At 52.0% G+C, this 58,194-nt stretch overlaps 4 protein-coding genes and 1 pseudogene across 17 annotated transcripts; 2 read left to right on the top strand and 3 right to left on the bottom strand.

Annotated features, from left to right (window-relative positions):
• Positions 1-244: 244 nt before the first annotated feature.
• On the bottom strand, positions 245-14,014 carry RGL3 (ral guanine nucleotide dissociation stimulator like 3). Its single transcript, XM_066361011.1, is given in 20 exon segments — positions 245-664; positions 666-747; positions 1,742-1,856; positions 1,944-2,066; positions 2,720-2,816; positions 2,904-2,972; positions 3,072-3,167; positions 3,871-3,992; positions 4,074-4,106; positions 4,287-4,373; positions 4,483-4,539; positions 6,119-6,203; positions 6,290-6,393; positions 7,088-7,303; positions 7,407-7,546; positions 12,092-12,306; positions 12,419-12,472; positions 12,637-12,860; positions 13,413-13,526; positions 13,928-14,014. Coding segments are annotated over 20 exon segments (2,340 nt in total). The 5' UTR covers positions 13,961-14,014; the 3' UTR covers positions 245-390.
• LOC136390156 (U4 spliceosomal RNA) lies at positions 5,644-5,766 on the top strand (annotated as a pseudogene).
• Positions 14,015-14,480: 466 nt separating the features above from the next.
• Positions 14,481-24,273, bottom strand: ODAD3 (outer dynein arm docking complex subunit 3). 5 transcript variants are annotated; one of them, XM_066345726.1, is made up of 13 exons: positions 23,788-24,273; positions 22,306-22,427; positions 22,109-22,186; positions 19,651-19,716; positions 19,330-19,431; positions 19,108-19,233; positions 18,791-18,913; positions 18,443-18,595; positions 16,608-16,768; positions 16,222-16,387; positions 15,464-15,625; positions 15,017-15,101; positions 14,481-14,815 (listed from the first exon to the last, which is right to left on the bottom strand). In XM_066345726.1, exons 1-13 carry the CDS (start codon positions 24,026-24,028, stop codon positions 14,697-14,699), a joined length of 1,704 nt encoding a protein of 567 aa, XP_066201823.1. In that variant the 5' UTR covers positions 24,029-24,273; the 3' UTR covers positions 14,481-14,696. The 5 variants fall into 5 exon arrangements, with proteins under 5 accessions (XP_066201823.1, XP_066201812.1, XP_066201794.1 ...); XM_066345715.1 differs by having other exon boundaries at positions 19,651-19,719; positions 23,788-24,271; XM_066345697.1 differs by having other exon boundaries at positions 19,549-19,716; positions 23,788-24,271.
• Positions 24,274-24,323: 50 nt separating this feature from the next.
• On the top strand, positions 24,324-36,740 carry PRKCSH (PRKCSH beta subunit of glucosidase II). Of its 8 annotated transcripts, none has more exons than XM_066345797.1 (18): positions 24,324-24,524; positions 25,130-25,237; positions 25,445-25,561; positions 26,139-26,234; positions 26,328-26,385; positions 27,629-27,746; positions 29,168-29,297; positions 32,781-32,865; positions 33,186-33,264; positions 33,961-34,047; positions 34,323-34,496; positions 34,569-34,665; positions 35,075-35,144; positions 35,419-35,508; positions 35,746-35,820; positions 35,914-36,013; positions 36,106-36,267; positions 36,405-36,740. In XM_066345797.1, exons 2-17 carry the CDS (start codon positions 25,162-25,164, stop codon positions 36,250-36,252), a joined length of 1,599 nt encoding a protein of 532 aa, XP_066201894.1. In that variant the 5' UTR covers positions 24,324-24,524; positions 25,130-25,161; the 3' UTR covers positions 36,253-36,267; positions 36,405-36,740. The 8 variants fall into 8 exon arrangements, with proteins under 8 accessions (XP_066201894.1, XP_066201844.1, XP_066201837.1 ...); XM_066345747.1 differs by having other exon boundaries at positions 25,113-25,237; positions 34,323-34,475; XM_066345740.1 differs by having other exon boundaries at positions 25,113-25,237.
• Positions 36,741-39,713: 2,973 nt separating this feature from the next.
• Positions 39,714-56,728, bottom strand: ELAVL3 (ELAV like RNA binding protein 3). 3 transcript variants are annotated; one of them, XM_066345654.1, is made up of 7 exons: positions 56,343-56,728; positions 48,591-48,810; positions 48,249-48,352; positions 43,362-43,515; positions 42,974-43,199; positions 42,187-42,225; positions 39,714-40,595 (listed from the first exon to the last, which is right to left on the bottom strand). In XM_066345654.1, the coding sequence occupies exons 1-7, from the start codon at positions 56,349-56,351 to the stop codon at positions 40,244-40,246; spliced, it is 1,104 nt and encodes a 367-aa protein (XP_066201751.1). In that variant the 5' UTR covers positions 56,352-56,728; the 3' UTR covers positions 39,714-40,243. The 3 variants fall into 3 exon arrangements, with proteins under 3 accessions (XP_066201751.1, XP_066201768.1, XP_066201760.1); XM_066345671.1 differs by having other exon boundaries at positions 39,714-40,574; XM_066345663.1 differs by having other exon boundaries at positions 48,591-48,807.
• Between the last annotated feature and the right edge of the window lie 1,466 nt (positions 56,729-58,194).

Here is a 58,194-nt window from a genome sequence, read left to right as displayed (position 1 = left end):
TGAGTTTAGTTTTTTCTTTTCTTTTCCATTTTTATATTTTAAAAATATTTTTGTTGATTTAGAGAGTGAGGAAGGGAGAGGGAGAGAGAGAGAGAGAGAGAGAGAGACATCAGTTTGATGTCCCACTCAATCATGCACTCATTGGTTCATTCCTGTGTGTGCCTTGACTGGGGATTGAACCTGCAACCTTGGTGTATGGGCATGACACTCTAACCAACTAAACTACCCAGCCAGGGCTTACATTTTTATCTTAATGAAGAATAAACATGAGTCACAGGCACCAAAGAAGACTGACTCCTGTTTCATAATTGGTCACTGTTTTCATCTACGTCTGTCAGTTCTGATGCATCTCCAACAGTTACAAGGTTTCTCTGGGAAAGGTTCTGACCCCTAATATGTGATGGAGCTCTCCACCAGCCACTTTGTGAGCTCATACCTTTGGAATAGGGATTCGGTGCCAAGAGGGTCAGAGGCATGGGGGTCAGAAGTTGAGGGGAGGGGACACAGGGTATGGAGCACAGTGGGCTCTACTGCGGAATGGGAGCTTTCTGGGAGAGGCGTGCACTCCCCATCCCCATGGTGACAGAAGCTGCCCATGGGACCTGTGTCCAGGAGGCAGCAGAGAGCCAACTCAGGTAGGGGAGACTGAGGTTGTGTGCTGGGTCTCCTTCCGCCGTAGTATGAAGTCTCCCTGGGTAGATGGACTCATGGCATAGAAGACGTTGGCATTGTCGGGAATCAGGAGCTCTGGCCAGGCATGGACATAATAATAAAAGGCCTGTACAATTTCATACTTTCCCCACAAGGGAACTAGGTAACTTTCTGCCATTCACCCTGGGACCTGAACAACCTTCAGCAAGTGCTAAGCCAACCTAATTCTCCTCTCATTAGGAACCTGAACAATTTCCCACTTGAAGCCTGCATAACCTCATCTCTCCTCTGCACCACAAACCTGGGCAACTTCCTGCCATTTCCCTTGGAGTCTAGACATCTTATATTATAAGCTTGGGCAAACTCAGGCCACTCACTCCTAACAACTTCCTTTCTACCCCACCTTCCCCTCACAGCCAATTAATTCCCAGCCAAGCTCATAGACTTGGATAAATTCTGACTTCCCACTTCCAGCCTGCACAAACTGTATGTAGCCCTTGACCCCTGTACCTCATATATTCCTTTCTAATGTTCAGCCTACTTCATGGCTGATGTGTCCTTTAATATAGCAACCTTTTGCTTCTCCCTTGCAAAACTGGAAAACCTCCTACACAACTTCATGCTCCCCTACCCTAAATTTCAATACCTTGTGGTCTTCCCCTCTGCCAAGTTCAGGTAAATTCAGAGTTCCCATGCTGAACCTGGGCAAACTCATTTTCCCTCAAATTGAAGCCCAGACCCCCTTCAGCCTTGCACCCCACCAGACTGAGCCTGAACAACCTCATAGTCCTATACATTTAAGCCCAAACAACCTCCTACAGTCCTTCTTGTCTAACCCTGGACAATCTCATTTTCCCATAAATCCTAGGAAGACACCCTTGCCTCACACTGAGCCAGGATAACCACATGACCCATATAATTGAGAAACAAATATTTTACTGTCTCTCACCCTACCCCCCACCCTGCTTCATCTTAACCCTATTCTGTGCCTGTACCACCTCATGACCCAGGTAGGGCCATACTTGACCCTGTTCAGTCTGCTGCCCTCCCAGCTGCCCCCCAGCCAAGGCTCCAAGCTGTCCCTACTCACCCCTGTCCCCAGGAAGGACTTGGAAGAGCTGGTAGTCACGGGCCCAGGGCTCAGCCACATTGTGCTTTTGCAAGGCTCTCTGCACCACGCTGGGGGCCTTGTCCTGACTAGTGAGCTTGGAAAAGAAGGTGGCAAGTGAGGTAGGACAGCCTGAGCCTCAAGGGCAGGGTGCCCCCAGCAGGTCCCCGGCCCAGTTCCTTACCAGGATGCTCCGATACAGGTTCCCGTGGTTGTTGTCGATACTGACTCGGATGACCCGAACCTCTGAGCCCTGCTGCCCCACAAGGGGGATTGGAGGGTAGCTCAGGGTCGAGGCCAGGGGCAGCTGTAGGCAGTGGGGGATGGGGGTTGAGCAGTGGGAGAGCACTAGGTCCCTTCCTCATTAATGTATTTAACACACCCAGAGCCAGGGGACACACAATTAGGGCGCGCGTGCACACGCGCACGAGCACACACACACACACACACACACACACACACACACACAAACCCACATCTCATCACATACAGACCTTCATTCTCTGTTGCACAAATTTACACAATTGATAAACACACAAACCCATGTTCACACACAAGAAATTGTGTTCACAGAACAATGAGTAGTTGCATATGTTCATAGTTGTTATACATATACAAATCCATGTCCATGAACAGCCCTGCACATGGACCTGTAAATATTGTGGGTGTTCATATTTTTCCTTTAGACATGCAAATTCCTGGTGACACACATATTCTTGCAAAAGTGTGTGATTGTACCCTGGAGTGCCCTATGTGGGTCCAGATCTGAGACAAGCCAGATGGAGGGACAGTTCTTCAATCAGGGCCATGAAAATGTACCTGGTCCCTTGGACAGATACCCCATGTGCTGAGCCAAGCATGAGTACAATCTCCTGTGTACATGCCCAGCCTCAAAATCCACCCCCTACACAGAGCCCTGGGTGCCCACAGTTCCACATGCCCACAAGGCAGTCCTGGTACCTTGGTGCTGGGGCTCTGGGACCCTGGAGAGGCCGGAGGACTTCTAGGAGGAGGATCCCTCATTCTAGGACTGGATGGGGGAGACCCTAGAGATAGACTGGAAGACACACAGAACCTGAAGTGATATGGCCATCCTAATCTCTGACCTTGCCATCTCCAATTCCTTCACAAGCAGGACGCTCACCTGGAAGTGGCAGATGAGAGGTCCCCAGGACTCCCGCCGGGGGTTGAGCCTCTTTCTCGGGACAGCTTCCTGAGGAAGGAAACGAGGGATGAGGCTAACGCCAGACTCAGCCCCAGGAACAGCCCCCATTTCTGCCCATAACACCCACATACACCCCCTAAGACTCACGCACTGAGACGCTTTGTGAGACTGATTCGTCGCCGCACGTGTGGAGAGCTGGGACAGGAAGCAGCTTGTGGCTCAATGACACGGGAAACACGATAGCTGAGGGATCAAGGTGCCAATGGGGAGGGGGGAATTGGGAGACGAGAGTTAGAATCAATTGGGAGTTGTGTTTTGGACATTGTAGAACAGCCTAGTTTTGGGTACCAAATATCTGGGTCAGGGTAGTAAACGGGGTCATAATACAACAGGGTCTTATTAAGGATGAGAAGAGTAGGCTTGTTGGCAGGTCACACAGGGATTCACAGGGTGGGACTGAGGAGTCAAATTGGGTCATCAATGGAATTCAAGGTCAAGTAATCATTGGGATCAACAGAATAAAAGGAAATAATTGGGTAGTTGAGTTGGACGGTCAAATATACGTCAAAGTTGGAGTCAGTTACTGATACTTTGGGGTCAATGATTGGGCTCCAAGAGTCAGATGGGGGGGGGGGTCATGAACGGGGTCACGGGCCAGATAGAGTCAGAGGTGAAAGAGAACAGATGAAATTGTTGAGCCGAATAGTCAGCTATACGTCAAAAGTTGAAGTAAAAAAGTCAGATGGAATCAAATTTGAGATCAGAGGTCATTTGGGGCCCTCCACAGGGCTGGAGATAATGCTAGGTCACAGGTGGCAGGTGAGAGCTCAGGAAGCGTGTGTAGGGTATCTTAGGAGCATTTGCAGAGGTGTACAGCGTTAAGCAAATCCAGTGTGTAATCCTGGTTCAGTGGAGGTGGGGCAGGGCCAGGCCACACAGAAGTCACCTCTGCTCCTCACTGAGCTGGCGCTGGGCACGCAGGGCAGCCAGGATGGGCGGGCAGGGCCTCAGGCAGTAGCTCCGACATCGCTTCTGCAGCTGCTGGATTCGGGCTAGGATCTCCCACTCCTGAGGGCATGGCTTCTAAGACCTTACTCCTGCCCTGACCCCACCCTGGTTCCCCCCACATCCACACCAGTGCCCACTTACCTTTCTCCTCTTCTCAAAGTTGATGAGATCTCCCTGGGGGCAAACTTTATCTGAACTGGAGTCTCCAGGGCCAAGGTAAGGGTTGGGATGTCAGGAGCCCCACTGCACTAAGGGGACTGGGTTCAGGAGTGCAGGCAGGGTCAAGGGTAGGATGTCTGGAGGCCCACTGGGCTAAGGGCAAGTGGTGCTGGGGTCAAAGGTCAGGAGTCACACCTCTAACATGTCCGGAAGGGCTGTGTCCAGCATTACCAGGTCCGTGAGAAAGGTGCCAAGGTAGGGAACCGGGCCTGGGGGCAGTTTCTGTAGCCCCCAGAGCTCCAGTCATTCTCAGCCATCAGCAACCCCATCATACTCCATCCCCTTCCATGAGGGTCCCACTTGTCCCCTACCCCAAACTACCATCACTCACTGAAGGCAGTCTTCCTGGGGGAGTATCCTCCTCTTGGGGTCCCTCAGTGGCCTCCTCCTGAAGACAGGGGAAGGACTGAGCAGTCCTGGAGTCTCTTGGACCTCTCCTTCAGGGAAGATGCCTCAATACACACCCATATCTTGCTTTTAGCAATCACAAACCAGTTGTAAAGGCCAAACTCAAAGGAAGGTGGTGGGGGGGGGGGGTAAGCAGATAAGTGGCAGGGGGCAGGTCCCACTGGGGATAACTGGAGATGGGGCTTGTGGGTGCCACAGTCCCCAGGGATGGTTTCAACTCAGGTGACAATCCTTGTCCCAGGCCGGTAGAGTAGGCCTTCAGGCAATTTCCAGGGTATGCCCTGACCTTGCCTTCGTGCCACTGCTCTGCCTGGTAATTAATTCTATCATTGCCGGGCAGTTACCATTACCCTGTGTGTCTCCCCTGTCTGGGCCTGAGTCACCCTAGGGCAGAAACTATATCCTTGTGGTTCAAGGCCAAACCTGGTACACAGTTGGTGCTTAATGTAGAGCTCCTTGTTCCTTGAGATCACCCTTATGTGAGATATTTATTTATTCACTCATAGATACTTATTGAGTGCCTACTCTGGGCCAGGCACTGTTCTGAGTCCTGGGGAAGCAGCAGCAAACAAAAGACAAAAACCCTGGCCTCATGGAGCAGACATTAGGGAGGGAGGGAGAGACACAACCAAACTTAGCACGTAACTAAGGACACTCAGAAACAATAAAGGTGGGGGTAGAGATGCTGGTGGGCACAGGGAGGTTATCTCTGAGCAAGACATCTGGGTGGAGACCTGTAGGAGGTGCACATGAGGAATGTTTCATCTAGCCCAGCGGTTCTCAACCTGTGGGTCGCGACCCCAGCGGGGGTCAAATGACCAAAACACAGGGGTCGCCTAAAGCCATCGGAAATACCCCCGCCGGGGTTGCGACCCACAGGTTGAGAACCGCTGATCTAGCCTAACCTGTGGTGGCGCAGTGGATAGAGCATTGATCTGGAACGCTGAGGTCGCTGGTTTGTGCTTGCCCAGTCAAGGCACATACGAGAAGCAATTTATGCCTCCACTGACCCCCTTCTCTCTCTCTCTCTCTCTCTCTCTCTCTCTCTCTCCCTCCCTCTCTGAAATCAATAAATAAAATCTTCAGCTTTGTGCAGTGGCAATAGCATAGCCGATGAAATTTATCCGAGGCACGATTATTGCTAATTGAAAAATCTTAAAAAAAAAAAAAAAAGAGTGTTCCATCTATTTTGGACTTACTCTAAGAACCAGCACCTAACTGCATTTAGAACTTCAATCTTGCCTGCAATAAGTTTGATCTGTGGGCACGTGTTTTTTAGTTTTGCTTATTAAAGTCAAGTCCCTCACACACTATTTCTTTTTTCACTTTATGGTTCTAGCAACCTTTTCCTTGTAACTTCTGGTATTTGTTGAATGAACAAATAAGGCAGTTCCAAGCGTGAACTATTGTGAGGGCAGCAGAAGCAGGAAAAACAGGGTGCTGCCCGCATACAAGGGCAAGGTCATTCCTGAGGTGCAGGGAAAGGACGCTGAATGTTGGGACAAGGACAGTCCATGCCCTGCCCTGCCCTACCCCGGTCCCCTCCTGGGCCTCTGTACCTGGGAAAGAATCTCTCTGCTGCTGAGATGGTTGTTCTCATCGGAGAAAATCTGTGAAAGTTTTCTGAAAGTGGATAATGGTTCCCTGTGGGAGATAAGAAAGGGCTCAGGGGTTGATGGCTGGGAGGGTAGGGAGGTTTCACCCCAGCTCCTCTCCTCATTCTTGCTCACCTGCTCACAGCACCCCAGCTGCTCTTGAGCCGATATATGGGGTTAGACTGCAGGGCGGACAGGATGGCCCGCAGAGAGGAGAAGTTCCGCAGTTCTCTGCAGCGCTGGGGGAGGGGCAGCATTGGGGCGCTAGTCAGACCCCAAGCCTGATGCCCAGGTATAATCAGCCTTCTATGATCTTGCGACCCCAGGTCAGACCCCTACTCTGGCCCCACATCTGTTAAGCTACCAAAATTTAGTCTCTTCCTCTAGGGGACCCTCCCTCTTCCCATCTGTAACCCCAGTTCCTCCCACAGCCCCTCTATTCCCTACTTCTGACCTTGGCTTCTCCCTGGGCACAGGATGCACCCACAGCATCTCTCCTGAACCCAGAACCCTCATCTCTGAACCCAAGTCTCAAGCTGGGTTCAACCTTTCCCCTCCCTCCTCTTGCTCTGCCCCAACTCTCTCTTCAGGGTCCTCATTCTTTCTCTTTCTCTCTATCCTGAGGTTCCTGCCCCGCCCAACCCAGTCTTTTTCAAGACCCCTGCCCCCTTACTAGGCTTTGGTCCCTCCTTCAATCCTGTCCCATCGCCCCCCACCCCATCCTCTTATCCAAAGCCCCACCCAGCGCCTCGGCTGTCCCTGGCCCCCAGCCTGACACAGCCTTCTCCTAGGCTTTTCCTTTGGCACCGTCCAGCCCCAACGCTCGCCACATTCCCATACCCCAGTCCTCGGCCCTAAGCCCACTACCTGCTCTCTCGGTACCTCGGCCCTGCCTCCATGCCCCGCCCCCCATCCCCTCTCCGCCACAGGCACCTGGGCAATGCGGATCCACTTTTCCAGCCGCTGCGCCCTCTGGGGGGCGGTCAGGCCCGGCTCGCCCAGCACTGAGCCCAGCACGCAGCCGGTCACCATGTTGAACTGGGTCACAGTGGCGCGCACTGTGGGGGCGATGCCTGCTGCTCCGGGCCGGTCCCGTTGCGACCATACGGAACCCAGGCACTCGCAGGGCCGCACTCGCGAGAAGAGCTCCTGAGAGCAGAGAGGGAGAATGGGGTGGGGATGGGCTAGGCTTTGTGCTTCGTGGGACCTGTACCCCCCATCCCACCCTACTGCACCCCTCCTGCATTCTCACCACGTCCATCAGAGTCAACTGCTCAGCCACTTCGTCCACACTAAAGTCCAGGAGCTCAGGCACTTCTTGCACCAGTCCTTCCTCTTCCAAGCAGCCTTCAGGGCAGTCTGGGCTGGAGGTCCAGGCAGTTTCAGGAGATCCTGAGGGAACATTAGAGGGAGTTAAAAATTCTCAAGTGTGAATCCAGGACTGGCTGGGTGGTCTAGGGCAAGTCCCTTAATGTTTCTGAGCCTCGGTTTCCACATCTGTGAAATGGAGACCTCTCTGAATGTTTGTAAGGACTTCAGAGCCACAGTAACATTCCTTGAGCACCTAGCATGGATTAATTAACTCAGTAATTTATCACACTTACTAGTGACCTTCTACAGGTGGAGAAACTGAGGCAGGAACAATTCACCCTAAGTCACTTCAGTAAATGATAGGGCAGGGATTTGAAGCCAGGTGGTCAAAGACTAACAGAAAAAATAAGGCTTTATGATTTGAAGACTTTTAAAGATAAGATTTTCTGCCCTTTTCTTTTGGTAAGAAGTGGTATAACTGTGGGTTATAAGGGAAGCTTATTGTCAGAAAATGCCAAGTTCAAATTCAAACTTGTCCATTGCGCTTGCTGTGTGAACTAAAACAAGCCTTAAAACTTCTCTGTACAGCCTTGTTTTCTTCATCTGCATTTCTACTTTTTTTTTTAGATTTTATTTATTCAGTTTAGAGAGGAGAGAGGAAGAGAGAGAGAGAGAGAGAGAGAGAGAGAGAGAGAGAGAGAAGTAGGGAGAAGCAGGAAACATCAACTCTCATATGTGCCTTGAGCAGGCAAGACTGAGGTTTCAAATCGGCAACCTCAGCGTTCCAGGTCGAAGCTTTATTCACTGCACCACCACAGGTCAGGCTGCATTTTGATTTTTTAAATCAAAGAGATATAGCATACCAGGCTGCTATAAAGTACTCAGATATGAATGATTTTACCTGTAGTGGGTTTCAATGGTGGTGTCCCCTAGGGAACACTTTAGAACTTGGAAATTTGCTGCAAGGGGGGTGCCTTCACGCACTATGAAGAATTGTGTCACTGGCCTACAAATGTCCCTCTAAACATCTGTGTTCTTCTTTCTTTTTTGTTTTTTATTTTTTTTCTTTTTTATTTATGTCCTTGAAAAACCTGTTTATAGTAATCTGCACCTAGCACCTAACTTTCTTGCTCATAAACATTAATTATCTTGGCTCCAGGAATGCAAGGACTATGAAAGTGCAAACTTTGTTTTGTTTGGAAATTGCAAGTGTTGTTCAGCATTTTGGGAAACAATGTCACCAACATCTATGCTACTGTGTCTGTGTCACCAGTGCACTCCCCTGCATTAGTAGGTGTTTGTGCCTGTCACATTCACCATGATGCTATGACAGACAAAACTTCAGTGAGGCATGCCCAAGCACTAACACAGCAACAAGCAGAGTTTATTGTATAAATTGCCTTCATTTTATTTTTCCTTTTCATTACAGTTACAGCATCATCTTACTATTTTTTTAATGTGACAGAGACAGAGAAAGGAACAGATAGGGACAGATAAACAGGAAGGGAGAGAGATGAGAAGCATCAATTCTTCATTGCAGTACCTTAGTTGTTCAATGATTGCTTTCTCATATGTGCCTTGACCAGGAAGCTACAGCAGAGCTAATGACCCCTTGCTCAAGCCCGCAACCTTGGGCTTCAAGCCAGTGACCTTTGGGCTCAAACCAGCGACCATGGGGTCGTGTCTGTGATCCCACATGCAAGCCAGTGACCCTGTACTCAAGCTGGTGAGCCCATGCTCAAGCCAGCGACCTGAAGGTTTCAAACGTGGGTCTTCTGCATTCCAGTCCGATGTTCTATCTACTATGCCACTGCCTGGTCAGGCTTATCTTGTTTCTTTAAAATTATTTTTAAATGTTTGGTTTATTGTTCATCTGTCATTTCAAATTAGGACAGCTGGCATTCCAAATATTAGTTTAAAAAGGTGGTATTGGAAAAAAAACCCTGCACCTATATCTAATCAAATCTTCAGATCTTATAGCACATATAGGGGATAGAGGAACATACCTCATGCCACCACGAGAAAGCAAACAGGCAAATACAGAAGAATGTGAGAGTGCTCAGGACAAATGACCCATTTTTTTTCTAATAGCATAAAACAAAAGGCAAAGGGGGACTACCATAGAGTAAAAGAGAACCAAGAAACACAACTAACTGAATGCCTTAACTAAATCTTTGGATTTCAAAGAAACAACTGTAAAAAAGATAATTTAGGAACAATAAGGGGATTGATTCGACTACAGGCTGGCTATTTTAAAAAATATTTTATTTATTGATTTTAGAGAGAGGAGAGAGAGAGAAGGGGAGAAGGGGGAAGCATCAATTAATCATTGTTGCTTCTCATATGTGCCTTGACAGGACAAGCCCAGGGTTTAGAAGCAGCGGCTTCAGCATCTCAGCTCAATGCTTTATCCACTGCACCGCAACAGGCTAGGCCCTAGACTGGCTATTTTTTTATATTAAGCAATTATTGCTGATTTTGTTGGAACTGATTTTATATTTTTAAAGTCCTTGTCAATAAGAGGTATAAACTAAAGTATTGATGTGTGAAGTGATATAGGTCTTGAATTTGCCTTCAAATCATCTTGGAAATATTTTTTTGTCAAATTGATAACTCTTGAAGATGACTGATGAGTGTCTAAATGAATGTTCCTTATACTATTCTTTACTTCTTTCTGTATATAAAATTTTGTACATAAAATTTATATATGAAATTTCCAATATTAAAATGTTACCCCAAAATAAAGATGTTAAGGTTCCCAAAGCCTGGCACACAGTAATAAGTGTTTGTTTTTTTTCTGTGACCTCAAGAACTCATAGCCAAGGGCAGCATTTCAATAGTTTCTGCAGTGGTGTAAATTTTTTCTACCTGTGCTGTCTAATAGAGCTACTGAGCTCTAGAAATGTGACTTGTGCAACTGAGAAACTAAATTTTTAACATAATTTAAGTTCAATTTCAATACCACCTGGGGCTAGTGGCTACTGTATTGGATTGTGCAGTTCTAATGACTTAGAATCAGCTGGTGAAATCTTGAAGGCAGAAGAAGAAAGACACTTAGTAACCAGGAGGAAAGATGGGGGCTACAATATATTAACTATACAAATAGCAGACACTGTGAGCAGAAGTAGCTGCTACTTTGTAAAGTGGAGAGAAATGCGGCCACTTTAACCTGAGGATTAAAGGATGGGGATTAGGGATATAGATGCTTTTGTGATAGGGATCAGATGGAACACAGATGGGGGAGAGATGATCCCTTACAAGCAGGAGGTAATTATTCAGTCAACACATCTGCATTGTTCTTGCCCCTGGAGATAGAGGTGAGGACAAAAACAATGAGTGCTCCTCACGTGGTGATGCAGTGAATACAGCATTGACCTGCAATGCTAAAGTTGCCAGTTCGAAATCCGGGGCTTACTTGGTCAAGGCACATTCATATGAAAGTACAAGTTGATGCTCTCTGCTCCTCCTCCCCCTCCCCTTTCTAAAATCAATACATAAAATCCTTTAAAAAAATGAGTGCTATGCAGACAAATAAGGAAGGCTAAGAGGACACAGAGTAGGAGAATATATTTATTGGGAGGGGATCAGAGAAGGCATGTCTGAGGAAGTGACAACTGGACAAAGATCTGAATAAAGTTTGTAGGTATTTTTCCCTTTCCCAAAGCTCTCTACAATAAAGGTTGGTAGATTTTTCTATAAAAGATCATATAGTTTGTTGACCCCTACTATACAAGAAAATGTCAATATGGCTTCTTGTATGTATTCCATTATAAATGGTTGATTCTAGTAAGAATCATTGATAACAACAATAACAAAAATATTACTTCTTTCCCAGGGCACTGAGAATTCCTGTCTACTGTTATGTGCCCAGAGGGCCAGTGGCTAAATATCTGCTGAAAGAATGAAGAGACAATGAAGAAAGTACTACTATCACTCTGGTTTCACAGATAAAGGAAACTGAGGCTCATAGAGGGAAAGTGACTTATCCAAGGTTACAAAATCAGGAAATGGAAAAACTGGGATTTAAATTCAGGTCCTTGTGGTTGTTAAGGTAAGTAGTAGTGGAATGATTTGTGGTTAGAAATGCAGGTCATCCTATCTGACCAGGTGTTGGCACAGTAGATAGATTGTCAACCTCAGACACTGAGGACCCAGTCTCGAAACTGAGGTTACTTGCTTGAGTGTGGGATTGCAGACATGTGGTTGCTGGCTTGAGCAAGGGGTCACTGGCTCAGCTGGAGCCCCTCAGTCAAGGCACATATGAGAAAGCAATAAATGAACAACTAAAGTGCCACAACTATAACTATGAGTTGATGCTTCTCATCTCTCTCCCTTCCTGTCTGTCTGTCTGTTTCTCTCTCTTTGTCGCTAAAAAGGAAAGAAAGAAAAAGGAAACACAGGGCATCCTGATCCAATGATGGAGTATCTTTGTGTTTAGGATAGAGGTTGGAAGCAAGTGCTAGATAAATGCCAATATATTAGATAAAAGCTTATTATCCCCATTTTACAGGTGGGGAAACTGAGGCTCAGGCAGAATGAAGAACCTTGTCCAAGATCTGTACCTCCCTGAAGGGAGAAGGAAAGACCTGCTCAGGGTACTTACTATCAGTGCCCCAAACCCCTCACCTGCTGAAGCCTGGGGCTGCTCCTCTTCTTCCTGCTCTTGCTCAGCCTCCTCCAGAAAATCTACCAGCAGCTTCTCTGCTTCCAGGGCTTCAGCCCCCAGTGGGGCAGCCCAGCCCAGAAAGGTACGGACACTGTCCAGGTTCGAGTGGTCAGGGGGGTCCCAGAAGTCCTGGGGATGGTCCCGCAGCCAGGAACCCAGCACAGACACCACAGCTCTGCCCAGAGGAGCAGGGCCTCAGAGACCAGCTGGGAGCTCTGCAGGCCCTAAACCTCAGGTCTGACCTTTGACCTCTACAATCTCCTACTGCTATTCCCTGGGAAACCAACCTCAGGTTCTTGTTGAAGCTCAGATCTTGTCCCTCTGTCTTCTTGATATCTACCCTGGAAATATAACCCCACAATCAGGCGAAAAAGAATGGTGGGAGAAGGGGGGGGGGCTTAGGAGAAGGGTTCTGAGGTTGGGGGATTTCCTGATTCTAAACCCGAGGGAGGACCCAGGTTAGGATCTGGGGTGGGAACATGAAGGTTTTCCCGCTGGTACTGACCAGGGCGGCAGGGGTGGCGGTGGCGGTGGCAGGAGAAGGCCCAGGACGCGTGTAGTGGGCACAAAGGCCTGGTGGGTGGCCAGGAAGGCAGGCACAAAGCCAGGGTCTTGCTCACGGTCTACAGACACCAACTCCCCCACCAACCGTTCCAGCTGTGCTGCCCTTAACACACGCACCTTGCTGGTGCGGTAGTAGAGGAAGGCATCGGCATTGGGGCTGGGGGCCTGCGAGGCAGGGGTGGGCGGCAATGACACGGAGGAGTGGTCCCAGGAATACTCCTTTTCCAATTACTCCAATCGCTAGCAGTGTTTTTGCATCTGACCTTGCCCATTCCTCTGAATATGGATCCCTGTACTTAGTATTCTGCACCAGGCACAAGTGACCTGGACACCTCAGTTCTCCTGAGCCCCGCCCTGTGCCCCCACTCACTTGTCCCCCACCCCTCCCCCACTCCCCGCTTCCTGGCTGCTCTCGGCTCTCCAGCTACGCTTCACTGGCCGTCCAGGTCCTTTGCGCTCCGCCCCAACCACACTCACTAGGCAGCTTCTAAAGACCACCCCTCCCTCTCCAGCTCCGCCCCACTAACCTGGCTTACAGAGCCCCTGCCGTCAGGTCCCGCCCGCGAGCCGGCCCTAACCTGGCCCCACCTCACTCATCTCGGCAGCTCACCTGAACGCCCACCTTACCTGTCCCTCTAAGCCCCGCCCTCCCCTGCTGCCTTCTAACCCGCAGGTCCCTTCACCCCGCCCCGCCCCGCCCTCCAGGCCCCTTGTCACCTGGCTGTCCCCGGGCCCTTTGCTCGGGTTCAGGCGCTGGCTGCGCTGCCGCCTCAGGGAGACACTGTACACGGCGCGGTCCTCGGTCTCCTCGCCCCAGTCCTGCAGCGGCGCCTGGGCGCGGGGGTGGGGCAGTACTCAGGGCGCCGCGGGGGTCGGGTCCCGGGGCCTCGGCTCCCCTCTCTCGAGGGTCCTCAGGCCGGGCCTTCCCGAGTTAGGGAAGTCCCCTCGGAGATGCGCGTACCCTCCTCCCTGGTCCTGGGATGGGGCGGCCTTTGGGGACGCCCCAGGGTACAGTCTCAAAGAGTCTGTCTGTGGTCCACCACTCCCCTCCATCCCTAAGAGGAACCGGCCACTTCACTGAATCAAGACGAGAGGCCCGAAGTAGGGAATTCCGGGCGAGCCCGAAGGGCCCGGTTTGCCGGAAGATAGGGGACGGGTTGCGGGCACCCAAAGTTTCTGAACCTGGGGGGTTTTCGACTAGATGAGGGTCCCAGGACCCTCGGTCCCCTTACCAAGGCAAGCTCTTTCCCTGCGGTCCGCAGCATGGCCCGCACCCGTCGCGCTCCGCGGCGCGGCTGAGCGAGGCGGAAGGGCCGCTGGCTGCGGGCAGTGTGGGGGCACTTGGGGCCCACGGGGCGGGGCGGGCAGAGCGGGGGCGGGGCGGGGAGGGGCGGCGGGGACCCACGGCTCTTGGATGCCCCCAGCTGGACCTCAGCGCCCAATCCAGGTCCAAGAGGTGAGGTCCCGGTTCTCCCTGTACGTGTTTCTATTTGTGCCTAAAAGTAAGGTCACTATCCCACGGGTGGGCTCTTTTCTGTGCTTCCAGGTATGCTGGAGCTAACTGTGTATATCTAAGAGGGAACAGGACTGTGTGCGCAAGTGGAGTCATCTGTCAAGTGAGGGCCGATCTGCCCCAGGTGTGGGGATATCTCTGGAGGGGTGCAGAGAACACAATCTCTGTTCCCAGTTGATGGAAGTTATCAATCCCCAAGTGGAAAGGGACATGGCCTGTGACCCTGGGTTTGAGGAGCAGCTGTCTTTGGGTATGTGCAGGGTCAAGAAGAGGCAAATACCCAGGAGGCTGGTCAGTAACCTTTATTTCGTGATTCTGAGGCCGGCGCAGCCGCCTGGGGATATTTACTCTGGGTGCCAATGGCCAGCTCCGCTCCCTTGTCCGGGCCACGCTCAAGCCTTGAAGGGGCCCCAACAGCCACTGGCTGGACCCAGAGGGGTGGGAGCTCCGCAGGGGTCCGGAGGTGCCAGGTGGGCATGAGGGTGAATCTAGGACCTTCGAAAGCGACTTCGCCTCTTGCTGTGAGATTCGATTAACTTCTGGGAACGGATCTTGAGCTCTGCGCGTGTCACCACGTCGTTGTCTTCGTCCTCGGTCTCCTCTTCGTCTGCAGGATGGTATGTGGATGTGTGTGGGGGGGAAGATAAAGGGATCCAGGTTCCCACGCCTGCCTCAGATTTCCCTGCCCAACCTTTTACACCCCACTCCACCTTGGCCCTTAGTCCTGCCTCAGACCACCTCCCACCAGCTCCCTTTGCTCTGCAGGGGCCCAGGCCTACGCCCGCCCTTTTTTCCTGCCGGTACTAACCGAAGAACTTGTCCTTGGGACCCGCAAGGGGCAGGGTGATGCGGGTGTTGTACCTGGGCAGCTTTCCCTCTAGGCTGGAGTAGAACTGGGAAGGAGGGAAGCGCGAGAGAAAACTGTGGGCGCGGCAGGGGCTTCAGGGAAGTCCTTTCCACCCGATCCGAGATTCACCCTGATTTCATACAGGTCCTCTACCCACTCCTCCAGTTTACGTTTTCTCGGGCCCAGCCTCGTCATTTGTTATTAGTTTGCATCCTGATGCTCAGTCCCACCTCGTTTCTCCCAGGCCCACCCCAGGTCTCTGGGTCCCTGCCCCTTGGTGTCTTGAGGCCCCACCCCTGACCTTTCCAACCCTGCCCTCAGGCCTCAGAAGATGGTCTGGATTCTGGAAGATCACGATTTTCGCCCCCTCCCCCTCCCCCTCCCCCAGCCCCCTTCCTGAGTGGGTACCTCACGATCCGCGATGTGGCGGAGCATGTCCGGCACGTTGTGGCTCTGGAGTTGCGCCTGCAGCTTCAGCAGCTTTCCCTCCACAATGCCCAGCAGGTTTGGCAGATAGTCACCTGCCTTGGGATCCAACTCTTTCCCAGCGGAGAGACCGGCCTCCTGCGGCTGGAGTAGGAACCGGGTCAGCAGTGGGGGGTGGGGCCTCCGGCAGGCCCCACCCAAGGGTGTGGCTTTTACTCTTAGGGCTTTGAAGGTGAGGGGCTACCCACAGGGGTGGTGCTATTCTCTGTGGGGTGGGGCCTCCGCAGTCTAGGGCCATGACTGTGAGGACAGAGCTTCCTAGGGAGATAGATAGATGTCTTTTTTGGGAAGGAGAGGATAACAATATGAGAGAAGCCACTGTGGGGAAGACTTGAAGAAAATGGTACTTTGCTGTGGGCAGACCAGGGCTTTTCCTGTCTCAGGCTGCTCCGGGATTGGAGAGGGGTCTCTGAGGTTTTGGGCTGGGGGGCAGGTTGGGACTTTCCTCTGGGGGCAGGACTTGGGGCAGCACAGTCTCTGAAGTCCTGGGCCACTTAATGAATAAGTGGGTACCCCCAGGAACATGGGGCAGGGACTCCCCTGTAGGCAGGTCTCTGATGTACTGGACAGGCAGGGCATGGGGTGGATTCCGTCAGGTGGACTATGGGCAGAAACCCCACCTGAAGGGCTACACTGCCTCTTAAGTCCTGGGAGTTTCTGAGTGGGGCTTCCTCACGGACCTGGCTGCCCACTGCGACGTGGTTCAGTTTGCCGGCCAGGTGCTCCAGGCCCTCCTTCACCATTTGCATTGCCAGTGCAGCCTGCTCCAGCTGGGTCTGGGCCTCAGCCTTCCGCTGTTCCTCCGTCTTGAGGCTGCCCTCCAACTGTGCCTGGAGCTTCTGTTCCCTGCAGGGAGCAGGGAGGCAGCTGTGGGAGTGCACCCCCCCCCCTGCAGGCCTCGCCCAGAGGCAGATTAAGGTCGGTTGAGGCCCCGGGCGCAGAAGAAAATATTGGGCCCCTTACATTAGAAAAAAATGTGAAGTTGGGGTTTTGCAAGGCCTTTCAGAAGTCGGGGCCCAGGGTGCACGCCCGGTGTGTCCGCCTTTAAGTCCGCCTCTGGCCTTACCTCACCAGCATGGCCTCCCCGGAATACTTGAGTTCTTCCAGCTCCTGCTGCAGCTGCTGCTTCTCTTGCTTCAGCCTCAGCAGCATCTGCTCATTCTTGTTCTTGAGCACCTCTAACTGTGTGAAGGTGTCTCCCTGTGCCAGGAACCGCCGTACCACCGCCTGGGGCCCGCCCAACCCCAGTTAGAACCGGGGTCTGGGCAGGCCTGGGTATCACCCTCCTACTTAACCCCCGGAATGAAGCACAGATACAGTGATGTAGGATCAGGGCATTAGGGGTGGGCAGCCTCAGACTAATAATTTTTGCTGGGTCCTTCCCTTTCTATATCAGGAATTTGAACCAGCCCCAAAGAGTACAGGGCAGGGTAGCAGTGACCGTAGCCACTTTCCATAGTCAAGGTGCCAGCAACATTCTGGGGGCAAACCTTGCCCAATGCTGTGAGAAAATACTGGTTAACAGTGGGAGCAATCCACCCACCAGGCTAATTTCTGAAAAGGCAACTGGCCACCATGCCTCAGGTGAGGCCCCAGGTCCAAGTCCTGGAATTCCTCAGCCGTCAACCCCTGGGGGATGAAGAGTGGTTGGAGAATACCCCAAGGAGAGAAACCAGACTGGGGTTAGTGTTTGCCAGCAGGAATCATAGGATCTCAGAACATTTCAAAAAATAAATGGAAAAGAAAGGGCCCCAGGGCAGGGATTTGGCTTGCCTGGGGCCTAGAGTGGCACCAGGCAGTTTGCTGGCCCTAGACCATGTTATAGGTGATGTGGACACAGGAGAGGAGAGACAAAACCAGTTCTCACAGAGCCTACATGCCAAAGAAGTCAGTGTCACTGGTGCACCAACTGGACGAATGAAGACACCCGCTATCACTCAAGTTTGTGAATGGGTGAAAACATCATGGCAGTCAGTGAAGAATGGTCATTCAAAAAATGTGGTATGGTCATTCAAAAAATGTGGCATTAGCAATGCCTTAGATGGCACTGAAGATGGTATCATATATGAAAATTGCAAAGTAAGCGATACCAGTGATTGTGAGCAACTGAGCTTCTTAAATTCTGACACTAGCGATGATGAGTTCCTGGGGTTCCCGGACAACTAGAAGAGTATTTGAACACTAAAGTCTCTTCTCATTTGTTAATAACAGTGCTAATGGTTGTTAATACTGCTGTAGAGTTTACACTGTTGAAATATTATTGTGTTATATTTTATTAAATATTTTAACACACCATTTGGTTCAGAATATTATTTTTCTTATTTTCCTCCTTAAAACCCTAGGCGCGTCTTATGGTCAGGTGTGTTACAAGAGCGAGCAGTGGAGAGGGAATGGTGGTGAGTATAGACAGCTTGCATGGGTTTTATTGTAAGGGGCAACTGAGAAATGGTACCCCAGAAATGGTAGCTGGAGAAGGAAGGGCTGTCTTTTTTTTTTTTTTTACAGAGACAGAGAGTGAGTCAGAGAGAGGGATAGATAGGGACAGACAGATAGGAACGGAGAGAGATGAAAAGCATCAATCATCAGTTTTTCGTTGCGAAACCTTAGTTGTTCATTGATTGCTTTCTCATATGTGCCTTGACCGCGGGCCTTCAGCAGATCGAGTAACCCCCTGCTTGAGCCAGCAACCTTGGGTCCAAGCTGGTGAGCTTTGCTCAAACCAGATGAGCCCACGCTCAAGCTGGCAACTTCAGGGTCTCGAACCTGGGTGCTCCGTATCCCAGTCCGATGCTCTATCCACTGCGCCACCGCCTGGTCAGGTGGAAGGGCTGTCTCTTAAGAGAGCAGGTTTGTGTGCTGAGGAGTTGATCTAGGGTGCAGAGGGCTATGGGCAGTACTCACATGCATTTCGGCCACACCAGTGGCATCCTTGACCTTGCCGAAGAGCACCTCCATCTGGTACATGCTCCAGTGCAGCTGCAGCTCCTGCTCCTTGGCCCGCTGGCTGTCCTGGATGGTTTCATCGGACTGCAGCATCACATGATCACGCTGAGTCTGCTCCAGGTTGAGGTCAGGTCCAGGGTCAGGTTGCGGACAAGGGCTTAGGACAGAGGCCAGGACAGGGGTCAGGGAATGGGTGGTGCCCAGTCTGGGGAGTTAGGGCAAAGGCTTGGGCCAGGTAAAGGCAACCAAGCAGAGGTCAGGAGTGCAGGACAGAACCTTGGTCCTGGAACCCATGGGTGCACCCACCTTGCGTTCCATGCGTTCATTCTGCAGTTTCCTCTCCTCTGCAAGTTTCTTGCACTCAATTATGTAGTGCTCGCGTTTCTTGCGCTCCCAGAACACGGTCTCCTCCAGATACTGCAACTGATTCTGGAGGGTGGGTAAGAGAACAGCAGGGCAGGCTTGCGTCTACCATGGCTCAGGGTCGGGCCATGGGCCCAACTGGGCCAGGCCACAGGGGTCCTGGGACATTGATGGGAGGTGCTCTGGGCCAGAGGTTCATATTCTGGGGCCAGGAGACCATGGAATCTGGAAAGGACACCCAGGGATATGTGAGTTGGCACCTTGGCGATGTCCCGGGCGTTGAGTGCCTCCTGGTTCACCACATGCAGTTCCTCCAGCTCGTGTTTTGTCTTCACCACCTCAGCCTCCATGAAATCCAGACGGTTCTCCAAGTGAAGACTTTCTTCCTGGGACACGAGGAGTAGGGCTAGCCTGTGACCACTGCCCTTGCCCAGGCTGGCCCTCCCACTTGCCTCCTCATCCCCAGCTGTTCTGGTCTCTACCTGTAGATAGGCCTTTAGCTGCAGGTATACATTGGTGATGTGTTCTGCCTCCTCTGTTTTCATCCGGGCCTTCTCCAGACGGTTCTCCAGGTTCCGCAAGGTCTAAAGGGAAGCAAGGCTGGGCTGAGTCCTCACCCCCATTAATTCCTCCTCCCCCAAGATCAAGTGCCCCCCCTGCCCCTGCCCACATCCAACCCGTCCACATCACACTGGCCCCACCTTAGCCACCTCAGTGTTGCTATCTTGAGCCTCTGCTATCTCCAGCTCACGCAGGCTGTGCTGCAGCTGGAGCTCCTCCAGCCACTTTTGCTGCACCCTCGCCTGGTGCAGCAGAGCATTTCGCTGCTTCACCTTCTCACTCAGCTGGTGGTCCAGGTGCTCCAGGGCCTGCTGGAGTGAAGGGAGTGAAAGCAGGGGCCTGAACCTCCCTAACCCTTCGGAGCTTCCTTTGCCCATATTTTGGTTCTCGTCTCGCTTGTCTATGAGCAGCACCTAACCTGTTGCCCTCCTTCCACAGATTTTTTAATTTGATGGCTTCCAAAAGCCCATCCCCTATTTTTCCACCCACCTCCCTGTTTGCCCCTTCATTTCATTTTCCTTTAGAGAGACAGCCCCAGACACTTCTACCCTATGTTTACAATCCAATCCCATCATGTTCTCCTATCCAGTTCCAGGTTTTTTTTTGTTTTTTGGTTTTTTTTTTTACAAAGACAGAAAGAGAGTCAGAGAGAGGGATAGATAGGGACAGACAGACAGGAATGGAGAAAGATGAGAAGCATCAGTCATCAGTTTTTTCGTTGCGCGTTGCAACACCTTAGTTGTTCATTGATTGCCCTCTCATATGTGCCCTGACCGTGGGCCTTCAGCAGACGGAGTAACCCCCTGCTTGAACCAGTAACCCTGGGCTCAAGCTGGTGAGCTCTTTTTTTTTTTTTTTTTTTTGCTCAAACCAGATGAGCCCGTGCTCAAGCCGGCGACCTCGGGGTCTCAAACCTGGGTCCTCCGCATCCCAGTCCAGCGCTCTATCCACTGCACCACTGCCTGGTCAGGCCAGTTCCAGGGTTTTAAAGGTCACCTATACACTGAAGACACCGAAATTTAGCCCTCCCCTGAACTACATGCTCATTATCCATATCTACACTGCCTCCTGGATGTGTCCACAGGCACCTCAAACTGCAAATCCCATTGCAGCCAAATGGCACACTTGATCTTTTCCCAAACCTGCCCTTCTCAAATCTTCCCCATCTCAGCTACCTGACTCATGGTGGTGCAGTGGACAGAGCTTCAACCTGGGATGCTGAGGTCTCAGGTTTGAAACTCTGAGGTCACAGGCTTGAGTGCAGACTCACCAGCTTGAGCATGGGTTGCCAGCTTGAATGTGGGATCATTGACATGAACCCAAGGTCACTGGCTTGAGCCCAAGATCACTGGGTTGAACAAGGGGTCACTGGGTTGGCTTAACACCCGGTCAAGGCACATATGAGAAGCAATCAATGAACAACTACAGTGGTCCTGAGTGGTTGGCTCAGTGGTAGAGCATCAGCCCAGTGTGTGGATGTTCCAGGTTTGATTCCTGGTCAGGGCACAAAGGAAAAGCGACCATCTGCTTCTCCAACCCTCCCGTTCCCCTTCTTGCTCTCTCTCTCTTCTTCTCCAGCAGCCATGGCTCTATTGGTTCGAGTGCATTGGCCCCAGGCACTGAGGGGCTCTATGAAGCCTCTGCCTCAGGTGCTAAAATAAAGCTCGGTTGCAAGCATGGCCCAGATGGGCAGAGTATTGGGCCCAGATGGGCAGAGTATTAGCCCCAGATGGGGAGTTGCCAGGTGGATCTTGGTCGGGGTGCATATAGGAGTCTGTTTCTCTATCTCCCCTCCTCTCAGTTGGAAAAGAAAAAGAAAAAAAAACAGCTGAAGTTCCACACTACAAGTTAATGGTTCTCATCTCTCTCCCTTTCTGTCTCTTTCTTTCTCTTTCTCTCTCAAAAATAAAAAATAAATCTTCCCCTCTCAGCTTATGGCAGCTCTATCATTCCAAATGCTCAGGTCCAAAACCTTGGTGTCACCCTCACCTCTTTTTCTTTCCCACTTATGTTCATTTTGTTAGCAATTCTCTATTCTATATCTAAGGTTCTCTCAGAGAGCTCTATTTCCAGCTTTCATCCTCGTGTATCTAACACCATCTTTCACCAAAATGACCTCCTCCTGGCTTCCACTCTTGCTTTCTCACAGTCCATTTTCTACTTCCCTGAGTCTCAGTATATACAATTTGCACTCTTCATCATGGCCACCAGGCCTGATGCGAGATTCGGCCTCTGGTGACTTCCCTGACCTCACCTCCTATCAAGCCCCCCTCACTCACTCCATCTAGCCACACTGGCCTCCCCATAGTCTCTAACACTTTATAGTTGTTCCTACCACAAGGACTTTGCATTTGCTGTTCCCTCTGCCTGGAGTGTTTTTCCCCAGGTCATTTCCTGCCTGGCTCATTCTCAGCTCAAATATCAGGTCTTAAAGAAAGGGGTCTTTGCTGACCCCTCCCCCCAATTAAAGTGCAATACTCCTGTCCCAGTAGGGACTTGGTCTGTTTTTTTTTCAATTAGGTGATTACCAACACCTAATACCATGGGTCAGTGTGTGATAAAAATTGACTTAATAAATGAGTGGCGGCTGGTATGGAGAAAAGACGAGAGAGAAAGGGGAAAGAGGTAGGGAATCCAGTGGGGAGGAGAGCCAGACTAGAAATAAAGGGAGATGGACAGTGGAGTGGGGATGGGGCAAACCTGTCCTGTCCTGTTCTTCAGGTATGGCTTCTCTGACTTCCATTCTCGAATCACTGCCTGGACCACTTTCTCATCTCCCTGTAAGAAGAGAAGCCCAGTCACCACTTACTCAGGCCACCTCTACTTGAGGCAGTGCCCTACCCTGGGAATGCTGGCCCTGCCTCCTGGATTGTCTTCATCCACTTCCGTACTTTTACCTGGAGCAGGTCTGTCAGCTGTAGTTGCAGCGCCCTGGTCTCCTCCTGTAGCTGGTTGATGACTTCTTGATTTTTCTTGATGTTCCACTGGGTGCTCTCATAAAAGGCCTTCCGGTCACCCTCTGGGGTTATGTGATGTGGGTAGGGACAAGCAGAGTGTCATGGGGAGAGGAACTTCCTAGAATAATGATCTTTTTGTAATCATCAATTTAATATTATATGATTACTTCACTTTGAGCATTTATTATATGTTGGATGCTGGACTAAAAACATTCCAAGTATAAAATACCATATGCTAATAGGTGCATATCCATATCATACCCACTTATAGATGAGAAGACTGAGGCTCAGGCTTATTAGATTGTTCAAGGTCACAATCAGTCTGACTCCTGACCTTTAACCACTATGCATAATTATCCCCTAACAATAGTTAGACAATAATAACAATAATGGTTTACACCAAGATTTTCCAACCTTGGCATAATTGACACTTGGGATGTACAATTATTTACTATGGTGGGCTGTTCTGTGCATTGTTGGATGTTTAGCAGCATCCCTGGCCTCCACACATTAGATGCCAGTAGCACCCTGCTCCCCCCCAATGACATGACAACCAAAAATGTCTCCAGACTTTGCCAAATGTCCCCTGGAGAGTGAATGGCCCTCTTCCATTGAGAACCACTGGTTACAATTTATAATGTGTTACTATGTGCCAGGCATTGCACTAAGCATCTAACACATTTCAACTACCTATGGGGTTGTACTGTTATCCCCATTTTACAGATGAAGAAACTGAGAGCAATTGGGTTACTCTTAGTCCCCCAAGGTCAAACCATTAGTATATGCAGAGCCAGGATTTTAACCCAGAAAATCTGTCTCTAGGACCTGTTTTTCACCAAACCATGTATGATAGAAGAGTTGAAATTATACAAAAAGTATGAAATACATGCCTGACCAGGTAGGTGGTGGCACAGTGGATAGAGCATCGACCTGGGATGCTGAGGACCCAGGTTCAAAACTCCAAAGGTCACCAGCTTGAGTGCAGGCTCAGAAGCTTGTGTGTGGGATCATAGACGTGACCCCATGGTCACTGGCTTGAGCACAAAAGTCACTGGCTTGAAGCCCCCCCATCATCAAGGTACGTATGAGAAGCAATCAATGAACAACTAGTGTGCCACAACTATGAGTTAATACTTCTCATCTCTCTCCCTTCCTCTGTCTGTTTCTTTCTGTCTCTCACTAAAAACAAAAACAAACAACAACAACAACAAAATATATATGTATGAAATACAGTCCAGTTGGCCCTGAGTCCAAGAAAAGTTTTATGAGATGAGAAAAACCATGAACAAATATGTTTTTGCCTCCAGAACTGACCGCCTGAATGACTGTTAGATGAATACCCTTGTCACACCATGCCTTGTCAGAGGGCTGGGTGGGTACTGTTGACTCCTGACCATTTTATGCCCTTTGGAGCCATCTTACCTAATAGCTGTATCTTCCTTTGTAACTCAGCAATCTGAGTTTGTACAGCAGACTTCCCTCCGCTGGCATAGATGGGTCCCTTCTTGGAATGGAGTAGGGGCCAGGCCTGTGCCGCAGCTTTGCCTCTGGAGGGGTGGTGTTTGTCCTGAGCCTGACTGCCTTTGGCCTTGGAAGAGGTAGAAAGCTGGTCCTGAGAAGGCAGGGCGTTGGCGGAGGCCGCCCAGCACAGGGGAGACGTCATGATTGGGTTGGGTGGGGCCCAAGGCCCTCGGGGGTTAAAGGGGCGACTAGAACTCGCCGCTGTCCGGGATCCGTCAGTTTGGGTTCCCCTGGCTCTGGAAACGTACTTTCCGACCGTTTCGTAGGGCCTCGCAGCATCTCCCAATTGCTAGGTAACCTCTTCCCCTCCTCCTTTCTGCGCTCCCATGGAAACCGCCCGCGTTCTGCACCACTGCTCTCATAGGCTGATGCTGCGGTAGAGGGGCGGTCCCAACAGGAGGCGGAGCATAGCCGCGCAGCCGGATTGTCGGAGAGGGTAGTTTGGGGTCACGTGTTTATTTTGTTTTATTTCTCCGCCTCCTCTCACCCCAAACCCACCCAGAGTTCGCGGGCGTTTTTCAGGAACTTTCTTTTGCGAATGGAGAACCCGCCACTCCCAAGATGGAGGCACCCTGAGCCGCCATTAACCGCGAACCTTCAGAACTACAAGTCTTCACGGTCCTAGCCAAGATGGCTGTGTAAGTTCCGGCATCTTCCGTTCGCCACTCCTAACATGGCGTACATGAGCCTCCAGTCTAATGCAAAGCGTAGTGCCAAAAGTGACGCATGCCGCACACTTCCGCCTTTTTTTTTTTTTTCTGCCGGAAGAACAGTTGGCTGCTGGGCTAGGGGGGCGCGGTGGATATTGACCTTTGCCCCTGCCTCGTGTAGGTGATGAACTAGCGGGTGGGAGGGCACCCAAATTTCCTATTGGGGTAGCCTGAGCGTGTGCGTCGGGAGAGGGAAGGCTGCTAACCCCTTCGGCCCATTGGCAGGAATTGGATAGCTCACCGCCAGCCCCCCCCCCCCCCTCCGCCCCCGCCGTAAGGAGCGGAGGTGTTTGAGGTTTCCACCATTATTAGGAGCAAAATGAGACACTCCTCCACTGGGCAGGCTTGGAGAGATATCTTCCCGATATCTTCCCCCGTAGCCCTCATTGCCTGAAACCGATGGAGGAATCCAATTGGCTGGAGGAAGAGGTGCTTTGCTTTGGCTGGAAGTAGCTCTCTGCCATTCACGAACCGCCCCTTTCTTGCAGCGTTGGAGCACAACGCATCTTCCCGCAGTCTGTTTCTTCCCACAGAACCGGTTTCCGGCCTCCGAGTTTCCGGCGAGATGTTACTGTTTCTGCTGCTGCTCCCCATGTGCTGGGCCGTGGAGGTCAAGCGGCCCCGGGGCGTCCCCCTTACCAGTGAGTCTGTCTCTGGACGTGGGTGGTAGAGTGTGGAAGGGGTGGACTTTGGGTCCTCGGCTAGGCATTTACAGCCTTTGGCGTCAGTTTAACCGCCTCTTGGGTAGGGAATGTGGCAGTACTCAGCCAGTGGATGGAAGCACAAGTGCCATTAGGTTGAGAGGGCCTCTTCCTGCCTTGGGCTGAGTCTCTTGCCCATCTCCCCAGACCATCACTTCTACGATGAGTCCAAGCCTTTCACTTGCCTGGATGGCTCGGCAACCATCCCTTTTGATCAGGTCAATGATGACTACTGTGACTGCAAGGATGGCTCGGATGAGCCAGGTGAGTTTTTCTATTCATTCATTCATTCATTCATTCATCCTACATTCACTGAGCACCTAGTGAATGCCAGGTCCCGTTTAGTGACTATGACCCAGTCCTGTTTGCTGTTGATTGAATGGGAGAAGCAGGCACAGAAGCTAGTGGTCTTTGGTTTGGTAAGAAGAGCCACAGGTGCTATTGGGAGTCCAGCGAAGCCCCCATCCAGCCCGGAGATCAGGAGGTGAGATCTCAGCTGCCTCCTGAAATGTCTGCAAATGGAGAGGCCAGCATGTGCAAGCACCCAGAGGTGGGTGAGAAGATGGGGCCTAAGTGCAGATAGAGATAGAAGTGAAGGAGAGGGAGGAAGTTGTTGGTCCTGTTCTGAGTGCCTTGATGAGGAGACTCAAGAGGGAGCATTGGAGAGTTTTGTTTCAGGCCCTGAGTGTGCAGCCTTCTCTTTTTCACTTTTTCAGCAGTGGTTATTTTATTTTTCTGGTGCTCTCTGTGTGCATGGGTGTCAGGGGTTCTGTCTGGGTAGATGTGATGGGCCACGTCCGTGAGCACACTCTGAAAACTCTCCCTTCCTTCTTCCTTACAGGCACGGCTGCCTGTCCTAACGGCAGCTTCCACTGCACCAACACTGGCTACAAACCCCTGTATATCTCCTCTAGATGGGTCAATGATGGAGTTTGTGGTAAATGAGAAGCCCTTGGGGTTGGGGAAAGAGGTAGTGGAAGAAGGGAGGAGACACTGCAGGGTCTGATGGTGCTCCCACCTCTGCCTTCAGACTGCTGTGATGGAATGGACGAATACAACAGTGGGATCGTCTGTGAGAACACTTGCAAGTAAGTAGATGCTACCCACCCCGCAGGACCTCCTTGCCTTGTCGCGCCTGTTGAATCCAGTCCCCCCCTTTTCTGTTTTTGAGTATTGAGCACTCATATATGTGCCAAGTGCCTGTGAAGCTTCCTCACCAGTTTTCCGTCTTGCCAGGAAACCGTGCAGTCGTTTGTCTGTTTGACAGGTGAAGCTTAAGTTTAGACAGGAGAATGATTTCCTCAGGGTCATGTAGGTAGGAGATAGCAGAGCTGGGACTTGAACCCAGGTCAGTCTGATTGAGACTCCATGCTTTTAATTACTACACTGTGGAGCGGGACCTGAAAACTGAAATGCCCAGGGGCAGGTGATCTAAAGGGCAGAAGCAGGCTGAGTGTAAGGTATTAGGGCAGGGGTCTCAAACTCAACTCAGCATGTGGGCCGCAGAGCAAGATCACAGCCGTTCGGCGGGCCGCACTAGGTCTACAAAAGGCAACTGTTACGCAACACTTTTCTCACTGCAGTTGAAAACAAAAAAAAATCAGTACAACAAGCACAATCGTACATGCAGTTTACTCAGTGTCACAAAACGACCAGAAACTGTAGTTCGCATCACAACTGCTGTTAACTAAGCTAATATCTAGCTAGGATGCTAGAGAAATGAAAAATACAAGTAGGTCCCTAAGCTTACTTAATTTTATCCAAAATATTTTGAACTTCGTGGATTAGTCTGCGAGCCACACAAAATTGTTCGGCGGGCCGCGAGTTTGAGACCCCTGTATTAGGGAGTGGTGAGGGTTGATCTGAAGGGATAGCTGCCCTTGACTCTTACATCAGTTGGTGACAGGGCCTGATTTGTTTTTCTATTGAACTGAAAGTCCTGATATTTAAGTAAAGGCTCCTGATTGAAGATCTTTTAGTTAAGTAGAAGGTTGATCACGCATAACATTCTTACCAGCCAGATTGTCCAGGTGTCTATGGCTCTGTGCTTTTTTCTTCTTTCTCTCTTGGGATCCAGTTCCAGCCCGATATCCCAGCATCCCCAACTCCTCCTGATCCCGTGGGTGGCTGAAGTCTGCCCACTGTCTTTCCTCCAAAGGACAGGAATGCAGGGCTCTGAGGCCAGGAGAGCCTGGGGAGGTGGCGGAGGAGGGTTTGCTTCTTATTTTTTTCAATGTAGGGGTGGCAGGTGGGCTTGAGCACTTTTGGAAGAGGCAGATCTAGTGGGTCCTAAGTGCTTCCTGGTGATGCCTCTGTGTCCCCTTATGCCAGAGAGAAGGGACGCAAGGAGAGAGAGACATTGCAGCAGATGGCAGAGGTTACACGCGAGGGGTTCCGCCTAAAGAAGATCCTTATTGAGGACTGGAAGAAGGCCCGGGAGGAGAAGCAGGTGAGGGCCATGAGGCTGACCCAGGACAATCTGGGCTGCGTGGGCTGGAGACATGGGCTGGCAAGGCCAGGTTGACATCTCCCTATGAGTGGTGTCCTAGGTCTGCAACTTGGTTTACTCATTTGTCCATTTGGTATTTATGTAGGTGTTGGTTAAGTTGTTATCAGGTGGACAGCGGATAGCACCGCTGTGGACTGGAGCTTTAGGTGGCATGCTGAAGTGGGCTGAGGGGAGCTCTGCTGCCTCCTAGAACAGGAGGGACGCTTCTCTGCATCGTGGTCTGCTGCTGTCATCTATAAGATGGGGCTGATGATTCTGTGATTGGGGAGGACTCAAAACCATGTCAGTCAGCAGCAGCTGGGTTAATTTAATAGGTTGGGTGCATTGGGGGCTGGAAGAGGATATACCTCCAGCTGTGTCTTCCTCTCCTCTCTGCCACTGTCTTGGCTATTTGCGGGTCAGTGTCCTCAGGGCTGCTCCTCAGCTCCTGTTCAACCCACTGAGCAAGGATTCCAGCTCTGCTCAGGGATAGTTCCAGGTCTTTCTCTCCCATCCCCATGGCCTGGCTAGTGAGGTCCCTCTCAAATTCATGGGGCACTGAGGCCCCTCCCGAGTTTGGAGGCAATGAGCTCATTCCTGAGTTCAGGGGATAGAGGGGAGCCATTTGGTAAGGGTGTCTCCAACTGACCCTTGCCCTCCTGGGGAGTAGGGAGGATCCTATCACAGGCTGGGCTGAGGTGTCAGCCAAGGTTTGGGGAGGAAAGTGATCCTGTGGGTGCTTCAGGCTAAGACCCTACAGCTTGGGATCCCATTCCTAGGCTGGAGCCCTCCCAGCACACTCATTTCTTCTTGAAATATCCACAGGAGCTCAGGTTATGCTGTGCACTGGGTATAACGCTGGAAGCACACCAGGAATGCCTCAAGGGTGCATTGCCTGGTGGGAGGGACAGAGAGACAAAATGAAGCCCAGGGTTGCTGGGTATAGACTCTTGCCCCACCAGTCTTGGGGGTAGGAAGCAGGGAAGGCTTCATGGAGGATGAGGCCTCTAAGCTGAAATCTGTAGGGTAGTTCAGAGGTAGCCAGGCAGAATATTCCAGACAAAAGGAAAGCATGTGTGAAGAACTGGAGGCAGAGAGCATTTGGGGGTCTGAATGTTGTTAGGGCAGTTGGATCCCAGAGTTTAAGATAGCAGTGGGGCAAATGGATCTGGAGAGGCAGCAGGGGCCTGGTCACACGGAGCCTCGGGCCTACATTATGGTGTTAGGGTTTCTCTTCAGTGGGCTGCAGGGGGGACCCAGGGAGGTGTGAATTTTGGAAAGATCCTGCAATTGCCCTGTGTAGTAGAGGCCGGGAGGTGGCAGGCCATGAGGGAGAAGGTAGCACAGAAGGAGAGCTGGCCCCTTGCCTTCTGCCCATCCAGCAAAAGCTCACTGAGCTACAGGCTGGAAAGAAGTCCCTGGAGGACCAGGTAGAGATGCTGCGGATGGTGAAAGAGGAGGCCGAGAAGCCAGAGAAGGAGGCCAAAGACCGGCACCAGAAGCTATGGGAAGGTATGTCACAGGGTGATCCTGGGCTTAGAACACTTGCTCATCTATTAGTTTGTTTTTTTTTGCTTTTGTGATCATGGTGCCTCAGTTCCCAATGTAACTAGTTATTTTCAACTGTGTGTTGGTCATTGTATTTTATAGTCATTTATGGGAATAATTTGCAGCCTTGGATGAGAGGTGCTTTTCTAGATAGGAGGGACTTTTCTTTTTGCTAGTTGTGTGAGAACATTACCATTTTGGGGTCCCCAAACCCAGGTCCAGGCTGGATCTGAGATCAGTGCAGGCTGGGTGATTTTTAGTCCAGCCTCTTGTCTCCTGAGAAGATAGGCTCTCTGGGTCATTGTGTATTTACTTGGGGAGTGGGGGGTGTCTGGTATTATGCTCTGTACCTTGGATTTTGTTTTTAAATTTTTCTCTTTTATTGATTTTAGGAGGGGGGGAAGGGGAGCTAGAGAGTGTAGAGAGTGAGAGAGACATCAGCTTGTTGTTCCACCCATTCATGCATTTACGTATTCATTAATTGATTATATGTGCCCTGACTGGGGATTGAACCGCAGCCTTGGTGCATTGGGAAGATTCTCTAACCAACTGAGCTACCTGGCTAGGGTCCCACCTTGGACTTTGATTTCCATCTCTTTTGCCCCACAAGTTCTTATCAAAACAAACATCCAGATTTGCCAGTTCTTTAGGGCAAAATCAACCTCTGCATTGCTTACTTTCCCATGTGTGTCTTTGCTCTGGCAATTTCTACTGCCTTGGTTGCTTGGTTGGCTCAGTGGTAGAGCGTCGGCCTGGCGTGCAGAAGTCCCAGGTTCGATTCCCGGCCAGGAGAAGCGCCCATCTGCTTCTCCCCCCCTCCCCCCCTCCTTCCTCTCTGTCTCTCTCTTCCCCTCCCGCAGCGAGGCTCCATTGGAGCAAAGATGGCCTGGGCACTGGGGATGGCTCCTTGGCCTCTGCCCCAGGTGCTAGAGTGGCTCTGGTCGCAACAGAGTGACGCCCTGGAGGGGCAGAGCATCCCCCCTGGTGGGCAGAGCATCGCCCCATGGTGGGCGTGCCGGGTGGATCCCCTTTGAGTGCATGCGGGTGTCTGTCTGACTGTTTCTCCCCGTTTCCAGCTTCAGAAAAATACAAAAAAAAAAAAAAAAAAAGATGATTTTTAATGACGTGTTCAGCATTTTCTTGCCGTTGGCAGGTCATACTACCATTATGGGAAATTGGCATTTGTTCTCAGTCTGCTCCATGGGGACACACCATGGAAGCAGAATAGAAGGGGGAAGTGGGACAGAAACACTTCAGACTAGTTGAAGGACAAAACATTTCTGGAAGGATTTGGATGTGTGATTCTAGCTATTCATATGACTGGTAACCAGGAACTAGGCAGGCTCCTCTGAGGCCACACTGCTGTTGTCCTCATCTCTCTGGGCATCTGCTGCATCCCTCCTTCCCTCATTCTCTGCCCTGATTTCTCATAATCAATAATTCAGTAGTTTATTCAACAAATATTTGCTGAGTGCCTGCTATGTGCCAGGCACAGCCATAGGCCAGCAGTACAGCATTGAGCAAGATGGAGAAAGCCCCTGCCTACAGAGGGAGTAGGTGCAAAGGCCCTGATTCACAAGCATTTCTAGTCTTTAGGAGCAACAAGGCAGGCCCCGGCCAGCTGGATCAGTGGATAGAGCGTTGGCTTGGCATATGGACGTCACAGGTTCAGTTCCTGGTCAAGGCACACAAGAGAAATGACCATCTGCTACTCTCCCCCTCCCCCTTCTCTCCCTCTTCTCTCACATCCAGTGGTTCAGTTGGTTTGAGCATTGGCTCTGGACACTGAGGATAGCTAGGTTGTTCTGAGCAGGTCAGCCTCAGGTGCTGAAAGGAGCTCGGATGATTTGAACATCAGCCCAGATAGGGGTTGCTGGGTAGATCCTGGTTGGGGTGTATGTGGGAGTCTGTCTCACTATCTCCCTTCCTGTCACTTTAAAAAAAAAAAAAGAGAAGCAGCAAGGGAGCCCTGTGACAGGAGGGAGTAGAGTTGGGGAGAGACAAGAGTAAGGACTGATGGGCACACTGTACAAGGCTTTAGGGGCCCTAGGGAGGACTTAGGCTTTTATCCCAAGTGAGGTGGGAGCCATAGAGGTTTCTGAGCAGAGGAGGAACAGGAGCCAGAAAGCCAGGAAAGAGCTGACTAAAGAGTCTTCGTGTCCAGAATCCCAGCCACTCCTCGAGTGGAAGCACCTGCAGAGACCCCCTCCCTTCTCCCAGTGGGGGTCATTTGCACCGTCATGCTCTGGCTTTCTGTGTTCTGCTCCTTGGAGATCCTTGGCTTTCAGTTATCTCCTCTCTTTCCTGGGTGGTCTTTCTTGGCTGACACCTTCCTTCTACTTAGAAATACACTCTAAATTCTGCTGCCCAAACAGCTGTTCCCAAACATGGCTTTGCCCTCCAAAGCTGTGAAGCCAGATAGCCTCTTTCTCTCCGTCCTGATTGAACTTGGTGTCCTTTACTCTTTGTCTGGTTTTTGAGGCCTGGATTTTCTGTCCTTAAGTCTGTGAACTTTTTCTCTGCTTCCTTCATGGAAACCACTGCTTCACAACAATGGATTGTATTTTTTTGTTGTTTTATGACCAACAAAGAGGGATAGGAGAGACAGATAGGGACAGACAGGAAGGGAGAGAGATGAGAAGCATCAGTTCTTTGTTGTGACACCTTAGTTGTTCATTGATTGCTTTCTCATATGTGCCTTGACTGGGGGGTTACAGCTGAGCCAGTGACCCCTTGCTCAAGCCAGCGACCTTGGGACTCAAGCCAGTGACCATGGGGTCATGTCTATGATCCCACACTCAAGCCAGCAACCCCACACTCAAACTGGTGAGCCCGTGCTCAAGCCTGTGACCTCAGGGTTTCAAACCCGGGTCCTCCAAATCCCAGTCCGGCGCTCTATCCATTGTGCCATCGCCTGGTCAGGCAGATTTTTTTTCTTGGCAGCCCACAATCATCTCCTCCTGCTCAGTGGGCCCAAGACCCTGGTGCCTCTTCTGGGCTGAGACCCTGATCTCTGGCTGCTTCTCTGGTTCCCTACTCACAGATCCAGCCGTACCTGAATGTAACTGCCCCTAGGTGTCCAACAGGGATTCCAGACTCACCAAGTCACCTGCTTGCTTGGCCTAGTCTCTATTCTCCGACCTTCTTGTTGAAGAGTGAGGCTGGTGGGGTTCTTGGGTTTCTTCTTGTGGGGGCCTCCCAGACATGGCAAACCTAAGGCATGGTCCCCCTACAAACCCCTCACATGGTCTTTTTCAGCCCCCACTTATTCAGATCAGAATCCCAGGGGCTATCCTCCACTGCCCCTAAGTGACCTGACTCAGGGCCCCAGTGCCCAGCATACGGCCAGGCACACAGTAGGCTGTGTGGGGTGTTGGGGAGGGCAGATTTCAGGGTGGAGGGAGTCAGCGGGGAGAGTGGAGGGTGACAGAGGTGGCCCCTCCACAGAGCAGCAGGCCGCCTCCAAGGCTGAACGGGAGCAGGAGCTGGCGGCCAGTGCCTTCCAGGAGCTGGATGACAACATGGACGGGGTGTGAGTGTGCCTGTGCTGCCCACCCTGCCCTGAGCCAGGGCTCCTCCCACCTGCCTTTAGAAGCCTGCCAGCCCCTACCTCCTTGCCATGGGGCCTGAGCTAGTCCCTAGCCCTCTCTGAATGAACCTTTACTTGTGTAAAATGGGTTTGGAATAGGAAGGTGGTGTTGTAGGGGCTTAAGAAAGGGATAGGCAGCAAGGGACTGGGTGGCTGGGACCTATTCTTCCCAGGGGTAGGGGCTGGAGGGGGGTCCCAGCCCTAGAGCTCACCTCCCAACTCCCTGCTGCTCATCCCATCTGTTTCTGCCTGTACCTCTGCAGGGTCTCGGTGGCTGAGCTGCAGACTCACCTGGAGCTGGACGCAGATGGGGACGGGGTGCTGTCAGAAGGGGAAGCCCAGGTACCCAACCCTGCCCCTTGGCCTGGGACTTCTAGAGGGGATTGCCCCAGGTGACTTCAGCCAAGGAGTAGGGGACAGGCTGGCTGTGGACTGCTCTCATGGAAGCTCCCCCCTGGCCCCAGTCCAGGGCTACTGGGGCACTTGGCTTCACCTGAGTGAACCAGGAGGCTGCCACCCAGCGTCACTTCTCCTTGCCCTTTGGAACCTGGTGGGGTCACATGGGTACCACAGAGCGTCTGGTCAGGACAGAGCCAGGGTTTCCACTCACATGCCCCCACTGGCCCGACGAATGTGTGAACCCAATTTGTAGTCCTTAACATTCGTGCTTGGGCTCTCTTTGCAGCCTGGACTCTGCTCCTCCGTCCCTCTGTCCATTGCTATCCCCTGATTGGTCCCCTCCTGTCCTTCTGAGGGCCTGGTGATCTCTGGTGCTGGTGCTCTGGCTCTTTCCCTCTCCTCACTCTCTCGTCTCTCCAGGAGACACTCCCCATCCCCTTGCTGAGGCATTTCTCTTCCCACTGGCCTGTGCTGCCCCCTTCTGGCTGCTGCACCTCGTTCATCCTGGCCTGCGTGGCTTTGCCAGCCAGCTAGCCTGCACCTGGCACTGCAGCCTGAGGCTCCGTTTACAAGTGGCTGGGGCACAGGAGGGGCACCTGAAGGTCCCCATCCTGATACTACTCTGACACACGCACACAGACTCTGCTTGGGGAAGACACGCAGGTGGACCCTACCTCCTTCCATGATCGTGTCTGGACTGCCATCAAGGACAAGTACCGGTCTGAGGTCAGTGGGGGAGGGGATAGGATGTGGTCCTGCCCCCTGCCCCCACCCTTTCTGCCCCTGGTCCCCTGATGCCTCCCAAAGGAACTTCCTCCCATTCTGATACCAGGCCACCTTGGCCAACAGAGCCACTCCAGACCTCCTCCCCCACCGCCCCTTGGAAGGGGTGGAGGCACTGAGGCCACCCCTGAGGTGATGATGTGAGCATGGACCCAGCCCCATGGCAGTGGAGAGCATGACCCAAGTCCATAGCACTGAGCACCTTGTACACCTGCCAGGTGTTGCCCACCCCTCCAGCATCTGTACCTGACCTGACGGAGCCCAAGGAGGAGCAGCCTCCGGTGCCCTCACAGCCCGTGGAGGAGGAGGAGGAGGAGGAGGAAGAAGGGGAGACAGAGGAGGAAGAGGAAGAGGAGGAAGAAGATTTCCAGGTGCTGGGGGAGCAGCCCAAGGTGTGTGCATGGGGGAGAAAGGGATGTGTGGACTAGGGGCAGGGCCACTTGCTGATTTTGCCCCTTCTCCAGGAGACCCCGCCACCACTCACGCCCCCCCAGCCAGCCTACCCCACCAAGGAGGACAAAATGCCACCCTATGATGAGCAGACACAGACCTTCATTGACGGTGAATGCTCACTGGGGCTGGGAGAGAGGAGACCCTGCTCATGCCACCCCCCCCCCCATTGCTGTACTTGTAGGCACCCAAGAATCAGGTCCTGCCTGCTCCCGGGTATCTGGGGCCTAGGGAGGCCAGTACAGCCCCTGCCAGCCCCAGGCACCTTTCTGCCTCCTCACTGGCTGCTGCTTGTTTATGTCACCCTTATGGGCAGGAAGCCAGTGTCCCTGATCCCTTGGGAGCCTGGGCAGTGGGGTGGGCCTGTGGTTGATGAGACCCACAGGGCCTTCCTGGGTATAGTCCTACCCAGAGCAGACCTGGGGGCGGGGAAGTAGGTCTGTCTGGGTAATCCTTTCCCCTCTTCCCGGATTTGGGTAGAGGTACCTATAACCTTGTCCCCCGCTCTGTCCCCCACCAGCCGCCCAGGAGGCCCGCAACAAGTTTGAGGAGGCTGAACGGTCCTTGAAAGACATGGAAGAGTCCATCAGGTATGGGAGAACGGGTATGGCCAGAGCAGAGTGGAGCTTCCACCCGCTCCACAGCTGGGCTCCCCAGAGGTGGTAGTAATAGGGAGTTGCTGAGGCAACTGCTGCTCCTAAGGCTCAAGGCTGGCAGTGACTCTTGAGAGGAGGGTCCCCAGGCGGTAGGGAGCTGGAGCCCAGCCCCCAAGTAGTCCTGCATTAATCACGAGGACTTCCAGCGTTGGCCTGAGTCAATCTGTGGCACCCCAGCTGCCCTTCACCACTTGGCCTTCCCTTACAGGAACCTAGAGCAGGAGATTTCCTTTGATTTTGGCCCCAACGGGGAGTTTGCCTACCTGTACAGCCAGTGCTACGAGCTCACCACCAACGAGTGCGTTCCCTCCCTTCCCACCCTTCCCACCACCCTGAGGGCGGGCAGGCGGGTGGGTGAGTGGGCAGGCACACGGGTGAACTTGGAGGATCTGAGCCTGAGCAGGGTGACGGGAGTGAAGGGGGCAGCCTTAGGAGTGCTCAGTGGAGTTTTGAGGGCCTGGTGCGTACCACCCCTCCGTGTCAGGGAAGCTGGGGTCCTGTGTCTTCCCCACCCACCAGCCCCGTCCTATGACAGGTACATCTATCGGCTCTGTCCCTTCAAGCTTGTCTCACAGAAACCCAAGCTCGGCGGCTCTGCCACCAGTCTCGGGTGAGTCGGCATAGGCTGAGCCCCCTTCCCCTTGGCACCCCCAAGCCTCCAGGCAGCTCACCTGCTCACCTGCAGCACTCCACTCTCCTGCAGCACCTGGGGCTCATGGGCGGGCCCTGAACATGACAAGTTCAGCACCATGAAGTACGAACAGGGCACTGGCTGCTGGCAGGGCCCCAACCGCTCCACCACTGTGAGTGGGAAACGGGGTAGGAGGTGGTGTGGGGGGAATCTAGGCCTGGCTGAGCCCACCTGAGCCCCCACCTGTCCATGCACCCTCCCCAGGTGCGCCTGCTGTGTGGGAAGGAGACGGTGGTGACCAGCACCACAGAGCCTAGTCGCTGTGAGTACTTCATGGAGTTGATGACACCTGCTGCCTGCCCAGAGCCACCCCCTGAGCCACCTACAGACAGTGACCATGATGAGCTCTAGCCCTGCCTAGCAAAGGTAGTCAGGGAAAGGGGTATCTGCCCGCCTGGACTTGGGGTGCAGTAGTGTCTAGGGAAAACATGTAGGTTGGCACCACCTCGCTCATCACTTGTGTCCCTTTGTCTCTTTCTTGTTGGGTCTTTCTCTGGCTCCAGAACCTCAAGACATGGCACCTCCAGTGGTGCCGCCTACCTGTCTGTGGACAAAGGCCTGCCTCTCTAGGTTTCCTAGCCCTCCCTATAGGCAGGAACCATTGAGGGGCCTCCTCCCCTGTTCTTGGGGACCAGGCGGTCCAGAGTCATTTTCTTAGCCCTCAGTGGCCCCCAAATATGGACTAAAGGAGTACACCCTCCCCAGGTCCCCAGCCTGGTGGCTCCCTGCCCACCCTACCCTATACCACCCTGCCCCCTGCTCAGGGCATCTGCCTCCCTGCTGGTGGGGACAGTGAATTGACTGTGATCTTGAAACAATAAATGATATCCCCAGCCCATCTGTGTCTGTCTTGCTTTGCTTGGGCCAGGGGTGGGCCTAGGGCAGACTGCAGGGGCAGCAGTTGTCTGAAGGGCCTGGGCTGGCCTTCTCTGTCAGCAGGCTGGCTCCACAGATGAGGCTTCATCAGAGACTGAGTCACGTGTGAGATGATTAAAACCTGAAATGTGCACAGACAGCAAAGTTGGACACCAAGGGACAGACAGCCCATGAGCTATGTCCATCTGGATTTCCCCCTGAGCTGGTCTCACCCACTCTGAGTCTCATCTCTGTTGTGGGTAGGCCAACGAGCTTGAAATGAGACTCAGGCCCAGAGAGGGACAGCATTTGAGCAAGGCCACACAGATGGAACCAACAACACACTCCAGTGCTCCCCACCCACTGGTGCACAGACACCCAACCAAGGCCATAAGATTCTGAACTTTTATTTTCTGGCATGAAAAGTACAAATAATTAAACAATTCCATGTAAAAGTCTGTTACTGCGGCCAGGCCTATAATCTGGTAATAAATAGTCTAAACGCAACACAAAGTGTTCTTGTTGGGTTTTTTTTGTCTTTTACTTTTTTTTTTTTTTTTGCAGTTCTTTATCATCAACATATGGACTCTGTCATGATGTGAAACCTTCCAAATAAATATCAAGATGAAGGGAGGGCTTTGAGGGGCTGATCCCCCTCCCCATGGGCCCTACCCCCCAGGGACATGGAAGACCCAGGTCCCCTCCCCTGGGCTGGCCTCCTAGTGGGAGGTGTGGCTGGCTGGACTGAGTTCTGTGTTTTAGAAAAAGAAGTGCCTTCCCAGTCTTGGGGTAGCAGAGGCCTAGGCCTTAGTGGGGGTGGGGGGTGGGGAAGTACCCTCTCCAGAACCCAGCCCCCCAGGGTGAGGGACAAACCCAGCCCTTATTGCTCACAGATGCCCCTGGCACGCTGCCCACGTGTGCACACGTGTCCCCGCGTGCAAGGAGGGCAAAGGGGAGAAAGCCCCAAGAAACAGAGGGAGAGGGAGGGACCCGCTGGGGGGCCTGCCCTGCTGGAGGGGAGCGGGGAGATCGGGAGGACTTAAAAACCACAAGAATAGGTTTGTGTATCAAGAACAAGCTAGGGTTTTCACCAGCTAAATAAGACTGAAAAAATCCTCAAGACGAGCAAAAATAATCCCACTGAGACCCAGAGGTTGCTGGCCACGTGGGGGACCGCCCTGAAGAGCGCACACGCCCCCTTTCCTGGGTGCCACTCGGCTACCGTTACTGTTATTAATAATTATTACTTTAATGATTCCACTTCCCCTTTTATAAATAAATTAGGCATAACCACATCTCAGCAAAACTTAAAGAAACAAATAGAACATCATGGTTCCTTTAAACTTGCAAACTGGATGAAGGAACAGAAATATACACAAATGTCCTTACAGGGCAACAAGAATAAATAGTTAACATAGCAATAAGTTAAAACTACAAGAAGCTAAATTCAGCAAAAAAGTACAAGAAAGTTAACCTGGTGCCAGTTTATGTCTGGTATTTTTTTCTTCCTTTTTTTTTTTTTTTTAAATCTCTTCTATGTTTTTTTCTTCCTTTTTTGTCGCTTTTTTCTCTTCTGTTTTTTTTTTGTTGTTGTTGTTTTGATTTTTTTTCTTTTTGTTCCTTGCAGCAGAAGCTCCACAGACGTTTAATAACAAACATCGGGGAGGGGTGGGGGAGAGAGAGCTGGGCAGTCAGATGGGGCCATGGCCAGACACCAAAGCAGGGACACCGGAGGAAGGTCAACTGAATCTAAAATCGGGATTTGCAATTTTCAGTTCTGACTGGGCCCACTGCAGGGGTGGGGGCTGCAAGGGCTCCCAGGGGCTCTGGCCTTTGGCTTCTGTTGGAATTTTTCTTTACAAAGAATGAAAACTAGGGGGATAGAAAGTCCAAACAGAAGCCAGGGCTGGGGCTCAGGATGGGGGCTGCGTCCACTGCCCTCACTCATCTGGAAAGACAGAAAAACCCAACAAACTGAAAGGGGATGACAAGTGGATGGGAAGGAAAAGCAGGGCTGGGCCCCTGGGCCTGTCCACCAGGAGCCTGGTGAGGAGGCCCAGGGCCTGGCCTACCCCTCAGCCTCATAGGCCAGGGCCTGGGCCCAGGGGAGGCTCAGCTCCAGGAACAGGGGGTCCTTTGGCCTCAAGTGTTGGGGGGGGTGCTGCCTCCAGCCCACCATGATGCCAGAAGTGAACGAGGTATTGTGTGTCTGGATGCATGGACGCTGTGTGTGCATGCCTGTGTTCATGGGCGGCATGGACCGCTGATGAGCCGGAAGAGAGCTCTGCAGAGAACTGGGGGCAGGGGCGCATGGGGCTGAGTGCCGGGAGGGGGCCCGGGCTGGCCTGGCTAGAGGAATCGGACTGGACCCTCTCACCTGGGCCTGCAGGACGCTATGGTCATGTCTGTGTGTTCCTGGGTGTTGTGTCTGATTCTCTGTGACTGGGTGTCTAGATTTGTCTCCAAATGTCTCTACCTTCACATAGCCACATGTATGCATGAGAATATTTGCATGTCCACATGTGCCAGTGTCCACATTCACCTGTCTCCACGTCTGTCTGTGGCTATGTTTGTCCATGCCCATGTTCTACCGCTGCCACGTTGAACGTGGCCTCATCCTTGAGTCTTCTGTGATTTATCCGTGTGTGTGTCTATATGTATATGAGTGTGGCTGAGTTCCTAACATGCCCAGGTCATGTCTCTGGCTCTGTTAGTGCTGCTGTTGTATTTCTGTGGGGTATGTGTTTCTCTGTGTGGCCCAAGGTGCCCAGCCCCTAAGCCCTGCTCCCTGTCTTTGCCCCAGTTGGTAAACATAGCCTGTCAAAATATTTTCTTTTTTTTTTCTTTTTTTTTTTCAAGTTCAAGAATCCCCAGTAAAAATTCTCCACGAGGTCTTTTTTCCCTTTTTACAAAAATAGAGTTTTTCTTCCCCTCCCACCCACCCCCTTATTTTTTCATTTTGTTTCTGTTTCCAGTCCCTCACCCAGCTCCTCACAATCCACCAAGGAGCTCTGGGCCAGGGATGCCCACACCCCTCTCATGTTTTGCTTTGTTGGGGATTATTAAACCTGTTTCCTCCCCCACTCAGGCTCACCTCGGTGTTGGGGAGGCCTGGAGGGCACCCCCAGGACCCCCCAAAGCCATCCCATGGAGGGTGGTTGAGGGTTGGGTGGGGTACTTCTCTGCTTTCTTTTTAGCCGAAAAAAGAAACAAAAACCATCGTCATGAACAAAACCAAGACGAGAGAGTGAACAGCCCAGCCTGGGGTAGGGGCAGGAGGATGGGGTGGGGACCTTCAGGCACCCCCTATTTCCTGCAGATCGACCCAGCCTGAGTGCTCACCCTGTGGCTTTCGCAGGGGTGTGGGGCCTCGTGCTGTCCATGGTCTGCCTGTGCTGTCTCTCGGGCCCCTTCTCTCTGTCTCTCTCTCTTTCTCTCTCTGTCTCTCTCTCTGCTGCCCGGGGAGGGTGGGGAGGGCGGCGGCGGCTCAAGCCTTGTGCTGTTTGCTGGTCTTGAAGGACACCTGCAGCACGCGCTCGCCCAGGCGGTAGCCGTTGAGGCTGGCGATGGCCATGGCTGCCTCATCATAGTTGGTCATGGTGACAAAGCCGAAGCCCTTACACTTGTTGGTGGTGAAGTCGCGGATGACCTTGACGTTGGTAACTGCCCCAAAGGGCCCGAACAGCTGCCACAGCACACTCTCGTCTGCCTCCGGCGACAGGTTGTACACGAAGATGCACCAGCCGGCACCTGTCGCACCCCCCGACAGGCCCACGCCCGCCAGGCCGCTCATGCCGTCGATGGCGATGGGCGAGAACCTGGCGATGAGCGACAGGGGACTACTTTGGGGGTCACGCGGGCTCTGCCCTGACCTCAGGCATGCCCCCGACCCTGCTGTGATCCCATGACCCTTTGATAACACCATGACCTCTGATCGTTACTTGACCTTGGGATTCTTGTGAGCCCTGCATTGTCTTGACCCTGCTGTGACCTCCATCTACAATCCTACCTTCAGGTCTGAGACACCAGCCCTCAACCTTCACCCTGACCTGTACCCTCTCCTGATCTCTCACCATCCCTGAACATAGGGACCTCATCATGATCCTGCCCTTGAGCCCCGAACTACACCTTGACCCCATGACGTTTGGCCCTGTTCGGTCCTTGGCTCTGTTGACCCTGACTACTTCCACACACCCCTGGCCACCCCATTCCCCTGGCAAATCTTCCCACCAACTCCTGTTCCCATCCCCTCTTATCCCATCCTGATCCTGCCCTCAGCCATGTTGTCCCATTCATCCTACTGGCCACCCAGCCATGTGGCTGGAGGCCCACCCCAGAAGGACAGCACTCAGAACACAGATGTAAGTGTAGCCATTTATGCACCTCCCATCCTGCTATTCAGGGCTAAGCACAACTGTCACCCCTTGAGGGTGCCTCCTCTGACCCATAACATGACCACCTTCTCCCTCTGCCCCTCTCTAGCCTTTTCTTATTTAAATTGTATATTTGCTATTGGCTCCCTCTTCTCTAAAAGGTTTTATTTTCTGTGGCACTCCAGTCCAGAACAGCTCCTAGTACACAGTCTGCACGGGGCTTCTCCACTCAACTGGGAGGGGACCCCCAGGCCTGAACTATTCAGTTTGAACTCTTGGGATTAAGTCTCACTGCCTCCGCCAGGCCTTGGCATAGGCCATTCCTGCTGCCAGGAGCTCTGCTTCCACTCTGTTGCTTCAGATGGGCCGGGGGCCACATCTGAGTCCCCATCACCTACCTGATAACTGTTTATGTCTGTCTCCTTTCCCACTAGGCTGAGATAATTAATAACAGTAACAATAATCAGAAGAGCAGCTACCTTTTATTGAGCGCTCACTATGTGCCAAGTACTGTGCTCAATATCATTTCATCTCCATGAGGGAACAAGTCTGGCTGGGCCACACTGGATACCCAGCCGTAAGCCAAGCAGCCGGCACTCAGCGTGCGCTCAACAGCTCACAATGCAGTCAACTCAGAGCATTCACAGGGTCAGAGATGTGGACAATGTTGGGGCGCCTCGAGGTCCATCCCTTACTACAGAGCAGGAAGGAGCAGTCTGTGAGCCTTGGCAAGGACCACCAACAGTAGCAGGTGAAACTCGGGCTTAACATGGGAACCAGGGGGCATGGCTGTGACCTGGGCAACACTACCCACCTTTCACTGGGCTGGAGAGGGTCACAGACAGGGCCCCTGGGCCCAAGTTCCAAAGTAGCTCTTTGTAGGCATTTACTAGGCTCTACAGCCCCCAAATCTCTTAATGGACATACTACTCTCCAACAGGTGCAGACATGGCTAAGCTGGTAGTCCAGGGGGTGAGGTGGAAAGGGTGTCCATCAGGGCAAGGGTCCAAGGAGGGACAGTGAGAGGTTGGGGGCAGTGGGGTGGGGGCACTGTTACCTCTTGACTCCGTAGGCCATGTTGAGTAAATTGTCCAGCCTGTAGAGCAGAAGGGGTGGTCACTGGTGGCCTCCAGGCACATCCCTGGCTGTGATCCAGCCGGCCCTCCCTGCCCCCACCCTGTAGGCCAGCACTGCCAGCCCTGCCCCCACCACCCGCCCAGCTGGACACTGCCTGGCACGGACCGTGGTCACTCTGGCACCGCCTCTTGCCTGCCCTGCCACATCCTCATCCTCCCTCTCCCGGCCACCCGACCCCACTCGCCTGCCCCCACCCTACAGGGCTTGGGTCCCCAGAAGGGCAGGTTTGAGTCTCTCCACTGTAGTGGCAGGGCTGGGCAAGTGACAACGCATTTTGAGCTTCAGGATCCCTGTCCATCAAATGGGGACAAGAGAAGCTGCACTCTTACAGGATCTCTGTGCAGAATAAATGAATGTGCCTGGCATACAGTAAGCAATTATGAAATGTAAATGAGGAAACTGAGGCAGATAGCTGGTGTCACATGCCAGACAGGGAGGCAGTCAGAGCTGGACCCAATCAGGTGATTCTAAACTTAATGCTGACAATGCCACCCATAGTGCCCTGAGTGCACTGAGCACCTGCTAGATAGAAGGGCCTGGTCTCAGCACCCAACAGAGCCCCATGTTTCCCCTTTGATGCCCTCAGCAGCCCAGCATGTGGGCACTGTGCTGGTGCCCTTCCACTGTGCCAGAATGGGTCTTTGGGATGGCAGCTCTAAGCCTTGGGGGTCCGGGGGGTCCAGAAGTGGAGGTGGCAGGGGGCTCACCGGAAGCGTTGTGTCTGATGGTGCAGGGGGCCTGCATAGCGCCGGGCCGATGACTGGTAAAGGTGAGTGAGCAGGGCCTGCCCTGTCTTCTGACTTGGGTTGTTGGCAAACTTGACCGTGATGGGCTCGGCTGCGCCCAGTGGCTTCTGCCCGTTTAGTCCTTTGATGGCCTCTTCGGCCTCAATCCTCTTGTCAAAGCGGATGAACCCCACACCCCGAGACACACCTGCCAGCGGGTGAGAGTGTTGTAAGAACCCTGCCTCCTCCCGTGTGAGCCCCTCCTGCCCCAACTGTCGCCCTCCCTGCCATTCTCCAGTTCTCCGTTTTGGTACCACCTCGGTGCCTGCGCCCAGTGCCCCACCAGGTGCGCCGTCCCCGACAGCCTGACCTGTGACCTGGTCCACCAGGATTCGGGAAGTGATGATGCGACCATATTGGGAGAAAAGCTGTTCCATTTCCTTCTGGCTCATGGTCTTGGGAAGCCCACTGACGTACAGGTTAGCATCCCGGATGGATGCAGAACTGGGTCTGGCATAGGACACCTGGGAAAGGGCCAGGCACACAGATATGAGGGGAAGACTCATTTCACAAATGGGAGAGAGAGGTCATATCCAAACCACCACTGAGTCACAGAAATGTGGCATCTGCTCATTCAGCAATATTTCTTTTTTTTTCTTTTTTGTATTTTTCTGAAGCTGGAAATGGGGAGAGACAGTCAGACAGACTCTCACATGCGCCCGACCAGGATCCACCCAGCACGCCCACCAGGGGCGATGCTCTGCCCACCAGGGAGAGATGCTCTGCCCCTCCGGGGCGTCGCTCTGCTGCGACCAGAGCCACTCTAGCGCCTGGGGCAGAGGCCAAGGAGCCATCCCCAGCGCCCGGGCCATCTTTGCTCCAATGGAGCCTTGGCTGCGGGAGGGGAAGAGAGAGGCAGAGAGGAAGGAGGGGGGGGGTGGAGAAGCAAATGGGCGCTTCTCCTATGTGCCCTGGCCAGGAATCGAACCCGGGTCCCCTGCACGCCAGGCCGACGCTCTACTGCTGAGCCAACCGGCCAGGGCCCATTCAACAATATTTCTTGAGTAGTCACCATGGTTGCAGCTGACCAGGGCATGAGGGAAAGGACATGGCCGTGGCTCTGCCTGCATAGAGTGATATGAGACTTGTCAGGAGCCACACCCCTGGGGTCACATGTCTCCATGAAGACCTCAGGGGCTCTTGTGTCCCAAGCTCGTGCTCTCATGCTGGACATTCCATCAGTATTAATGCTTCCCAGTCCTTTGGAAAGTGAGTTTGGGACACTGGCTTTTCCCAACTACACTGGGCCCTGAGAGTCACTCAGCTCCACCTTGACAACTCCCAAATGTCTTTCTCCAGCATGAACCTGGCCCCTGAACTCTACACCTGTGTGACAAATGCCTCCAGGCACCCCATGAGGGGGCCTCATGGGGATCACCCTCAGTGCAGCTGCCTCTGGCTCCCGACTTCCTCCAACTTGCCCCGACTCAGTAAATGGTAACTCCTCTCCTGGGTGCTCAGGACCCAGCCTCAGCCGTTCTTGATGCCTGAACTTCATGCCCACATCCAATCCACCATCAATTCTGTCAGCTCCACTTTCCCCAGTATCCAGAACCTGCATCTTCCTCCCACGTCCATCTCCCCACTCTGGCCCAGTATCCACCACTGCTATCCCCAACCAGTGCAGCAGTCGTCTGCCCTGGTCCCCACTTCCAACCTCACTTCGCATGGCTGTTCTCCCCACAGTAGCCAGAGGGCACCAGTGAACATCTTAGCCAGATCATATCTTCCTCTGCTCAGAACCATCCATGGTTCCCATCTTCTTCAGAGTTCAGGTCTTTCCCATGGCCTACAAGGTCTTATATGAACTACTCACCAACCCCTGCCCTCATCTCCACTCACTTCCCGCTTAATCATTCCGTTCCAGTCACACTAGCCTCCTCCTTGTTCCCCAAATGCCAGGCATGGTCCTGCCTGGAACTCTCTTCCTTTGTTTTTTTAAGTCACAGTTGAAATGTCCTCCCTGTCCTCTTCCATGTGAATTGGGTCCCCACCCCAGCCCCATTCCTCTCTCTTAAAGCTTTTCTCTTAGAATTAGACACGTTTTAGTATGAGCTAGTTGTGACTTAGACACGTTTGAGTGTGATCGTTTGATTCAAGTCATTGATTATGGTCCAGCCCAACAATGAAACTCTGCAGCTGTTTAAAAAATGGTGGACGTCGATATTGATTTCCCCCAAACAGTGATGAGTATTGTAAAGTGGAGGGAAGAAAAAGTCCATTTATAGAGCAGTGAGTATTATGTGACCCCATCTCCTTGTGTGTTTATCAATGTCCTGGAAACACGAACTGAAGGGTCCACCCCCAACACTAACAGGGTGACCTATATTTGGTGGGGGCAAGGGGTGTCATGAGTTCCTCTCCCCTCATTTCTGCCAAAGCCTATTTTCTTTTCTTTCTTTCTTTCTTTTTTTTTTTGACAGAAACAGAGAGAGTCAGAGAGAGAGACAGACAGGGACAGACAGAAAGGGAAAGAGATGAGAAGCATCAATTCTTTGTTGCGGCACCTTGGTTGTTCATTGATTGCTTTCTCATATGTGCCTTGACCAGGGGCTGCAGCAGAGTGAGTGACCCCTTGCTTTAAGCCAGCGACTATGGGGTCGTGTCTATGATCTCACACTCAAGCTAGCGACCCCTCACTCAAGCCAGATGAACCCCCGCTCAAGCCGGCGATCTCGGGGTTTCAAACCTGGGTCCTCCGTGTCCTATTTCAATGCTCTATCCACTGAGCCACCACCTGGTCAGGCCCAATGTCTATTTTCTTTTTCTTCTAAATTAACCTCTGGGTAGACAGGAGTCATTTTCAAGGGTCTGGCTTTTGTTTGGGGCTGTGAGTTGTGAGGGCATGTTACTTCACTAAAAATAACTAATTAAAAAACTAACAAAATGAAAAATTGGTCTGGGGTGGCGTGGATCAGGGTGACGGTGCTCATGGGATAGGAGAGGAAAGGTTCTAATTAATACCACTGGGCACACCTGGGTATCTCCAGAAAAGAAAAAAAGTATATCAGCTGTAATTATTTCTTTTTTTTTTTAGTTTTTTTTTTTAATTTTATTTTATTTATTCATTTTAGAGAGGAGAGAGAGAGGCAGAGAGAGAGACAGAGAGAGAGGAGAGAGAGACAGGGGGGAGGAGCTGGAAGCATCAACTCCCATATGTGCCTTGACCAGGCAAGCCCAGGGTTTTGAACGGCGACCTCAGCATTTCCAGGTTGACGCTTTATCTACTGCGCCACCACAGGTCAGGCTCAGCTGTAATTATTTCTGTAATAATTAAAAATCATGGCCATGTAGGCCCTGGCTGGTTAGTTCAATTGGTTAAGAGCGTTGTCTTAAAACAAGATTGTGGGTTTGATCCCTAGTCAGGCATGGAGAACAACTAAAAAAATGTACGACTAAGTGGAACAACAAATGCTCCCCTTCTCCCTCTCTCTCCCTTTCTCTCTCTGTCACTCTAAAAATCAATAAAAACTAAGCCCTGGCTGAATAACTTGATTGGTTGGAGCGTTGTTCTGGAGCACGGAGATTGCTGGTTCGATTCCCTGGTCAGGGCACATACAGGAGCAGCTCAATGTTCCTCTCTCTCTCTCTCTCTCTCTCTGCCTCTCTCAAAAAAAAAGATATTTTTTTAAAATTTAAAACTCATGTCATGTATTTTACAATTTTCACTCTCCCCTACAGGTCTGTGAACTTTGAAGGTGAGGATTTGTTAATGAGTTGAAGTTGGGGATGATGAGAAGAGGGTGTCTGAGCTCCTGGGTGTGTGTCTGGGTCAGGGTCCATCTGAGGAACAGAGTACATCTTCAGGGGCCTTTCTTGTCCTTCATGATGTGCATTAACCCAGGTCACTGCACTCCTCACCAGGATGGTGCCGGCACGCAATGGGCAGCTGAAAATATTTGGGGCAGAATCTGCTAGAACATCTACTCAGGATTGATCATACAACACAGTCACTCTGGCAGACACACAAACACACACATACAGTGTGTGTGCTATCCAATGTGCTATCCAATGCAGTTATGGTGACTTCCTAAGCAGGATGGTAACACAAAGCCTGGGTCACATTCATGGCAACTCTGGGATCTTGGATAATTACAGTAAGAGCTGCACACGTCTATCATACTGCCACACAAGCCCACAACATCACACATGTTCCATCCTGAATGGGGCACAGGTAGACTTTACTGTGTAGACTATATAACTTTACTGTGACATACCAACACCCTGTCACAGCCAAGCACACTCATGAAGCCCCTCCAGGTCAGAGCTGGAGTTGCAGTGTGTGACAAAGTACCTTTCAAATAAATACCATGTCCCACAGACAAAATAACATACCCAAAGTCAATAATAGCTGGATCTGTGTGATGATAGCCATTCACATAGCTACGGTGTCTAATAAACACCATTTCACAGACTAGAGTCATACACTCACACATAGGGTCACTAGGGTCCACCTTCACACTTGGGGGTTCCTGGGTCTAGTTGGCCACAAGAGACCCATCAGGTCACGACTTTGCCTCTACCCCAGGGAGAGGAAAAGATTCTTACACCTCTGTTCACATGGCAGACTAGGGGCCAGATGGGTACCTCTCCAGCCCACCTTCTCCCAGGGTTCAGGAGCAGATTTGTGGGGTGGAGCCTAGACACTCCAGGCGAACTTAGAGAGGGGGGTTTCCATGGTGATTCCCCCCCAGGGAACCTGGGCTCCCAGGGTCCCAGCTGCAGCTGCTGAGAGGGGGAGGTCATGGAGGAAGGGTATTGCACAAAGGTGGCCCACCCCTAATCCCACCCTCCTAAATCCTAATTAGGCTCCAGATGGCAGATGGGTCCCCACCTCTCCCCCATTTCCATAACAAAGGCAGGGGGTGGGCTGCCCACAGCACCCTTGGTCACTCTCTTCAAGTGCCAGTTGGGTGGGTGGGTACCTCCCTGAGCCTCCACAGAATGTAAGGGCTAATATTCTCCTCATTGACAAGTGAGGAAACTGAGGGAGAGGCAAAGCCACTGGCCTCCAGGGGGGCCAGCCAGGAAGGCTTGGGGAAGACATTTAAACACGAGAGGATAAGCCCTGGAGAAGGATAGATGGCGGTGAAGGGGGCAGTCCTGGTAGACAGGAAAAGGAGAAGTAAGGACAGTCAGGATGTGCACTAACGGGAAGGGGGAGAAGGCAGGCAGCACAGGGAACAAGGGCACCAACCTTGATGGTCTTTGTCTGCAGTTTGAGGCCGTTGAGGGTGTTGATAGCTTTGTCTGCATCGTTGGGGTCCGAGTAGTTCACAAACCCGTAGCCGAGGCTCTGCCCTGTGGGCAGGACCAGGATGAAGAGCACCCTCTCTGAGCCTGACAGTATCCCAGGCATGAGGGGTTGATCACCCACAAGACACCTTTTACCCCTATCATCCTTGAGATACCCCACCTGGGCCACACTTCTCTCCCAACTACACCTCAGAAACTTCCAGAGTCCCACCTGGCCCCATCACACATGTACACCTGAGGCTACTACCTCTGTCCCCTACCTCCCAACTGCCAGAAGCCATACCTGTGATCTTGTCCCGAACCAACTTGCAGGATTCAATGTCACCAATGCTGCCGAAGAGACTCTTGAACTCATCCTGGGTCATGTTCTGGGGCAGGTAGTTGACGATGAGGTTGGTTTTGCTGTCATCAGTGGCTCCGTTTGTACCAAGGAGTGGCCCATTGGGCAGGGCCGGGCCGGCCGGGCCCCCTGCCACCTGAGACTCCATGGCCCCGAGTATCTGCTGAAGACAACAGGCCACACCCACTCACGGCCCAGTCCCCAGGGGAATGAAGAGGGGTTCAATGGTGATGGATCAGTCAGTCAGATATGGGCTTGATCATGGGGAGAGGACAACGTTATACTCTAATAACCCTTTCTGTTCCTTGAGCGCTGAACAAAACACTTAACATATGATTTTACTCTGGAAAAACCCATATATAAATGCTATATATGCTCCTCTGTATATATGTAAAACCAACCTGTACATTGTCAGAATAATAAAATGAACACTTCTGTCTTCAGACTAAGAAATAGAACATTTTGATAGTTTTGGAGCCCTCCCTCATAAGTCCCTCCCTGCTCATACTTCCCCCTCCTCCCACCAAAAGTAATTCCTATCCCAAATGTGTTAACATTTCATGCACAAATTTCCCACTAGGCGTTTACTCTCTGTTTTTCCACTAAGCATTTTTTTTTTAAAAAGAATAACACCTGTAAATAATGAGTTTTATTTATTTCCCATCTATACCTGTTATTATTTTAATTTCTCAATTGATTTTAGAGAATAGAGAAACACTGATTTGTTGTTTAACTTATTCATGCATTTATTAGTTGATTTTTAAAAAAAATTTTTTTTCAAATTTATTTATTGATTTTAGAGAGAGAGGAAGGGAGAGACAGACAGAAACATTTATCTGTTCCTGTATGTGCCCTGACTGGGGATTGAACCCACAGCCTTGGTATATTGGGACAATGCTCTAACTAAATACTAAACGGTCAGGGATTTATACCTGTTATTTATTTTTCTTGTCTTAGTGCAGGAGCTTCAATGTGATAGTACCTTCTTTTTTTTTAAATTTTATTTATTCATTTTTAGAGAGGAGAGAGAGAGGGAAGAGAGAAACAGAGAGAGAAAGAAGGGGGGAGGAGCTGGAAGCATCAACTCCCATATGTGCCTTGACCAGGCAAGCCCAGGGTTTTGAACTGGTGACCTCAGCATTTCCAGGTTGACACTTTATCCACTGCGCCACCACAGGTCAGGCTGATAGTACCTTCTTTATTCCTGATGTTAAATGAAATGTTTTAAACATTTCACAACTCGATATGATCTTTGCTATATGTTTTTTGTAAATGGCCATTATCAGGTTAAGAATGTTTCATTTTTTATCCCTAATATCTTAAGATATATATTTTAAAATAATGGATGTTGGGTTTTATTGAATGTTCTTTTCCAACATTTGTACATATTGCAAAATGATAACCACAATAATTCTAGTTAATACTCATCACCATACAAAGTTACAATATTTTTTTTCTTGTGATGAGAACTTTTAATATATACTCTCTTAACAACTTTCAAATATGTTCTACATCTATTTTATAACTAAGGGCCACATCAAGAAGAATTTTAAAACCAAATCTGGAAGCAGAAGGAAACAGTGCTGGACTGATTGGTGTTGTCTGAATGGGCATGGGAATGTAAAGCAGCCAGCATTTTTCCTTAGGTCTTCTCTTATGACATGGTTGCTGAATAGGCTTCTCACGCCTGAAAACTCAAAATGATTGGTAGGGTCTTCCCAGTGGGATGAATTAAGAAAGATCTGAAGCCACATCCAGTTTCAGCAGGGAAGCCACTGTGATTGATTAGCAATGTTTGCTGTGGCCACAGAATTAGTCATCAGGTACACAGCCATCCCTGACCCAATATATAACACCATAATTGTTCCCAAATAGTGTTCCTTATATGCCAGGCACAGAGCAAAGAACTCTATAGGCAATTTTTCTTTTCTTATTCATAACAACCCTAAAAAGAGGGTTTTAGCCTGACCTGTGGTGGCGCAGTGGCTAGGACATCGACTTAGAATGCTGAGACCGCTTGTTCAAATCCCTGGGCTTACCCAGTCAAGGCACATATGAGAAACAACTACTTACTACACATTGATGCTTCTGGCTCCTCTCCTTCAACTTTTCTCTTTCTCCTCTCACTAAAAAATCAATAAATAAAATCTTTAAAAAAAAAAGAGAGTTTTATTTCCCCTGCTCAACAGATGTCATGGACTAAAAGCTTGTGCCTTTTCCCCAATTCATATGTTGAAACCCTTACCCATAAGGTAATATTTGGAAGTGGGGCCTTTGGGAAGTAATTAGGTCATGAAGGTGGAGCCCCTGTGAATGGGAATCATGCTTTATACAAAGGAGAGAGATGATCTCTCTTCACCATGTGAGGACACAGCAAGAAGATGCTGCCTGCAAACCAGGAGGTGAACTCTCACAAGGAATTGAATCAGCTGGTGCCTTGAACTTAGACTCCCCAGCCTCCAGAACTAGGAGAAATAAATGTCTGTTGGTTAAGATACCCAGTTTATTACATGTTTTTATAGCGGCCTGAGCTAAGACAACAGATAAAGATGAGATTCAGTGATGTTTGGAAAATTACCCAAGACCATGCAGCCTATAAATAGTGGAACAGGAGTGTGCACATGAAATGTTCTGATCCAAAGCCTGTGTTTCTGACTTCCACTGCTAGCCTAGTGCCAGCTCGAACACTTCCCAGTTGTGTTTCCTTTGGTGTGCTACTAATGCTTCTGGGGCTCTGCTCCACTTTGCCACAAACTTCAAATTATGGTGATGGTGACCTTGGGAAGGATCTAAAGCCACATATGGGTGTAGCTGGAAAGCATTCTGGGATCACTTAGCTATGTCTGCCATAGGCACAACCACAAGAAGTGAAACAGGTTTATCATATTTGCCACCCCTGACTCATAGTCCTGCTATTAATAACTGTCCCGCTTCACTGAGCATCTACCATGTGTTAGGCACTGTGTGATGTGCTTTAAGGCATCATTTCACTTATTTCACCCAACACTTTTCTTTTGTGACAGTGACAGAGACAGAAAGAGGAACAGATAGGGACAGACAGACAGGAAAGGAGAGAGATGAGAAGCATCAACTCTTCGTTGCGGCACCTTAGCTGTTCATTGATTGCTTTCTCCTATGTGCCTTGATGGGGGGGGGGGCTACAGCAGAGCAAGTGACCCCTTGCTCAAGCCAGCAACCTTGGGCTTCAAGCCAGTGACAATGGGGTCATGTCTATGATCTCATGCTCAAGCCAGCGACCCAACACTCAGGCCAGCAACCTTGTGGTTTTGAGCCTGGGTCTTCTGCATCTCAGCCTGACGCTCTATCTACTACTGTGCAACCGCCTGGTCAGGCTCAACATTTTTAAAGAGAGCAACACAGTCTCCATTTTACAAGAGAGGAAACTGAGCTCAGAGGGGTTGAGTGATATAAATGGAGGACTCCATTTCAAACCTGTTTATGTTGGACTTTAGAACTGATTTTTTTGTTTGTTTTATTTTTTTTATTTTAATTTTTAAAGACTTTATTCATTTTAGAGAGGAGAGAGAGAGAGAGAGAGAAGGGGGAGGAGCACGAAGCATCAACTCCCATATGTGCCCTGACCAGGCAAGACCAGGGATTCAAACCAGCGACCTCAGTGTTCCAGGTTGATGCTTGATCCACTGCGCCACCACAGGTCAGGCTGTTTGTTTTTTGTATTCTACTGAAGTGAGAAGTGGGGAAGCAGAGAGACTCCTGCATGCACCTGATCCACAAAGCAAGCCCACTAGGGGGTGATGCTCTGCTCATCTGGGGCTTTGCTCCTTTGCAACCAGAGCCCTTCTAGAGTCTGAGGCGGAGGCCATGGAGCTGTCCTCAGAACCTGAGCCAACTTTCCTCCAATGGAGCCTTGACTGCGGGAGGGGAAGACAGAGATAAAGAAGAGGGGGAGGGGTGGAGAAGCAGATGGGCGCTTCTCCTGTGTGCCCTCACCGGCAATCAAACCCAGGACTTCCACACGCTGGGCTGACGCTCACCCACTCAGCCAACAAGCCAGGGCCCAGAGCTGTTTTTAATAACTGTCACCAATGCATTGGGGCAGCTCTGCCACCTTAAAGCTGTGTGTCCTCAGGGATAAGCTTAGGCCTTCTTGGGCTTCTCCTTTTTTTCCATTTATTGTTATTAAAAGGATGACTAAGAGGGTCAACACCCCTGCATCTTCAATGGGCTGAGATTGGCTGCCTGGAGGATTAATCTAAAGCCAAATTTGGGCTGAACGGGAACATGCACTTGATTGATTAGCAATGTCTGCACAGGCACCTGCAGTAAGCAGTAATGCACACTCCATAAATCTGCATCCTGTCTCCTAACATTAATACTTTTCTAATAACATGGCCATGTATTGAGTGCCTGTTATGTGCAAGACAAAATTTAATTATTTTATTAATTGATTTTAGAGAGAAGGGGGAGAGAGAGAAAAAAACCCATCAATTTGTTGTTCTACTTATTTATGCATTCATTGGTTGATTCTTGTATGTGCCCTGACTGGGAATCAAACCCACAAACTTGGCATATCGGGAGAATGCTCTAACCAACTGAGCTGCCCAGCCAGGGCCATAAAATTATTTATGTGAGGATATCTAAGCAATTCTCCTAATATTGCATATTAGGGTACTCTTTTCTCCATTTAACAGTTGAGGAAACTGAGTGTCAATGAAAGGGTAGGATTTGTGCAAGGTTGAGCAGCAGGCAAATGATGGATCAAGAATTCAAATCCAAGGTTTGAACTCCAGAGGCCACTTTGCTAACAAAAATGACAATAACAGGAAAAATAATAACAGTAAAGTGTAGCTGAGCACTCACTCTATACCACACTTTGGACATCATTACATATAAATCCACTGTGTTGGCTGACTTTACTACTCATTCAACAAGTATTTACTGAGTGCCACCACGTGCTGGCTTCCCCCTCCTCACTGTATGTCCTCTGATACTCACATTGCTTTTCTGGACCTCTCTCCCTCCACTGAAGGGAACAGAGGTCCCCCATGTATGAAGATGGATTCTGAAATCAGTTGATAATATCTGCTCACGGGAGCCTGACAAGCATTCAGCAATACACAGCCCTATTTTAGGACATACCAGCTTTGAAACCCCTACTATATGCCAGGCACTGAGCATGTGCAAAGTTTTCACTGACTTCCCACAATCAAAGGAAAAGCTGGAGATATATTCTCCTCAGCTTTCTCAAGTGGAGAAACTAAGGACAGAAAGACCGCTGACTAGCCCAAGATGATTGGGGAGGTGGTGGTGATGCAGTCAGAGTTTGACTCCTGACCAGATAATCCCAAAGCCTACTGATTCCCCCAAATGCTGTCCTCAACTTGGAGAGGGTTAGGAGGTGATTGAGGGGTTTGTACATGAGATCTTGAGCCTCAGCCTATGAATCTCACTACCACTCCATCTCCCTCCCCTCTATGTCAGGGCTTAGTGGGATCAGTGTCGTGTGTGTTTCCTCCATGGCTGAGCCAGCTAAGCTGCTAATGGGGATCAGATTGGTGGAGGTCACACCCACCCTGCTCCAGTCCACAGCATATGTGTGGCCTAGGATGACACAGGGCTCACTGACACCTTTGAGGGCTTTCCCAAGTCAGGGATGGAGAGGTGAAGTCAAAAGGGAGGAAGGCCTTGCAGGGAGAGGCCGATGTCGACTGGGAGCAATGGAACCTTCCCTCCTACTCTCCAGCTCTTCCTCTGAGGATCTCTCTCTCTTTGTTTCTCTCTCCCTTTCTCCCCATTTCTCTCTCTCCCCCTCTGTTCATCTCTCCTCTCTGAACCACCTCTGTCTCCCCCTTCCTCTTTCAATCTTTCCCTAATTCTTTTGCATCATTGCACATACAACTGACATACAGATTTTGCAGTGAACACACCTGCGGTCACTTGCTGTGTAGACCCTCCAGTGTTTGACCCCCATGGTCCCCAGCTGTGTCCCAGTTACAGTCCCCAGTCACAGTGACAGATGCCTGGATACCGGTGACAATGGGGCATTGAGTGGCTATGCATGGTGAGGATGAGCCACCACGTGGTGCTAACTGAGCCTCCCACTTCTGGGTCCTTCTCCCTCCATGCAGGGCCCTTACTGTCTCAACTTATCCCCTCACTTCCTCCAACCTGTGCCCATGGTGGGTCACTGCCTGAGTGCCCTCCATTGGAGTAACCAAGCCTCCAAGGTCCTTCTGTGACCTCTGACCACACCCTCTACTCTTTGTGCATCAGTTTCCCTTTTACACATGAGGGAACAGGTCAGAGAGTGAATGCAGGAGTTCTGAGGGTCTCCAGGAAGCCACACTCATGTTCTTGGACCTAGGTGAGCAGTGTGAAGCTCAGAGAGGGGAAGGAGTTGGCTTGAGGTCACATAGCAGGAAAGTGTGGTTTCTCCGACCTCATTTCTCCGAGTCAGGTGGGCGGGTCCCAGGGTCCAGGAGGGAGTGCTGCACATTGCCCCCACCCACTGTGCTCATCAAGACTCTAAAGAGTCCCAGAAAGCGACACAGTGTGTACACACACACACACACACACCCGAGAGAGACTGGAAGAGAGGAAGAAGGAGGCACGGACGCCGGGACTAGACAAAGAACGCGCAGCGGCGCCCGGAGCCTAGTCGCTCCACGGGGGCGGGGGTGGAGTTAGGGTGGGGCTAGAACTGCCCAGCCCCGCCCCCAGGAGACGCCTGGGCTGCCTAGTGGAAATCCGAGGGCTCGGGCGAGGCTGGGTCCCCAGGTTCCTGAGGGCGGGGCCTAGATGGGCGGGGCGGAGCCAGGTCGGGCGTGGTCGGGCGTGGCAGCGCGCTGGGGAGCTGGCCAGCCCCGTGGCTGCTGAAAGCACCGGGCGCGGGGCGAGTGGTGCGGGCGAGCAGGCGCGCTCAAGGTCACTCGGCGGCCCAGAGCCTTGGCGGGGTGGGGCGTTTGGATCTGTTCTAGGGGGCCTGCCTGAAATCCGTACTCCATCACCCGGGGGGGCAAGGGCCCAGAAGTCGGGAACTCCCCCCGTGGGCCCTCCTCTCCCCTCCCCCTTCCCCTCACCGCAGCCTGAGGCGCCCGCGCGATGCTGGGGCCCGCGAAGAAGCGCCGAGAAACAAAGAGACGCGGCGGCGGCGGCGGCGGGCTCGCGGGGCCTCCGGGCGCGCCCCCTCCTCTCCCCTCCCCTCTTGCCGCAAGGTCGACGGCTCGAGGACGAGACGCCCGGATCCCGGGCGCGGCCGAGGCCCGGGGCGCGCGATCCGACGCCACCCGCTCCTCCGGGCTCTCGGAGACGCCTTGCCGCCTTGTCTTGGCCCAGCTTTAGTGATTGGGGCCCTGCGCTTGCCTGGGAGGCCTGTAGGGTCCGGGCCTGGATGTTAAGAGGTACCCTCCGCCGCCGCGGCCCCTCCCCCATTCGGCCTGCTAGAGTGGGGGCAATCCTGCCCCAAGGGCGCCCTGGGAAGCCCCCCGAATCGCAGCTTGGCTCCTTAAGGCCTCTCAGGCCAGACACTAAGGGTCCTCAGCACTCTGGGCGCGGCCCTGTCCACTCTCAGGCCCCGAGGCTCGATCCTACCGCCCCACCACCGACCTGGGCCTAGCTAGGCCTGGTCCTACCCCCCCACCCCTCCATCTCCGCCGAGTCTCTGCCTAACCCCTTCCGGACTAGATTCCCTTTCAGCGACAGGGGAATACCTACAGTGACCATTCTTGTGTGCCCGGCGGGCGCGGTCCGTGTTGAGGGCGGCTCCGGGGGTAGTGCACTTCTTGGGGGGCGCTCGATGCTCACGCCGGGGTCCTACCCGGGCGGCCTCAGGCGCGACCGCTCCAGAGGTGTCGGTGAAGGTGGCGGCTCCCTCGAGGGCCAGAACGGGCCCGAGCCCGGGGGCGCGCGCGCGGATAACTGAGCCCCGGGGTGGCCTGCGGGCGGCAGGGGATGAAAAGGGGGAGCGGGCGCGGGAGTGAGAACGCCCCCTGCGCGGCCCCGCGGGGCCTGGAGAGTTTGCGCTTCCTAACAGAGATCGCGGCGCTCTGCCTTTGCCGTTGCCCTTAGCCTGGCCTGTCCGGCTCTAGGTACTCAGTCCCTCTTCCCTCGCCCGCCCTCCCTCCCACCCTCTGGCCCGCGCTGCGCGCTCCGCGATCTGGGCCGCGCTGCCGCCGCCCCCAGCCCTTTATATCAGCAGCTGCCAGCGCCAGCGTCGCTCATTGGCTGCAGCAACCGAGCCCCACCTCCTCGCGGCGCCCGACGGCGCGGCAGGTGGAAGCGAGCGCGCGCTGGCTCGGACTCGCTTTCTGGGCACTTGTGTCGCCAGGTTTAGTCCCTTTACACTTGCAGACCCTGCTTCCTGCCCTGGTGCCCCTTTTTGGGAGGGCTTTCTAGCCGGAATAGAGGACAGTCGCTCCTCTGTCTAGCACCCGGAGCTGGAGGAGCAAAGAGGGCGAGGAGTTATCTGTGGCCGACCGTTCGATCTTCCGGAGGTGCTGTCTACCTACAGGACTGGAAGGAGACAAGGATCCAAGACTTCAATGGGCAAAGGCCCGAGTCCCCAGATTTGGGGGGACCAGGTGTATTCTCCCAAAGTCAACGAAGGAAGGTGGGGATGGCTGGGTTCCTAGTCTGCCTGCAGAAGAAACTGGGATCCTGCGGGTTAGATGTCACTAAGGTTCAAAAGCGGGGACTGGCACCCCACAGTGCAAGGGTACTCGGCACTGCTGCGAAGAGTGTAAGGAGGTTTGGGGCTTAGGGTTCCAGGCAAACACCGCTGGCGCCTTGTATCTCCGGGAAACCACTGGGCCTTTTCTGACTCTATGAACTCCGGGTGGGCATGATTGGTCCGCCTTTGGAGTCATGCTCCCTCTCTGCTGGGGGCACCAGGCCGCTACTAAGGCGATATGGGGTGGCACATCTACCTTTGGTGCACATTTACGTCGAGGCGGCCTCCAGTCACAAGGTTTTCTCACTAGGGCGGGACACCTTCGAGGCTTCAGCACCACAGACAGCGGCCTGACGGCCCGGTCAAAGGCGCTGCGGGCGCCGTAGCCAGTACCCCTTAAATCCAAGAGTCGCAGCCTTCAACCTATCCTCGTCCCTGCATGCCCTTTTAGGCTCCTGAGTATCCGAGACTGCCACCAATCTCTACGAGGGGAGCCTATTTTGACCAATCAGGGACGGCCCCCGCGAGAACAAATTTCAGGAGGATGCCCTCCAGATTGAACCAATGAGAACCCGCTCAGCAGAGAGCGCTGCCACGCTGCTGGAGAGGGAAGGCTAACCATAGTGGCTCGCATAATCTGGGCGGTGGCGATGTGGAACCTCGTATAGACGCTCTAGGGTCTGCCAGGGCAATGTGTCTGCTGACTCAGGGGACCCCAAGCGATGGCTTGTTCTCCACCTCATGATCCTCCCCGCTCCAGTGGGATAAGCAGCGCCTGTGCCGGGAGGGGGCTAATTCTGGGCGCGCAGACCCGACTGCGGTTCCCATGGAAACTACTGACTAGGGCTGTGCAGAGATAGCAAAGAGGACTGAACCTGGAGGAGAGAGGGCGGCTTG

Source organism: Saccopteryx leptura, chromosome 1 (genome assembly GCF_036850995.1).
Source record: "Saccopteryx leptura isolate mSacLep1 chromosome 1, mSacLep1_pri_phased_curated, whole genome shotgun sequence".
Classification (NCBI taxonomy): domain Eukaryota; kingdom Metazoa; phylum Chordata; class Mammalia; order Chiroptera; family Emballonuridae; genus Saccopteryx; species Saccopteryx leptura.
The sequence above is the reverse complement of the archived record's forward strand: the minus strand, read 5'-3'. Positions and strand labels throughout refer to the sequence as shown.

Coding starts and splice junctions, on each gene's coding strand:
- ODAD3 (XM_066345686.1), bottom strand. CDS start 24,028: ATGACGTCTCCCCTGTGCTGGGCGGCCTCCGCCAACGCCCTGCCTTCT. Junction 18,596..18,790: donor ATGAACGCATGGAACGCAAG/GTGGGTGCACCC, acceptor AACCTGGAGCAG/ACTCAGCGTGATCATGTGAT. Junction 15,102..15,463: donor GCCACATCGCGGATCGTGAG/GTACCCACTCAG, acceptor CCTCCTTCCCAG/TTCTACTCCAGCCTAGAGGG.
- PRKCSH (XM_066345740.1), top strand. Junction 29,298..32,780: donor GCACCAGAAGCTATGGGAAG/GTATGTCACAGG, acceptor GCCCCTCCACAG/AGCAGCAGGCCGCCTCCAAG. Junction 35,821..35,913: donor GGCTCTGCCACCAGTCTCGG/GTGAGTCGGCAT, acceptor ACTCTCCTGCAG/CACCTGGGGCTCATGGGCGG.
- ELAVL3 (XM_066345654.1), bottom strand. Junction 43,200..43,361: donor CCTGGTGGACCAGGTCACAG/GTCAGGCTGTCG, acceptor ACCCGCTGGCAG/GTGTGTCTCGGGGTGTGGGG. Junction 42,226..42,973: donor CATCAGACACAACGCTTCCG/GTGAGCCCCCTG, acceptor TCTGCTCTACAG/GCTGGACAATTTACTCAACA.